Source organism: Nicotiana tomentosiformis, chromosome 2 (assembly GCF_000390325.3).
Source record: "Nicotiana tomentosiformis chromosome 2, ASM39032v3, whole genome shotgun sequence".
Lineage (NCBI taxonomy): Eukaryota > Viridiplantae > Streptophyta > Magnoliopsida > Solanales > Solanaceae > Nicotiana > Nicotiana tomentosiformis.
This window is the reverse complement of record NC_090813.1, coordinates 178,855,363-178,927,451: the sequence shown is the minus strand read 5'-3', so window position 1 is coordinate 178,927,451 and position 72,089 is coordinate 178,855,363. Positions and strand designations below refer to the sequence as shown.

At 38.2% G+C, this 72,089-nt stretch overlaps 4 protein-coding genes across 4 annotated transcripts; 2 read left to right on the top strand and 2 right to left on the bottom strand.

Moving 5' to 3' along the window:
* Positions 1-28,431: 28,431 nt before the first annotated feature.
* On the top strand, positions 28,432-33,375 carry LOC104095899 (eukaryotic translation initiation factor 3 subunit C-like). The gene is made up of 4 exons (XM_009602143.4): positions 28,432-28,572; positions 28,684-28,748; positions 29,798-31,603; positions 32,204-33,375. Exons 2-4 carry the CDS (start codon positions 28,725-28,727, stop codon positions 33,146-33,148), a joined length of 2,775 nt encoding a protein of 924 aa, XP_009600438.1. The 5' UTR covers positions 28,432-28,572; positions 28,684-28,724; the 3' UTR covers positions 33,149-33,375.
* An 18,036-nt stretch (positions 33,376-51,411) lies between these two features.
* On the top strand, positions 51,412-56,666 carry LOC104095898 (eukaryotic translation initiation factor 3 subunit C-like). The gene is made up of 4 exons (XM_009602142.4): positions 51,412-51,551; positions 51,664-51,728; positions 52,410-54,215; positions 55,526-56,666. Exons 2-4 carry the CDS (start codon positions 51,705-51,707, stop codon positions 56,471-56,473), a joined length of 2,778 nt encoding a protein of 925 aa, XP_009600437.2. The 5' UTR covers positions 51,412-51,551; positions 51,664-51,704; the 3' UTR covers positions 56,474-56,666.
* Positions 56,667-64,805: 8,139 nt separating this feature from the next.
* On the bottom strand, positions 64,806-65,336 carry LOC117276700 (pectinesterase inhibitor-like). Its single transcript, XM_033656029.1, has one exon. It carries the CDS (start codon positions 65,334-65,336, stop codon positions 64,806-64,808), a length of 531 nt encoding a protein of 176 aa, XP_033511920.1.
* A 2,443-nt stretch (positions 65,337-67,779) lies between these two features.
* Positions 67,780-71,186, bottom strand: LOC104095897 (heat shock cognate 70 kDa protein 2-like). Its single transcript, XM_009602141.4, has 2 exons — positions 70,886-71,186; positions 67,780-69,784 (listed from the first exon to the last, which is right to left on the bottom strand). The coding sequence occupies exons 1-2, from the start codon at positions 71,109-71,111 to the stop codon at positions 68,091-68,093; spliced, it is 1,920 nt and encodes a 639-aa protein (XP_009600436.1). The 5' UTR covers positions 71,112-71,186; the 3' UTR covers positions 67,780-68,090.
* Positions 71,187-72,089: the final 903 nt, after the last annotated feature.

Here is a 72,089-nt window from a genome sequence, read left to right as displayed (position 1 = left end):
GTTGTAGTCTAACACATGCGACCTATCGGCATGATACTTCTGGAGCATAGACATGTGGAAAATCGGATGAACTCCTGATAGACTGGGAGGCAAAGCAAGCTCATAAGCAACCTCCCCAACTTATCTCAACACCTCAAATGGACCTATAAACCTTGGGCTCAACTTGCCCATCTTCCCGAACCTCATGATTCCCTTCATCGGCGAAACTTTCAAGAGGACCTTCTCGCCCACCATAAATGATAAATCACGCGCCTTCTGATCCCTCGACTGTGCTGTGCAAAGTTGCTCCCGAATCAACTTTACCTTTTCCAAGGCATCCTTCACCAAATCAGTACCATATAACTTAGCCTCGTCGGGCTCAAACCATCCGGCGGGAACAACATTGCCGGCCATATAAAGCCTAAAATGGATCCATTTCAATGCTGGACTGATAACTATTGTTGTAAGCAAACTCGGCCAAAGGCAAGAATCGATCCCACTGCCCTCTGAAGTTAATCACACATGCTCTAAGCATATCCTCCAATATCTAAACCGTCCGCTCCAACTGTCCGTCAGTCTGCGGATGAAAGGTTGTGCTAAGCTCTACCCGGGTCCCCAACTCACTCTATACTGCCCTCCAGAAATGTGAAGTAAACCGAGGGCCTCTATCTGATATAATGGAAACATGCACACCATGCAACTGAACAATCTCCTAAATGTAAAGCTGGGCCAATCTCTCTGAAGAATACGTGGTCACAACCGAAATGAAGTGTGCCGACTTGGTCAACCTGTCAACAATGACCCAAACGGCATCAAACTTCCTCAAGGTCCTCGGCAACCCAACTACGAAGTACATAGTAATGCGCTCCCATTTCCACTCAAGTATAACCATCTATTGGAGTAGGCCAACTGGCCTCTGATGCTCATACTTAACTTGCTGGCAATTTAGGCACCTCGCTACATACTCAACTATGTCATTCTTCATCTGCCGCCACCAATAATGTTGCCTCAGGTCGCGATACATCTTCCTAGCACCTGGATGAATAGAATACCAAGAACTATGTGCCTCCTCTAGAATCTTTTCCCTCAATCCATCAATATTAGGAACACATAGACGACCCTAGAGTCGCAGAACACCATCCTCGCCGATAGTAACCTCCTTGGCACCACCCTATAGTACCACCTATCTGAGAACCAATAAGTGTGGGTCGTCGTATTGACGAGCCTTGATCTGCTCAAATAGTGAAGACTGGGCGACGATGCATGCAAGAACTCGGTCGGGATCTGAAATATCCAACCTCACAAGTCTGTTAGCCAAAGACTGAATGTCCAAAGCTAATGGCCTATCCTCTGCTGAAATGAATGCCAAACTACCCATACTCTCTGCCTTTCAACTCAAGGCATCTACAACCACATTCGCCTTGCCCGGATGATAAAGGATGGTAATATCATAATCTTTTAGTAACTCAAGCCACCTGCGCTGCCTCAAATTGAGATCCCTCTGCTTGAACAAATGCTGCAAGTTGCGATGATCGATGTAAACCTCACAGGACACCCCATAAAGGTAATGCCTCCATATCTTAAGAGCATGAACTATCGCGTCCAACTCCAAATCGTGCACGGGGTAATTCTTCTCGTGGGGCTTCAGCTGACGCGAAGCATATGTAATAACTTGCCCTCCTGCATCAATACACAACCCAAGCCAACACGTGAAGCGTCACAGTACATAATATACATCCATGAACCAGAAGGTAACACTAACACCAGTGCGAAAGTCAATGCAGTCTTGAGCTTCTGAAAGCTCGCCTCACAATCATCGGACCATCGGAATGGAGCACTCTTCTGGGTCAAACTAGTCAAAGGTGCTGCAATAGATGAGAAGCCCTCCACAAACTGACGATAATAACCTGCTAACCCCAAGAAGCTCCTGATCTCGGTCGCTGTGGTAGGACGAGGCCAACTCTGAACTGCCTCGATCTTCTTAGGATCTACCTTAATACCCTCGCCTGATACAACATGCCCCAAGAATTCCACAAAATCTAACCAAAACTCACACTTGGAGAACTTAGCATATAGCTTCTATTCCCGCAAGTTCTGAAGCACCACTCTCAAATGATGCTCATGCTCCTCCATGCTACGCGAGTAGATCAAAATGTCATCAATGAAGACAATGACAAATGAATCAATATATGGCTTGAACACCCGGTTTATCAAATCCATAAATGACGTCGGGGCGTTAGTCAAACCGAAGGACATCACTAGAAACTAATAGTGGCCATATCTAGTCCGGAAAGCCATTTTTGTAACATCCAAATCATGAATCTTCAACTGATGATACCCCGACCTCAAGTCGATCTTAGAGAACACCATGGCACCTTGCAAATGGTCAAACAAATCATCAATACACGTCAATGGGTACTTGTTCTTAATGGTAACGTTTTTCAACCGGCGGTAATCAATGCACATCTGCATAGTTCCATCCTTCTTCTTCAAGAATAACACTGGTTCACCCCAAGGTGACACACTCGGTATGACGAACCCCTTTGCTAGCAACTCCGCAAGTTGTTCTTTCAATTCCTTCAACTCTTTCAGAGCCATGCGGTACGGTGAAATAGAGATAGGGTGGGTACCTAGAGCCAAATGAATACAGAAATCGATATCACGATCTAGTGGCATGCCTGGAAGATCAGAAAGAAACACATCGGAGAACTTCTGGACCATGGGCACTGAATCAATCATTGGAGTCTCTAAAGTAGTATCCCGAACATAAGCTAGATAAGCCAAACAACCCTTCTCGACCATGTGTCGAGCCTTCAGAAAAGAGATAATCCGACTAGATGCACTGACAGACGAACCCTTCCACTCCAATCTAGGCAACTCTAGCATCGCCAAGGTAACAGTCTTATCATGGCAATCAAGGATAGCGTGATATGGAGACAACCAGTCCATGCCCAGGATGATCTCAAAGTCGGTCATATCGAGCAACAGAAGATCCTCTCTAGTCTCATAACCACAGAAAGTCACGATACAGGACCGATAGATCTGATCCACAATAACAGAATCGCCCACTGGTGTGGACACATAAACAGGAGTGCCCAAGGACTCGTGAGGAACACCCAAAAAATGAGCAAAAAGAGATGAAACATATGAATACAAAGACCCTGGATCAAATAGTACTGAAGCATCCCTACCGCAGATAGAAATAATACATGTGATCACGGTATCTGAGGCTACTGCATCTGGTCTGGCTAGAAAGGCATAAAACCTGGCTGGAGCGCCACCTGACTGGCCTCCAACTCTAGGACGGCCCCTATCCACCTGCCGCCTCTGGGCGGCCGGATGGCTGGTGTGGCAACTGGTGTTGAAATCATAGGTTGTAGACCCTGTTGTACTGCCTTTCCCTAAAGCCTGGGGTAGAACCTCCTCACATGACCAAGATCCCCACACTCAAAACAACTTCTAGGTACGGTGGACTGCTGACCTGAAGTCTGACCCTGATGGCATGAAAGCCCACTAGAGGGACCTTGAATAGCTGGTGGACGGTAGGAACTCTTTGGGATGGTGCTGAAATAGGGCTGCACTGGAGCACCCCAAGGAGGCGGCGGTGCTGGATATGTGGGCCTACTAGACTGACCCCTCACAAACTGAACTCTTCCCCCGGCTGGAGCACCACTTAACCCCCTAAAATATTGAAACCGCTTATCCCTCATCACCTCCGACCGGCTTCGCTGACGAACACTCTCGATCCTCCAAGCTATCTCCATAACTAGCTCGTACGAGGTCCCTATCTCAACCTCTCGGGCCATAGTGGCATGGATACCAGAGTGCAAACCCACAATAAACCTCTGAACTCTCTCTGCATTGGTAGGTAGTATCATAAGTGCATGGCGAGATAACTCAGAGAATCTCGCCTCATAGTCGGTCACCGACATCTGGCCCTGCTGGAGCTGCTCGAACTGAAATCGCAACCCTTCCCTCTGAAAGGGTGGAATATATCTATCCAAGAAGAGGGGGGTGTGAACTGGTCCCAAGTCATGGGAGGAGAACCTGCTGGTCTGCCGAGAAAATAGGACTGCCACCATCTACGGGCCCTGCCCTCCAGCTAAAAGGTGGTAAAGTCCACCTCGTGGGACTCCAATATCCTCATGTTGTGCAATCTGTCCCTACAACGATCAATAAAGTCCTGGGGGTCCTCATGTCACTCACCTCCAAATACATGAGGGTGTAGCCTGGTCCATCTGTCCAATAGCTTCTGCGGCTCGCCGGCCGCAGCTGGTCTGGGCTCAAGTATAGCTGTTGCAACTGGCTGAGCTCTGCCCACGGGTAGTGCGCCCGGGGTCTGATAAACGGCAGTTGCATGCCCTGGAGCCTTAGCGGTAGGGGTATTTTCTCCCTCTCCCACCTGAGATGTGGCTGGGTCTGCTGGAAATAAACCAGCCTAAGTCATAGAATCCATGAACCGTAGCATACGGCCCATGACCTCCTGGAATACTGGCGCGGACATGAAATCCACTAGGGCCGGCTACGCTGCAGGTACCTCGCCCTACTCCTTAATAATAGGATCTTCTACTGGATCCACTAGTGGCATAGCTGGAGCAACTCTAGGACGCCCTCGTCCCCTACCACGAGTTAGAGCCCTCTCTCGGTCTCTTCCTCTGCCTCTAGCAACAGGGGGAGCAGCTCCTCCACGGTCGAGTACATTTGTCGCGCGCATTCTCACCATATGTAAGAGAATAAGAGAAAGATACTTAGCAGAAAATCAATTGCACGATAGGAGATGAAGAAAGAGTAGTTTCCTAAGGCCCTATAACCTCTCGAAGATAAGTACGGACGTCTCCGCACCGATCCTGTAATGACCCGACATGTCGTTTTGAACATTTACGCTCCTTTTTAACTATTTGAAGTCTTGAATAGCTTCATATGATGTATTATGACGTGTATGAATCGTCGTTTTTATTTTCAGGTATTTCGGAACATGTTTAGAAGAATGAAATCCATGTTGGAAGCCTTAAGTTGAAATTGACCAAATTTGACTTTTTAGTATTCGACCTCGGATCAGAGTTTTGATTGCGTTAAGTCCGGATGGTGATTTTGGACTTGGGCTTATGCCCAAAAATTTAATTTAGATATTTCTAGAATGTTTCGACGTCATTTCTTCAAGCATAAATGGTACCACATTAAGAAAATGAGCTCCTAATTCAGTTTTGATTGAATTATTAGATCCGTATTGAAATTACAAAGCCATAACAAAAAGAATCGTCGAATTCGGACATCGTATGAGAGAGTTATGCCCATTTTCATGTCGGGAAAGATTGTTGTTTTTTTGGGGCAGAGGCAAGTCGCAGGTGTCAAATGCGACTTGCCAAGACAGATTCTAAAAACGGGGGTTTCGGCCATTTTAACATATTTGGAGCTATGGAGCTCGGATTGAAGTGATTTTTAGGCGATTTTCACCATATAGATTGGGGTAAGTGATCCAAACTCGATTTTGGTTAAATTACACGAATCTATTATTGTTTTTATCAACAAATTAGTGTTTTGGGTTGAAATTGGTAGAAATTTTCATAGACTTTAATTGAGGATTTGAAGGACAATTTGAGGTCGAATTTGAGTAATTTTGGTATGGTTGGACTCGTGGTTGAATGGGGGTTCGAATTTTGTAATTATTGTCGGATTTCGAGATGTGGGCCCTACCATTGACTTTTCGAGCAGAGTTGGAAATTTTTTAAATTGTTAAATTGTAAGAATTGGAGTATATTTTGATTAATTCGCATGTTGTTTAACTAGTTTTGGATCATTTGGCTTGGAATTGAGGAGATAGGAAGGCGTTTGGAGGTTAATACACGCGGAATGGATTTTTCGGAGTATTGTTTACCTTGCTCGAATTTGATTCGGCTTGTTCGAGGTAAGTAATAGTTCTAAACTTGGTTCTGAGGGTATAAATCCCTGAACTACGTGTATATGATTTGTTTGGAGGTGACTCATATGCTAGGTGACCGGCGTGTGGGTGTGCACCATAGAAATTGTGGCATAATTTATTCTGTGGAGTTGCCTAATCAAATAATCATGTCATTTTCCACATATCCTCCATGTGTTTGAGAAATTGAGTTGAGACTCGTGTTAAAGATCATGTTTAGGCTACGTGCCGATAATTTTGTGACCCACTGAGGTCGTATTGTTGTTGAATTATTTGTTTAAATTATAATTTGGTACTCAGTCATATCTATCATGTGCATATCATATCTCAGTCTCTGTTGCCTTTCGTTGATACATCATATCATCATATTGGGCCGATTTTCATGACATTGTGAGCCCGAGAGACTACAAAGATTATTGATTGAGCGGGGCCGAGGGTCGGGTTGTGAGTGATATTTATGGGATCGGGTTGCATGCTGCAGCATGTTCCTTTTATTTAATTATGTGTGGATCTCACTTATTATAGCGCTTGGGCTGAAGGAGCCCCTCCGGAGTCTGCACCCCCACAGTGAGCGCAGTTGCATTTACATTTGGAATGGATCTTCCCTAAGCATTTACATTTGTGCATGGATCTTTCCTAAGCATTTACATTTGGGATGGATCTTCCCTAAGCATTTGCATTTGGGCATGGATCTTGCCTAAGCATTCGCATTTGGGATGGATCTTCCCTAAGCATTTACATTTGGTCATGGATCTTGCGTAAGCATTTACATTTGGGATGGATCTTCCCTAAGCATTTACACCTGGGCATGGATCTTCCCTAAGCATTTACACCTGGGCATGGATCTTGCCTAATTATTTATATTGAGGGATAGATTTTCCCTGGGCTGGATTGGCCCTATACAGTACTGAGTGACTGACTGTCAGTTGATCTTTATATTAAGGGATGGATCTTCCCTAGGATAGATTGGCCATATACAGTACTGAGTGATTGAGTACTCTAAGAGTGTGAGTTCACGAGACTTTATTGTAGTGCATCACATACAGCATGTACATTGGCATGTAGATATAGAGATGTCACATTCCTCATATCATTTTGAGTTGATCTATTTTACTTGTATTGAGTTTACCTATTGAACTTGAAAGCATGCCTACAATTTTGTACTGTTATTTCTATATTGGACTGCACCTGTTGAGCTCGTCACTACTTTCAACCCAAAGGTTAGTCTTGTTACTTATTGAGTACATTGGGTCAGTTGTACTCATACTACACTTCTGCACCTTGCGTGCAGATTTTTGGATGTTAATGCTATTGTACATGGCGGGAGCTAGCATTCAAGATATACCTGCGATCCAGTCATAGCTACCTCTTGTTCTAGGTAGCTTTAGAATTTTTAAATCTGTTCATGTTTATTTCAAACAGATGACATATTTTTATTTCACCAGCTTTGTAAATTCTAATCTTAGAAGCTCATGATTTGTACTACCAGTCCTTGGGGAGTGTATTAGAGCCAGTTAAATATTAATTGAATCGGATTGTTGTTATCTGGCTTACCTAGTGGGTGAGGTTAGGTGATATCACGGCTAGTTGGAATTTTGGGTCGTGACAAGTTGGTATCAGAGCTCTAGGTTCATAGGTTCTACAAGTCATGAGCAAGTGTCTAGTAGAGTCTTGCGGATCGGTATGATAACGTCCATACTTATCTTCGAGAGGCTACAGAGCATTGAGGATAATTTCCCATCTTTCTTTCCTTATCATGCGAATTTGATTTAGCTTGAAACCTAACTCTTTGAATTCATTCCACACATTCGTGTACGCATGTGAGCGCTCGGTATCATCTATGCATCGATGGCTTGTGATTCCATGAACGAGGTTCGAGATGAGTATTATGTGTTTTGGTGATGGTCCAGTCTGAAGGACTTGAGGCCAGGGTTAGACCGCAGCTTAGGATCGGTAGTTTCGGTTGTAAGAACTTGCATGTTTGGACTTATGCATCGGTTAGTGTCCCTTTGGGTGGAATTTGTGGCTCGATGAGTGGTGGAATAACTATATGATGAGTATGATGTGACTGTGGGATGTGTTCAGATGGTTTGAATGTGATGAAAAGAGTTTGCTTGAGAGGTAAAAAGGGTTATTGGGTGCTTGATGTTTGTCTCGATTTGACGTATAGTCTCGAGTTATGGGTGTGTTGAAGGATCTTTCATGTTGTTTAATTGTGGAGTGAAATAGATTTTCATGTCTTGTTGATGAGTTCGGATTTAGGGATATTAAGTGATTGTACAGTAATTGTGGCTGCAGAAGGGTATATCAAGATGCCAATTTTAGGCTAAGTAAGTGGGTTATATCATGCGGGGTAATCTACGGAGGTGTGATCCTTATAATGTTGAGTGGAGAGTTTCTTTTCTACCAGCAGGGTGTATGTGTTGAGATTTGAATTTGAATCTAGTTGAGAAAGTTAACTTGACTGTCAAGAGAATAAATGTGAGCTTAGCGGATGAGTGAGGTATTTTATGGTTGGTGTTGCATGAGCTTGAGAATAATTTTCGTTGAATTGATTGCAATATTATGGCAGTAATAGAGTAGGGGTATTGTGAGTTACCGAGTGTTTTGATCTATGGCTTTGAGCCAAGTGGGGGAGTCTGCTATTTACGATTTGATTGTGCGGTTATGTGTTGTATTGGTTTTGGTCTGAGGCATACTTGTGGATCAGTTATGACTTGTAGAGGTTGAGATCGAGGATGACTCGAGTAAGAAAATTCCTGGATATGGGTTATATTGCACTTTATGAGTATATGAAAATCATGGGATGAGTGAGTTGTTATTTGCGAAGTATGTAGTCCACATAGAGTATGAACTTGATCGGTGGTGTTAAAGCAGGGTTACTTCTTTGAGTATTGTTGTGCTAATGGGGCACGTGTCTTTCGGCCCGTTTGTGTGGTATAATTTAGATTTGGGAAGAGTGGATGACTCTCGAGAGGGTTTTAATGGATTCAAAATGTATATGTGGCAATTGAAAATTTTTCAAATTCGTATATCGCTAGAATCGATTATTTACATTGGATGGTGCTTGCGGTAATTTTGTATGACTATGGATTCTACATTTCAGTATAAGAAAGGAAAGAGGAACAATTTTAAATTCACATAAGATCTTTCAGAGTGGGTGTTTCAGTTGTGGTATTTATGGGGGTGCTTAAGAAGAATACAATGACTTATGGGCCTTAGGGCGGTGTAGTTTTATGTTAGGATATCTTGTAGTGAGCTTTGGATAAGGATCATGGAGTTTTGACAAGGGGAAGTGTCAACTTGAGGGTAATTCAGAAGAAACTCGGAGAAAATAGGACAACTGGGTAGTAGGCTGGACCAGTATGGTAATGGTAGGATCAGTTCTTTGGGTAATTATGATGTGGTGAGACTTTACAGATGTTTTGGTGGCAATATTCTTGGGTTTGGTGACCTGCGTGGCTTGGTCGAGTTAGAGGGATTCAGTTCTGATAGCTTGGTTATGTGCAAATGGATTTCAAAGTGCTCTTGATGATTTCTACCATGGGTTGAATCGGATATTTTCTACCGGTGTTGAAAACATGTTATGTATGGTGATTTCCTCTTGGAAGGAAGCAAGAGGAAGGTTTCTAACTGAGTGGGTATATAATTTACTGGTTACCTGGAGTTGATAATGAGATTCTTGTGCTTGTCACATGATGGCATAATAGATGTGATGTGTTTTGCGGGATTAAGATTTACATGTACAAGGTGGCAGTTCATTCTTGAAGTGAAGGTCACAAATTCTGGATAGAATGGTCAGTTTCAGATATTTAGATGAATGTTATAACTGCTCGGTAATCCCTAAGAAGGGTGCGCATTTCAGAAGGTGTGTTGTGTGTTTACTTACGGATGTTCATCGGTATTGCGGTACTCACCTAGTTGATAGATTGCTCATATTCCAATTATTGTTATGTGGCACGGAAGAATTATGGAAGTATTCCTCGTGGGATGATCATGCATGAACGATGTGTTAGTCATTCGAGTGCTGGAATTGGGACCAGTTACGGTGATTCATGTGTTCTATGAATTTGGAGACTGAGAGTTCTCAAAAGCATATTGATTCAGGGTTGCGGCCTGTTTGAGGTGAGCATTTTATTTAAACTCAATGGAGGCACTAGTTGCGTTAATTGTTTGTGATAGCTACGTGCTACGAGTGCGTATATATGTGAGGTTTGAGCCCATATGCGGGCATCGGGGCAAGTATTCATACTCGGAAGAATGCTTAGGCTATGATATGCTTAAAGTTGACTGTTAAGCATAAAGTTATAACGTTTCTCGTATTCATACCTTTGTTGAGAACTATCTGGGCTATACTTGAGGTTACAAATAGGCTAATTCCCTGAATAAACTGGGTAGTTACTATTTCTGCGTTAACTTGCCGATTTGAGTTGTGATAGCACACTTTGCACATGCCTACACTATGGCGTGTTATTTATACCAGTCCAAGAGCATGTGAATATTATTTCATTTATCATATACATGTGTACTTATTTGATTGCTCATGTATGATATGCTTGGACTGGAGGCATGTGACCATGCCAGGCGGATTATGTTATTGGCACATGAGTTATCCGTGCGGGTCCAATTATTGATACTATAGAACGTGAGTTGTTCGTACAGTTGATGTTAATGTGAGCTCTAGGAGAGTTGGTTACCGTTATTTGATTGGTGTGTCTTGGTTCTACTATGTAAGATGAGCTCATAGCATTGTTGTTGTGGTGGTGCTTGTTGAACTTGCAAAACAGTTCTCTTCTTTGAGACATTTTCCATTTTGGGTGCACAGATTGTGCGGTTTGGGGCTTAAGTTATATTGGTGTGGCGTGTCTGTGGAATAGTTGTGTTTGATAATATAAGGTCATTGGACCTAGAATGGGTACTATCGGATTTTATTACAGTATATATGGGAGGATGATATCGAAAGTCGGCTTAGAAAGTAATTATGGTTCTGGTTGGGGCGAGAGAGCTCCATGACTAGTTGATCTGATGAGTGGTTATGAGTTTTTTAGTATTTCTTTCATCATTGGCAGTGTACAAATGTTTTGAACGAGGTTTTATCTAATATGGGGTTTAATACAAATACCTGGTTGGTTTTGAGTAGTTACAGTGATCGGGAAAGGTGCTGCGAGTATGTGAGTTGAGTAGTATGTTATGGGACTATATCTGGGGTTATGGTTATGGCTTGATACAGCTTGTTCAGACTTATACAGTGTGTAGATGTGATATTCGGGTCTTGTAAGAAATTTTGGATGTTGGAAATTGGGTTCTAAGTTTTAAGGACTAAGGTTAAAGTAATGATCTTCAATTATGGTGTTGTCAGGCCTATATGGAATAGGGTGACGTGGGATCACCCCCGGGTATGTGCGTGGTAAGGTAGAATAGTGATTTGAACGTTTAGGAACAACTCTTGGCACGTTCGAGGACGAACGTATGTTTAAGTGGGGGAGAATGTAACGACCCGGCTTGTCGTTTTGAACATTTATGCTCCTTTCAACTATTTGAAGTCTTGAATAGCTTCATATGATGTTGTGATGACCCAAAAGGTCATCTTATGTTTTAGAACTCGAATATGCGCTCTTAAGCCTTAAAAATCTCATTTTTACCCTCCTCAATTTGTGTGCGCAGTCCGGGCATGTTTCCGGAAAGCTTTTATGTTGAAAATTGATGAAAATAAGAATTTATGCCTTAAAAGTTAATTTTAGTTGACTTCGGTCAACATTTTTGGTAAACAGGCCCGGATCCATATTTTGACGGTCCCGGTGGGACCGTATCGAATTATGGGACCTGGGCGTATGCCCGGAATTGAATTCGGAGGTCCCTAGCTCAAGTAATGAATTTTTGATGAAAATTAAAAGTCTAAAAATTAATTATTTTTAAGAATTGATTGATGTTTGGCATTGTTAGTGCCGGGTCCGTATTCTGGTTCCGGAGACCGGTACAGGTTCGTTATGATATTTAAGACTTATCTGTGAAATTTGGTGAGAAACGGAGTTGATTTGACGTGATTCGGATGTCCAGTTGAGAAGATATGAATTTTAAAGTGTTCTTAATAATTTTAATTGATTTGGTGCTAAATTCGTAGTTCTAGGTGTTATTTTGGCGATTTGATCGTGCGAGCAAGTTTGTATGATGTTTTTAGACTTGTGTGCATGTTTGGTTTGGAGCCTCGAGGGCTCGGGTTAGTTTCGGATAGGCCACGGGATGTTTTGGACTTTGGAAATCTGGTTTTTTCTACAGAGTCTGGGTTCTGGCATGTCCTTCTTCGCGTTCGCGAAGGTCCTCTCGCGAACGCGAAGAGTAAACTGATGAGGCAGGGATTTCTTCTTCGCGAACGCAAAGGCTTGGTCGCGAACGCAAAGCGATGGGGGCGTTACCCTTCGCGAACGCGACAATCCTATCGCGAACGCGTAGTGTTAGGCACTAGGGAGGGGGAGTCAGCCTTTTCTTCATCGCGAACGCGAACACTGTCTCGCGAACGCGAAGACCGGGGAAGAGTAGCCTACGCGAATGCGAGCACTGTCTCGCGAACGCGAAGGCTTGGTAGCCTATACTCTTCGCGAACGCGATAGTGCTCTCGCGAACGCGATGAACATTGTCGCCCAGCACTTAACAAAATCCAAACACGGGATTTGGCCAAAAATTCATTTTTCTCAAAAACCAAATGGTGAGAGGCGATTTTTCAAGAGCCATTTCTTCCCCAAAGTGTTGGTAAGTGATTCTAAACCACTTTCTTTCAATTACCCATTACATTTCATGAATTATCAACCTAAAATCTAGAGTTTTCATGGTAGAATTAGGGGAAAGGGTAGAAACTAGGGATTTCGAAAATTTGAGGATTTAGACCCCAATTTGAGGTCGGATTCCAAAACTAATTACATATTCGGGCTCGGGGGTGCATGGGTAAAAGGATTTTGGTCCGAACCTCTGGTTTTGACCAAGCGGGCCCGGGGTCGATATTTTTGACTTTTTGGAGGAAAATTTGGGAAATTTAATTTATGAAATATAATTGATTCCTTTAGCAATATTTGATGTTATTGAGTCATTTTTGAATAAATACGATTGGTTTGGAGGTGAATTCCAAAGGAAAAGCTGTGATTGAGAATTAAGTGGTCTTCGGAGCAAGGTAAGTGTCGTGTCTAACTTTGGCTTGAGGGAATAGGTATTATGTGTTTATTTTCTACGTGTTTAGTTGTTAAATGCGATGTATAGGTGAGGTGATGAGCATCTATGCGTCGTGTCGAGTCATAGCATGCGAGTGAAATTCTATTCTTGTCTATTTTGTCGCCTTAAATTCTACTATCCATGCTTAGCAGGTTATTTGAAGTCGGGTGACTTATATCTGGTTTCACTGAGATTTGGTAACTTTTGAATATTGGTTCAAGGTTGAGGTTACATCGTGCTATTGATTATGGGTAAAATACTGGTTTCTTTGTGATACTCCTATCTATCCGTTGTTATTGATTCTGTGATTTGTGAGGAAGACTATAAAGCACGAAGGGTGATATCGTGCATGCATTATTCATATTGTGAGGAAGAGTGTAAAGCACGAAGGGTGATGTCGTGTATATTATGAGAGGTTTAATGCACGAAGAGTGATGCCGTGTCGCGTTCTATTTATTTATTTGGTGAGGTTGAGAGTAAAAGCACGAAGGGTGATGTCGTGCCGCGTTCTATTTATTTATTTGGTGAGGTTGAGAGTAAAAGCACGAAGGGTGATGCCATGCAGTTTTCCTTTGCTGTTTTATTTGCTCAATTCGTTTAAGGATTTTTTGTTTAATTCTATCTTTTCATTATTCTCACTCTTTATATTGTATTCCCCCACTGTATGTCCCTTCCCATTATTTCTGCATTATTTTCTTTATTTACTGTTGTTGCCACTAGCATGATTATACTGTTCAGGTTATATATGGGTCTCTTGTCCTAGCCTCGTCACTACTTCGCCGAGGTTAGGCGTACATGGGGTCGGTTGTACTGATGCTGCACTTTGCACTTTCTGTGCAGATTTTGGTACCGGCTCAGGTTGATCGAGATTTTGCTATTGGTCCGCTGTCCGGAGACTCAAGGTAGATCTGTCGGCGTCCACAGACCTTGAAGTCCCCGTCTATCTTTTATGTCCTACTGTTTTCTTTCATTCAAATAATTGTATTTCTTTCAGACTATTTCTTGTAGTAAATTCTAGAATGCTCGTGAATTGTGACTCCAGATCCGGGTGGTAGTAATTAATACAGTTTTATAAAATTATGCACCTCTTATATTTCATCTTAGTTAATTATTGTTATTTACTTAATGGAAATAAGAAATTGGTTTAATGATTCTCTAACGTTGGCTTGCCTAGCAAGTGAAATGTTAGGTGCCATCACGGTCCCGTCGGTGAAAATTTATGGGTCGTGACAGATGTATTATGATGTATATGAATCGTCAGTTTTGTTTTCAGGTGTTTCGGAATATGTTCAGAAGAATGAATTCTATGTTGGAAGCCTTAAGTTGAAAGAGTTGACCAAATTTGACTTATTAGTATTCGACCTCGGATCATAGTTTTGATAATTCCATTAGGTCCGGATGATGATTTTGGACTTGGGCGTATGCCCGAAATTTAATTTGGATATTTCTAGAATGTTTCGGCGTCGTTTCTTCAAGCATAAATGGTACCACATTAAGCAAATGAGCTCCAAATTCAGTTTTGATTAAAGCATCAGATCCGTATTGAAATTACGAAGCCACAGCAAAAAGAATCGTCGAATTCGGACATCGTATAAAAGAGTTATGACCATTTTCGTATAGGGAAAGAATGTTGTTTTTCTGGGGAACAGGCAAGTCGCAGGCGTCAAATGCGACTTGCTTGGACAGATTCTAAAAATGGGGGTTTCGGCCATTTTAACACATTTGGAGCTATGGAGCTCGTATTGAAGTGATTTTTAGGCGATTTTTACCATATGGATTGGCGTAAGTGATTCTAACTCGGTTTGTTTAAATTACACGAATCTATTGTTGTTTTATCAACAAATTAGTGTTTTGGGTTGAAAATGGTAGAAAATTTCATAGACTTTAATTGAGGATTTGAAAGGCGGGTAGTGATCGAATTTGAGTAATTTTGGTATGGTTGGACTCGTGGTTGAATGGGGGTTCGGATTTTGTAATTATTGTCGGATTCCGAGACGTGGGCCCTACCGTTGACTTTTCGAGCGGAGTTGGAAATTTTTATAAATTGCTAAATTGTAAGCATTGGAGTATATTTTGATTAATTTTCACGTTGTTTAACTAGTTTCAGATCGTTTGGCTTGGAATTGAGGAGATAGGAAGGCGTTTGGAGGTTGATACGCGCTGAATGAATTTTTCAGAGTATTGTTTAGCTTGCTCGGGTTTGATTCGGCTTGTTCGAGGTAAGTAACACTTCTAAACTTGATTCTGAGGGTATAAATCCCCGAACTACATGTTATATGATTTGTTTGGGGGTGACGCGCATGCTAGGTGACCGGCGTGTGGGCTTGCACCATAGAAATTGTGGCTTAATTTATTCCATGGAGTTGCCTAATCAAATAATCATGTCATTTTCCACATATCCTACATGTGTTTGAGAAATTGAGTTGAGACTCGTGTTAAAGATCATGTTTAGGCTATGTGCCGATAATTTTGTGACCCACTGAGGTCGTATTGTTGTTGAATTATTTGTTTAAATTATAATTTGGTACTCAGTCATATCTATCATGTGCATATCATATCTCAGTCTCTGTTGCCTTTCGTTGATACATCATATCATCATGTTAGGCCAATTTTCATGACATTGTGAGCCCGAGAGACTACAGAGATTATTGACTGAGTGGGGCCGAAGGCCGGGTTGTGAGTGATATTTATGGGATCGGGCTGCATGCCGCAACATGTTTCTTTTATTTGTTTATGCCTGGATCTGGTTTATTATAGCGCTTGGGCTTAAGGAGCCCGCCGGAGTCTGCACCCCCCCCCCCCCCACCCGCAGAGAGCACAGTTGTATTTACATTTGGGATGGATCTTCCCTAAGCATTTACATTTGGGCATGGATCTTGCCTAAGCATTTACATTTGGGATGGATCTTCCCTAAGCATTTACATTTGGGCATAGATCTTGCCTAAGCATTCACATTTGGGATGGATCTTCCCTAAGCATTTACATTTGGTCATGGATCTTGCCTAAGCATTTACATTTGGGATGGATCTTCCCTAAGTATTTACATTAGGGATGGATCTTCCCTAAGCATTTACACTTGGGCATGGATCTTGCCTAATTATTTATATTGAGGGGTGAATTTTTCCTGGGCTGGATTGGCCCTCTACAGTATTGAGTGACTTACTGTCAGTTAATCTTCATATTGAGGGATGGATCTTCCCTGGGCTGGATTAGCCATATACAGTACTGAGTGATTGAGTACTCTGAGAGTGTGAGTTCACGAGACTTCATTGTAGTGCATCACATACAGCATGTACATTGGCATGTAGATATAGAGATGTCACATTCCTCATATCATTCTGAGTTGATCTATTTTAGTTGTATTGAGTTTACCTGTTGAACTTGAAAGCATGCCTACAATTCTGTACTGTTATTTCTATATTGGACTGCACCTGTTGAGCTCGTCACTACTTTCATCCCAAAGGTTAATCTTGTTACTTAGTGTGTACATTGGGTCGGTTGTACTCATACTACACTTCTGCACATTGCGTGCAGATTTTTGGATGTTGATGTTGTTGTACATGGTGGGAGCTAGCATTGAAGATGTACCTGTGATCCAGTCATAGCTGCCTCTTGATCTAGGTAGCTTTAGAATTTTTAAATCTGTTCATGTATATTTCAAACAGATGACATATTTTTATTTCACCTGCTTTGTAAATTCTAATCTTAGAAGCTCATGATTTGTACTACCAGTCCTTGGGGAGTGTATTAGAGCCAATTAAATATTAATTAAATCGGATTGTTGTTATCTGACTTACCTGGCGGGTGAGGTTAGGTAACATCACGGCTAGTTGGAATTTTAGGTCGTGACAAATCCGCAAGACTCTACTAGGCCTGCTCATAACTCGTGAGACCTACGTGAACCTAGTGCTCTGATACCATGTTGTCATGACCTAATTTCTCATATAGGCTGTGATGGCACCCAACATCGCTGCTAGGCAAGCCAATGGTGAACTAACCATGTAATTATTCTTTTTAATAAATTTTCCAAGTAGTTGAATTTCATTTATTAAGAAAATAAGGAGTAGAAAATTTAATAAAGTAAAGCGAAAGCTAATGAGAGAGCTAATACAGTGAAATAAATGCTCCAAAACCATAAAGTCAACTAGCATGTGTTCCAAGACCTGCTGTCACAAGTGTATGAGCAACTAGTAGAATATACAAAACACTAAGCTACTATTTGAAGTAGAGTAGACAGAAAGTAAATGCAAAAGAGAGACTCTGGGTGCTGCAGAACGGACTCAGAAAGTAGCTCACCACTAGGCCTCGGGGTAACTGGGGTGCGCGCCGGAATGACTGCCAGATGCACCTGCCTCATATCCCGCACGATTAGTGCAGAAGTGTAGCATGAGTACATAAACAACATGTACCCAGTAAGTATCCAGTCTAACATCGAAGAAGTAGTGACAAGGAGTCGACATCGACACTTACTATGGTCTAACAATAAATTACAGGAATGCTAAATAGGCATGGAATATGTGAATAATAATAATAACTCAATAACAAGCAGTGATTAAATGATTCTTTGACAAATAGTAAATTCCAAAAGTCTTCAACTAACACATACTAATTCCAAATAAATTTTGGTCCAATAAATAAATTAGAACCTCTCAATTCATAAAAATAATATCAAGTGTATTCGGGCTCCAAGCATTAACACGCACGATTTATGCCGAGGTCGTACGACCCGATCCAGAATAATATGTATATTGCCGAGAGTCGAGCGGCATGAACCATAGATGCATCTATTATACTATCAAGGCGTTCGGCCCGCTCCACAAGAAGAGAGAATACTTTATGAACATCCGATTTAAAAGTTATTACAAGGCTAATATACAAAGAAGCACAATTTCTATTAATAGTCAAGTAACCCGCTAAAACTCAAGTAAGTGAAATTCGGTCTTTACGCATCCTTTTTCAAGTTTCAATATAATTAGGCACTTAAATTAATAAGTAAAGTGCAAACGTTATAAGTATTTTATGATTTGGGTCCTAAACTACCCGTACTTAAGCATAATTAGTTGCTACGCACGGAATCTCGTCACCTCGTGCATGCGTAGCCCCCACAATTAGAAGAAATTAGTAATTTAAATTACCTATGGGATAAATTCCCTCTTACAAGGTTAGGCAAGAGACTTACCTCGTCTCAAAGCTCACTTTTCGGCCACAAATTCACTCTAAGGACCCAACTTGGTGCCGAAAAATCCGAAGCTAGCCAAATATTATATAAATTAATCAATATACGCTCAAAAGTTAATAATTTAACTATTAGAGTAATTACCCAAACTAAATTGGAAGATTCCTAAAATTCACCCAAGAGCTCCAAAATCGCCCAAGAGATGAAAGAAATGAGCCAAAATAGCCTAAGTCCCGGCATTAAATGAACCTCACTGCCCTAGTGATTTTTGCTTCTGCGGATCCTGGGGCGCATCTGCAGTGTCACACCTGCGGAAAATCCATCGCAGGTGCGGTCCTAGCCCAGGCCACCTGCCTTCGCTTCTGCGGACGGGCTCCCGCTTCTGCGAAAGCTGCGTCGCACCTGCGATCCAGGCCTGACCAGCCTCTTCTCGCACTTGCGGCCCTCCGCTTCTGCAGGTCATAGACCACCGGTCCCAGGCCGCTTCTACAATAAAAAGCTCGCACATGTGAGCTCACACATGTGGCCAAAATCTTGCAGGTGCGGATGCACCAGAACTGGTGCACCAGCAGTTCTTTCAAGTCCAAACTTGGTCCGCGCATCGTCCGAATAGCACCCGAGGCCCCCGGGGCCTCGCCCAAACATACTTACAAGTTTGTAAACATAAAACAAACTCGCTTGAACCCTCAAAATACGTAAAATAACATCAAAACGAAAAAAATACACCCCAAACCAAATCGAATAATCTTATGAACTTCAAGTTCTTCCAACTTACTACGAACGCGCGGAATCATACTTAGACTACTCGGAATGACACCAAATTTTGCGTGCAAGTCTTAAATCACCGTACGGAACTATTTTTAGACTTGGAATCCCAAACGGACCTCGATAACACCAAAACCTACTCCAAACCAAATTCAAAAAACTTGAAAACCTTTAATGTTCCAACTTTCAATATTAAGCGCTGAAATGCTTCCGGTCATCAAAAACCTGATCCGAACATATGCCCAAGTCCAAAATCCTTATACGAACCTATTGGGACCTTCAAATCCCGATTCTGAGATCGTTTACTACAACTGTTGACCCAAGTCAAACTTAACCCTTTTAAGCTAATATTAAGGAACTAAGTGTTTCAATTTCAACCCGAACCTTTCCAAGCCCGAACTAATCGTCCCCGTAAGTCATAAAATAGTAAAAGCATATACGAAAAGTCTTAATCAGGGGAATAGGGATCTAGAAAGTAAAATGACCGGTCGAGTCATTACACCGATATGGTTCTATATGTTTATGATTCTTTGGTTTCTTCATGTAATCACAAACTTGTTGATTCTGTTGTCAAGAAGTTTATTGTTTTGACCCCCCTATACTTGTCATGCAATGGCTTCTATGGCAAATGTCCAGACATTAACTAGAAGAATACAAAGGCATACAATAAAAAAGGTGTTACTGACCCTCTTGATATTTAGTGGTTGGTCGGTGAGATACCCTAGCAAAAAGAGGGATCACTGTATGTGCTGCTTTTCCTTCACTTTGCCCAATTTTATTTTACACTAATTTCTAAAGCTTTCCCCATTATATTTTTTGCAGTGATTGCGGTGTATACGTGGTGACTTTTGCAGCATATGTCAGCCTTGGACAGTTGTTGATTCCAAAGGAAGCTTTCTGATATTGATTAACAATGTAGACGCTATGGAGCGCTCCTTTGGGATTATGCTAGAAAGAAGCAAGAGCTTGGTGCAATCAATAAAAGTGAGGTTACTGGAAGATTAGCAAGAAGAAAAGGTGCACCAGCAGTGAGGGAGCGAATAAGAATCCGGAATAAAAGAAATTAGTTAGCTAATCCATTATCAGGATTATAGGAAAACTGTTTAGTTGTAGCTGAATTGTAGTAAACCTGTTTTACCTGTTTTTATTTTTTGGCCAGATTTCTCCTAGTTAAATATCAACATATCTGTAGAATATTTTTCTGTTAAAAGTTGTTAGTACTTGTTCTCCTTAATGATACTATATAATATCCTTTGTATTTATTTTTTGTCTTTTTATGCATATTTGATCATATATAACATATTTTGTGCATAAATGCTACTTAAAAGGTAATGTCTCAAACATTTAACTTTACCATTAAAGTACATTTTAAGTACAGACACAATACAACTCTCTATTAGCAAATTGTAATATCAATAAATAATTTCTTTACACAATAATTTAACTACAACTAATATACCTTATGTACAGTACATATACAAATTTAGCAGTCTTGTAAAATAAAGTTTGGAATTATTAAATTAACACAGTTATTAATGCCAAACCAATTGCATTCAGAGTAAAAATCTATTTACCAAATAGTCTTCTAAGGAGACAAATTTTATTCAGTTTAGCTCCACAATTATAGTGCAACTAATACGTCCAGCAGAGAACAAATACAACTGAATATAGCTTAAAGGTCAGCTCATTACATCAATAGTACTCAGTAAAAAAACAAAATTCCTTAAACTTCAACAATTCTTATTTTCTTTTTGGAGCATTCCTACAAGACCTCTTGTAACGACTCGGTTGATTATTTTGAGTATTTTAGCCTCAATCCCCTATTTATTACCTTATCTATGTTGTATTATGGTTGTATGATTTGTCGGGGGTGTTTCGTTTTGGTTTCGGGTGAGTTTCGAAGTGGTATAGGACACATAGTCCCTAAGTCGGAGGCTTAAGATGAAAGAGTTGACCGTAGTTTGACTTTTGTGTAGATGACTCTAAAATGGAGTTTTGACAGTTCCAATAGCTTTGTATGGTGATTTTGGACTTAGGAGCATGTTTGAATGTTGATTTGGAGGTCTGTAGGTCATTTCGGCTTGAATTGGCAAAAGTTAGAAAGTTGAAGGTTTGGAAGGTTGAGAAGTTTGAATGGGAGTTGACTTTATTAATATTGTGATCAGATTTCGATTACAGAAGTTGGAATAGGCCTATCATGTCATTTATGACTTGTGTGAAAAATTTGAGGTCAATTGGAGTTGATTTGGTATGATTCGGCATTAGTTTTGGAAGTCGAAAGTTCATAGTTTCAATAGGCTTGAACTGGGTTGCGATTCGTTGAATCGATGTTGTTTGATGTGATTTTTGACCTCAAGTAGGTCCGTTATGTATTTGGGAATTTGTTGGTATCTTCGGACAGGGTCCCGTTGGCCCCGGGTATGATTCAGATTGAATCCGGAATAATTTTGGACTTTATGCATTGCTGAATCTCTGTTGTGTCTGGTGCGATCGCACCTGCGCATTTTGGGCCGCAGGTGCGGCATCGCAGAAGCAAACTTCGAGCCGCAGAAGTGAAAGTTTTCATGTGCAGCTGGGACTGCAGGTGCAGTCAGAGTTCTACAGAAACGAGGTCGATGGTGCGAGGGAGGATGCGTAGAAGCGGAAAAGACAGGGCAGGCCTGGGGTCGCGGAAGATCAGGCCCCTCCACAGGTGCGCTATTTTTGTCCGCAGAAGCGAAATTTCGTGACTTTAGCTAGAACCACACCTGTGATGGATTTTCTGCAGGTACGACTGAGAGACCGCATATGCGGAATCACTGGGCAGAAAAGGCTTAGTTTGAGGGTTTGGTCTTTTTTTCTTTTTTTGGACATAGAGATCCCGGTTTGTGGCGATTTTTCGAGAGGTTTTCTAATAAATCATCAAGGTAAGAGATTCTAACTCGGTTTTGGTGAATTCATTGTTATTTTTATCATTTAATTAGTGATTTGAATTGGAAATTTGGGAAAAAGTTGTGAAAACTTCTTAGACTAAATTTTGGGGATTTGAAAGGTGATTTGAGGTCGGATTTAAGTGATTCTTGTATGGTTGGACTCGTTATCGAATAGGTGTTCGAATTTTATAATTTTTGTCGGGTTCTGAGACGCAAGCCTAGGGTTGACTTTTTGAGTTGACTTTTTATTTCTCTTTAAAGATTGCAACTTTATTGTTCGAAATAGCTTCCTATAGTTTATATTTATTATGAAGTTGTTTTGGCTAGATTTGAGTCGTCCCGAGTTGGATAATCGATGGAAAGGCTTACTAGTGGATTGAGTAGCGTGTTTTGAGGTAAGTGTCTTGCCTAACTTTCTGTGGGGAAATTACCCCTTAGGATTAGTGTTCGTTTGTGTTAATTGTGATATGTGGAAGCCGTGTACGCAAGGTAACGAGTGTGTACATCGGCTAAATGTAGTAATGGACCGGTTTTAGCTATGTAGATTCATTTCATGCCTTTAATTGAGTTATTGTAACATGTTATATTCATCACCATTAATCTATATCCACATGCTCTACTTGACTTATCTCTTACTTGTTAATTTTCTTTACTTGTTTAGTTGAAATTATTGTTTTCTCTATTCCTTATTCATTATTTAATCGTTGAGTTCCTTACTTAAAGTTGTTAATTCTTGGAATATCTTATTGTTGAAATTGGTATTGAGCTATAAAGGTCGTGATTCACGTTGAGGCAAAGCTGTTAAGTTGTGAAATACTATTCTTGTGGAGTTATTCATTTCCGGTTGCTATTGTTGAGACTTTTATGCATATTATGGTTGAGCCATGGGTTATTTATTGTGAAAATATTATTATTGACTTCTTTTGCAAGTTGTGACTTGGGCACTTAGAGGTGCGATTTGTGATACGTTGTGATATTGATACGCATGCGATGGTATAAGATTTTGGAGTTGAAACGCATGCAGTGAGATAAGGTGGGCTTGATATGCGTGTTGCTAGTTGGGGAACTACTTGAAGCCACGCGGTGTGATAAAGTGGGCTAAAATATGGGAAGCTATTTCGGGAAAGATGATTTTCAAAACTAAATGCAAGGCTCCCGCGGTGATATAAGGAAAGATTGTGGAATGTTTTCTGATTTGAGACTACGAGGTGGTACCTCGGTAGTGTTGCTTTTCTATGACTTCACTTGTGTTTTGTTGCTTTGTTCCGTGTCATGGCATTCCTTGTTTTCTTCCGTGATGCATTATTTGCCTTAGTGCACTATAGTTATTCTCGGTATATTTCTTTATTGTCTCATTTCTGTTGTTATCATCATTACACTGTTATATACCTATTCAGTTTCTTATTTATTCCAGTAGGCCATGACCTGACCTCGTCACTACTCTACCGAGGTTAGACTTGGCACTTACTGGGTACCGTTGTGGTATACTCATGTTATGCTTCTGCACATCTTTTTGTGGAGATCCAGGTACCTCCTACCAGTCCAAGCACCAGTGAGATGAGCCCAGATTCGAAAACTTCAAGGTATACCTGTCGGCGTCCTCAGGCCTCTGAGTCACCCTCTATCTAGCCTACTTCATTTTCTTTCCTTTTTATAGACATTGTTGTATAGGGATGATCAGAATTTACTCATAGAGCTTGTGACTTTCTATCACCAGATTTTGGAAAGTTTGTTTATGCTGAGTTGCGAAGTTTTCTTTATAATATTTGTTGAGTATTTGAGAGTTTTATCGTCATCTCAGTTATATTCTGTATGTATGTTAGGATTACCTAGTCTTACAGACTAGGTGCCATCACGACATCCTACGGAGGAAAATTGCGGTCGTGACAAGTTGGTGTTATGCCTTTCTTGTCCGTAGTTGCCGCATGAAACCTTATACTTCTTTGCTTTTATTTCATCATATGGATTGTATCTTTGTTTTTGAGGTCTCCCTGGTTGCTTTTTTCAGTAGGTGGTAGGATAACTTCTTTCTGTGCCTCAAAGCCGCCAAAGCATTTGGACAAGGAAGTTCATCAAGCTGGAATTGTCCGCAACTACATTTCATATTTTGAAGACAAACAATGAAGCGTTTGACACCATCTATCACAGTATGGTGTAATCTGTTGAAGCCCTCACCTAAACTTTTATTACAAACATCGATAAGTTATCAACAGTCAGTAAAAATAAAATAACTACAAGTATACAACAATATATATACAAATATTAGTATTTAATTAGTTTATTGATATCAATGATCTTTTGATATGGACCATAACTTACTCTCATCTTCTGCGATAAAGTCATGTTGTCATGCACCTCTTTGTTGTATTTTTTTCCCAAGAAATGTGAACGTACCTTTTGCATTCAATAATTTTTCATTATTTCATCATTCAAGAAGTGTCCTCATGTACTCTAATAGCTTAACTACGAGCAGCTCTCTTGCATAATTATTTACTGCAATCAAGGATTCTGTAATATTTGATGTCATCGTATGTTTTGTTCAGTGTTGCATGTATTCGAGACCATTTGTGATAACCGATTTTGTAAAGGTATTCTTTTACACGTGTATCGATCTCTTCAATCTTTGACATTCTTTCATTAAATTCATCAAGAGTGTATGATTGTGCCGTGGCAAACTATAATTTATTTAACTTTAGATGACCTTTCTTGAACTTTATCCTTATATTTTTTCAAATATGTCACATACAAGCATAATGTGGGATGCTGGTACAAACAATTATTGTTGCCTTCAATATACTCTCATTCTGGTCCGAAACAACACACATATTTGATTTTTTACCATATGCATGTTTGAAATGCTAAAAAACCATCTCCATGATGCGTCATTTTCTGAATCAACTATGGTGTAAGCAAGTGGTAATATGCTACTTATCACATAACATTAAAAAAAATCTATTCATTAATAAATTTGAAAATATCAAAATATACATTTTAGAAACAACTTGAATTCAATAAACGTACAATTAATCTACATATATTAAATAGAATACTAAATGTGAGTAAGATGTACCTGCTGCATCCATTATGCTAGCTGTTAGCGTGGTTCCCCTATATGCCAATTTTAAGGTATCATTGACTACTACAACTGGCCTATAATACTCCCAAACCATGATGGATGTATTAAGAGCAATAAATGCATACAATAAATATTCATCTTCAGTCTTTTAAAATTTTACTACCGACCTTGGATAAGTCTTCTCCAAAATGTACAAGTAACTCGGCAGGCGACTGTATGATTTGAAAGGATGACCTCTCAAAAATTGCAGAGCCTTTTTCTTTGCTCTCCAAGCTTACATGTACGTTAAGTTCACACCATGTTCTGACAATATGTCTGTTTGTATATCAATGAGCATGTGAACATGCTGTTGAATTTTTTAATCTTAAACAGTATTGATTCATTTATGCTTGTGGACTTAAAATATTATGTACAATTATCACCAACACATATGAGGCAGTAGCTACCGAATTAAAACAAAAATGTTATGGAATATTTATCATGAAGACAACAGGTTGTTGATGTACAATAAAATGTTCTAAATAAATTATATACAATTTAAATACATAAAAATTATAATTTATAAAACAATATGGTTGTCACAGATAAAGTGTTCTTACCTTCTTGCACTGGACCTTTTCACCCTAAATTGGAACTTATTTATGACAACATAGTTCTTCATTGCAGTGATAATTATTTGCTTGCATTGGTAAACTTGCCCTACTTCAATTTTTTGGGCGTATGATTTGTTATAATTATACTTTCATACTCCACAATTGTCGGGGATGCTGGCATATCAATCAACTTGGACTGTTTCTGTTACTTCTCCGAATGTGTTACAATTGCTTGACAATTGTACCAGATTACTATTACCATAATCAGGAGCACCTGCATTCATTTAAAAGTATAGTACTTTAAACTTCTGTATATTCAGGTGTTTAATATTTGAATGAAAATTGTGTATGAAATTGTATTTTTTTTGTCACAAAATTTTACAGAGTAAACGAACTATGAATAATTTTTGAAATTGTAGTATTGTTGTAGATAATTTATTTTGTCCACAATTTTTATCATAAATTACCGTGTAATAGTTGTACTACAATTATTTTTAGACACATAAATTTGGATTTTAACAGTTCATAACACCTCATGTAGTAAATTTGTAGAACTATTGAATTTACAAAAAATCAAGAATAAAAAAACAGTTCAAACTTGCAATTGCGCTAGCATTCAACAAACTCCACTCCAAATCGAAATCATTTACTGTTATACATAGTGGATACATTCTTATATCTTTATTATCCTTTTTCGTCTTCATATACACTCGCACACCCATATCGTTGTGAATTTCCATTGGAGGACACCATTCGTTCACTCTGTAAGCCCTACCCCATATAAAGAGAAAAGCTATATTAACGCTCTAGCCCAAGAATAGATTTTCATCTCGATGATTTTTACAGAAGTATCTATCAATAGGTGTTCTGCAATTGCGGCATTCAACGCACTATAACTTGAATCTTCATTGATTACAATTCTGTCAATATCAAAATTTATATATCTCCCGAAACTATCCCACCGACCATTGCGCTGAATTATTATCACCAGTTTTGACATTGTAATCCAGTCGTATCCCCAAATTCAAGCTAGAAAAAAAATTTCGCAATGATATAAAAAGTTTAGAAATCTGATATATGTTCAGAGATGATTGATCATACTTCAAATTCATTTGCAATCGGTGTTTTCTGAAAGCATTTTGTTTTGAATTTGATGCGTTTTTAATGGAAAAGCTGAGGAAATCATCGGTAGAGAAGGATTCTGCAGAAAATTAGGTGTCAATTGCGTATTATATTGGTTGTAGATTGTAGCGTATAAAATTTGTAACTGAAAAATATTCTCTCGCTTCAATCGCGCGTCTAATTATAGAAGCCCACAACTGGAAAGACACTATATTAGGCGCTTCTATAATTTTTGTTGAGAAAAAATATCTATGACGGGTAATTATAGGGAATCTTACAGAAATGTCACAAATAAGTCCTAACTTACCAACCTCTAGCCATTAAGCATAGACTTACCAAAACTAGCCAATCACATATAAGATTAAAAACCCAAACAAATAAGGTTATTTTCTCTCTAAGAACCACACACAAAGATCTCTTTTCATATTTTAAGCATGATAAGCAACATTAGATGCAAGACGGAAAGGAAATTTCATGGATGAGATAGCAAAAAAAGTGATGAAATACAAAAAAAAAATACAAGATTCCAAAAATATAGGCAAAAATAGCATTTTTCAATGGGTATGGTTGAAATTCATTGAAAACATATAGATGAGTCAATATACAAAATTTAAGAAAGATTGAAGGTGATTTGGACTGATTTGGTATCAAAATTCGTAGTTAAAATCGAGTTCAAAAAATTCTTCTATTACACACACAAACATGTATACATTAATATAAATGTGATACACATTTAATGCAAATAAGATACATATGTGATACATAGTATGATACACATCATTTTTTTCATGTTCGTCTTCTATTTCAAATTTTCAATTCAAACCACGTCAAAACCCCACCAAATCAGTCCAAAATTGAGATTCAAACTTCTTAAGATGTATCCAATCTATTCTAATAACACACACTAACAAAAGGGTAAAAAAATAAAAAAAATTTGGCTACAAATAGCTAATTGGCTAATATTAGTAATATTTTATGAATTGGCCAATTTTTGTAATAAGCTACTTATAAATTGACATAGCTGGTAAATTCCCTAATTTATAATACTTGGACAATTTAGGTAAATAGGTTTCATATAGTTTATAGAAAAAATGGCAAAGGGCCAAATATACCCTTGTACTATGAGAAAAGGTTTAAATATCCCTTCGTTATATTTTGGGTCCAAATATACCTCTGTCATAATACTATTGTTTAAATATTCCCCTATTGGTTCAAATATTCCCCTCTTCTGTTAAGTTTGTCCAAGGTGGACATCCAATCTTATGTGACACTGATATTTGATAAGGCGGATGCCATGTGGCATGCCACCTCAGTGCCCCTAATATATATATATATATATATATATATATATATATATATATATATATATAAGACTAAATTTAAAATATAATAATTTTTATGGTATTAGTATTGGTGGCAATAGTGGTGGAGGGGAAGAAAATTTTAGTAGTGGAAAAAAATAGAAAGGAGGGGTAAAATGAGTTAGGGGTGATGAGGCTGCAAGCCATGTGACATCCACCTCATCAAATGTCAGTACCACATATGATTGAATATCCACTTTGGACAAATATAATATAAAATAAGTATATTTGGACTCAAAATATAACGAGAGGTACATTTAAATGTTTTCTGATAGTACAAGAATATATTTTACCTTTTATGTATAAAAAATCCCAAAAACGAAGTACATTGGGTCGTGGCCTTGTTCGATTTGACTTCATATTCCCAACCCGTAGAAGCCCAAAAGACGAGTCGGACCAACCCTTATCATTCTCTAGGGTTTTTACTGTCTCCGCTAAGCTTTCTGTAAACCAAACAGTTCCAGCTTACAGGTTCGAATATTTTCTTCTTCAAATTGGTGTTTGTAAAACCGCTGAAGAAGCAAATTCATTTGTTGATTTATTCTCAATCTGATTTTTTTTTTAAATTTTGAGTAATTGCAGCTCATTCTATCTCCGTTTCTCGAAGAATTTTTTGAAGAAGTATGGCGTCCCGTTTTTGGACTCAGGTAAATGATTTTTTCACCACAATTAAAGATTTAGTTTTTTCTTAATGTGTTTGGATGAGTAAAATAATCTATTCACCAATTTACAGTGGTAAAGATTTAATTTTTCGTAACTATTGATAGAGATATTTTTTTAATTAATTTATGAGAACTCTAGTGATAGATAATCCTAAATTATTGAATTTTGGAATGAATCAGATCTAAATAGAGCTAAATGGATAGTGATGGTTCATATAGCTGACCCCAGCTAGCTTTTGGTTGAGGCATAATATATTGTTATGTCATTGTACCTGCATCTGGATGTTTTGAATTGGATGTAAAAAGTGCCGGAACATAGTGAATGGATACAAAGGATTCATATAGTTGACCTCAATTGGTTTGAGATTGAGGTGTAGTTGGTGCATTGACTTGCGTTCGCAAAGGTTTGAGTTAGGAATCTACAAATAGCTTTGTAGATGATCCTGGTAGAAAGAGGGAGATTCTAACAACCTTTCTAGTTATTTTGTTCTCTATTTCTATTTCATGGGATCCGAGGAAAAGGATTTTGTTTCCACCAAGCTAAAACGGCGTCTCTAGTAAACAAGAGTCATCATTTACTAGGTCTTTTGCTTCAACTTCTTTACAAATAACAAAATTGAAGATTTAGTTATGATTAGAGATCAACTTTCTATCTTCATCCATAGATCCTTTAGTCATACTTATTCAATTTGAAGTATTGATCCAATCCAAAAATTATGTTTTGCAATTTCGGAATCCAATTTTTCAATGTCTAACTAACCTTTGGATACAAATCACGAGAATGTGTATTTGTTCACACTGTTCGCCAGCTATTCTGCTGAAAAGCAATTTACTTGTTTGTGTAAACAGTGTGATGTGAAATATAATCTTAAACTGTACAGAAGGAATTGCTTAGTGAGCCTAGAAAATTAAGTTGCTGTGAATGAGCGATTTGTTTTTGTATATGGCAGTCTGTAGGGCATAGCTCATTCTGCATAAAGTATAAGGGTTTAGGGAAGGTGTTATTTAATTTATTCATACTATGGTATTTGCAGGGCGATAGTGAAACGGAGGACGAAGAGGAGAGTGATTACGAGCAGGAGGATGATGAGGGGCCGGCTGAGACTACCGCTGCAGCGGCTGGGTCAAGATACCTTGCAGCTGGTGACAGCGACAGTGATGAGTCAGATGGACAGAAGCGAGTTGTCCGGTCAGCCAAGGATAAGCGCTTTGAGGAATTGTCTGCTACCGTTGATCAGATGAAGAATGCTATGAAGATTAATGACTGGGTCAGCTTGCAGGAGAGCTTTGATAAGATCAATAAGCATCTGGAGAAGGTCATGCGCATTACAGAATCGGTTAAAGCACCAAATCTCTATATCAAAGCTCTAGTGATGCTGGAGGATTTCTTGAGTCAGGCTTTGGCCAATAAGGAGGCAAAGAAGAAGATGAGTAGCAGTAATGCTAAAGCCTTAAATTCGATGAAACAGAAACTGAAAAAGAATAACAAGCAGTATGAGGAGTTGATTAACAAGTACAGGGAAAATCCTCCCGAGAGTGAGGATGAGGCTGGTGATGATGAAGAGTCAGAAGAGGAAGAAGAGGATGATGAAGAGGAGTTTGAGGAGGACCCAACAAAGATTGCAGCTGCGTCTGATGAGGAAGATGACGAAGATGAAAGTCGGGATGAGACAACTGAGAGCGGTACCGGGTGGGAGAAGATGCTGAGCAAAAAAGAAAAACTTTTGGATAAACAGTTCAAGGATCCAAGTCAAATCACATGGGAGACAGTCAACAAGAAGTTCAAGGAAATTGTTGCCGCTAGGGGTAGAAAGGGGACTGGAAAGATTGAATTGGTTGAACAGCTCACCTTCTTGACCAAGGTGGCCAAGACTCCAGCACAAAAGCTTGAAATTCTGTTTAGTGTTGTATCTGCCCAGTTTGACGTTAATCCAAGTCTCAGTGGACACATGCCTATAAATGTGTGGAAAAAGTGCGTGCAGAATATGCTTACCATCCTCGATGTTTTGACCCAATACCCAAATATTGTGGTTGATGACATGGTGGAGCCAGATGAAAATGAGACCCAGAAAGGAGCAGACCACTCGGGGACGATAAGGATCTGGGGAAACTTGGTTGCCTTTGTTGAAAGGATAGATGTAGAATTTTTCAAGAGCTTGCAGGTAATTGATCCACATACCCGTGAGTATGTTGAGAGGCTGAGGGATGAGCCGTTATTTTTGGTTCTTGCTCAAAATGTCCAACATTATTTAGAACGTGCGGGAGACTACAAGGGTGCTGCAAAAGTGGCTCTGAAACAGGTTGAATTCATTTATTATAAACCACAAGGAGTGTATGATGCTATGAGGATGTTGGCTGAGCTTACGGAAGGAGAAGGAGAGGCAGAGTCTGTAGAAGAAAACAAAGTGGTTGAGGAGAGTAGAGGTCCAACTGCATTTGTTGCAACTCCAGAGCTTGTGCCCAGGAAACCTGCTTTTGAAGAGAACAGCAGGACATTGATGGACAGTCTCGTTTCTCTCATATATAAATATGGGGATGAACGAACCAAGGCCCGTGCAATGCTCTGTGATATATACCACCATGCTATCTTGGATGAGTTTTCAATATCCCGTGACTTGTTATTGATGAGTCACTTGCAAGATAATATCCAGCACATGGATATTTCAACTCAGATACTTTTCAACAGAGCCATGGCTCAGCTCGGTCTCTGTGCATTCAGGGCGGCACTTGTTGCAGAAGCGCATGGCTGCTTGGCTGAACTCTATTCTGCCGGCCGGGTGAAGGAGTTACTTGCGCAAGGTGTCTCCCAAAGTCGATATCATGAGAAGACCCCAGAACAGGTTTCTTTGCTGAAATTTTCATTCTTTTTCTTTTATGCAAGAAATTTATTCTTATTACGTGCCCTTATGTTCCTCCGTTATGTTTTGGGATTAGCTGCTTTATTGTACTTCATAATTGTGGTAGCTAGTATCTGTTTCAGAGTGCTTGTGTGGCGCAGCTCAACAAGAAAGTGGGTTCTAGTTGAAACTCGAAAAGAAAAATCAGTTTATTTGTTGGTTTACTTGATGAGTTAAGTGGGTATCTAAAAGTTTCCCTCATGGTTTTCATAACTAGCAGAACTTGTTCTTTTGGAGAATGCTCGGGAGTAAACCAGTGATAGTAAAATTTAAAGAACTTCGCAGAACCTTAAATTAATTCCATCAGTTTTAGCAGTGTATAAAGTTGACTTCCAAAGTAGGGACTAACCACTTGATTGAACACATGGACAATTAGTTAGCCAAATTCGTCAGAACAAATTCATAGTAACTGAAATAATCATATATTTTATATCGGATTGCACCTTCAACTGACTCATTTATCTGAGTAGGTTTTTTTGTGAAATTTCTTCATTATGATTCTTACCAAAGCTTCTAAACTATGCATGTTTTGGACACTTTTAGGAGCGGATGGAGAGGAGGCGTCAGATGCCGTATCATATGCATATAAATCTTGAGCTTCTTGAGGCCGTCCATCTGACATGTGCAATGCTTCTTGAAGTGCCAAACATGGCAGCTAATAGCCATGACATGAAGCGCAGGGTTATTAGCAAGACATTCCGGAGATTGCTTGAAGTGAGTGAGAGGCAAACTTTCACCGGCCCACCTGAAAATGTGAGGGACCATGTAATGGCAGCGACAAGGGCCCTCAAGCAAGGAAACTTTGAAAAGGCTTTTGATGTTATCAACTCCCTTGACGTGTGGAGGCTGCTACGCAACAAGGATAGTGTTCTTGAGATGCTTAGAGACAAAATAAAGGAAGAGGCACTGAGAACCTATCTTTTCACATATTCTTCTTCTTATAATTCTCTGAGTTTGGATCAGCTTGCAGGGATGTTTGACCTTTCAGATTCACAGATCCATAGCATCGTGAGCAAAATGATGATTTCTGAGGAGCTTCATGCAAGCTGGGATCAACCATCCCGATGCATGGTCTTTCACGATGTTGAGCATACAAGACTGCAGGCTTTGGCATTCCAGTTGACGGAAAAGCTGTCAGTATTAGCAGAAAGTAATGAAAGAGCAACCGAATCAAGGATAGGTGGTGGTGGATTGGAGGGCATTCCCCTGAGGCGCAGGGACGGCCAAGATTATGCTTCTGCAGCTGCTGGTGCTGGTAAGTGGCAGGACTTCTCCTTCTCACAAGGCAAACAAGGTGGCGGTGGTGGCCGAACAGGATATGTCGGTGGTAGATCAGCTTCTGGGCAAGCATCGAGGGACCATACTAATCAGGCGCGGGGGACTTACGGTGGTCAAGGCTCAAGATATCAGAGTGGTGGAGGTGCGAGGGGAAGTCAGATGGATGGATCAGGTCGCATGGTTAATCTTAACAGGGGTGTCCGCGCTTAGAGAGCTGTGCACAAAGTTTTGCATAATAGAGAATCACAGAGCACTTTGACGTCCTGGTTGTAGTAAAATTTATAGCTTTCTTTGTTTCATAACCCAACGTTTCATTGTGTTACATTGTTTTCAGCGACTTTCTAGCATCCTTTGGAAATGCTTTACTGCTTCACTCATTTAATGACATATTATGTTGGGTACATTCTTTTTTAATTGAATCTATATCGATTATTAGCTGGTGGTGCGTACAACTTAGAATTTTGTCACCTTCAAAGTTGTTTCTTCTTTTATTCTTCGGTGTATCACTACAAGTATCATTAGCAGCAGGCATGGAAAAAGTTGTTTTTTCAGGAAGTAATCAGAGGCTGAAAACCGTAATTCCCTGTATATGAGTGGTGCAGATTAGGCCATAATTTCACGAGTGTAATAAAGCAAATTCAAATCTGATTGTGCCAGAGGCCAATGTGACTGTACAGTAGTTTAAAATATCTCTTATGAATATCTATTGAAATTGCCCTTGAACTATTTAAAATTAAGCAATATTGATCTATTAAACTTTTTGTCAAATGTTACTCCCGTCGTTAGGAAAGTCACTTTTGGCCTTGAACTCCAAATGAGAGTAACTTTAGACGTCATAATCAAAAGTTTAGAGGTAAATTTAGATCTTTTTTCTCAAAGAATTGGACACATTGAAGGAGAGAATTGAAGTCCAGAGCTATCGATGAAGAGAGAAAACTGTTGTCGCAAACAGGTCTACCAAAGCTTTGCTCCGATACCATAATATGAAAGAATGTGTATTTCAACCCAAAACCTTAAGACAATGGTTGGAGTAACTGATACGAATTTAAGTACGGAATTGAAAAAATTAAAGACAAGATAGAAATTGAGAATAGACCCAACAAAGAAGTAATTGTCAAACAATTTAAAATAATCAATTACCAAACAAATTAAAATACTTAGTAGACCAGAACTATAGGATTACCTTGCAAGAGTTTGAGTCAACAAGTTGGAAACATATGCTCTTCACAATTCTTCAATATTCAAAGATAAGCTAAATTAGAAATGACCTTATCATATATTATTTACAACCAAGTTCATCTGTCACGCCCCGACCTCGGGTAGCGTGACCGACGCTCAACCGAGATATTCCGGTTAAGCAAGCCTACTAGATGCCTTCTACCCAACATTGCCCATTAACAATATAAGAATCAATACAAGAGATAAACATGAGAAGAGTCAAAGTGTTCCCCATTCTTTTCCCATTATTCAAAAGAGATTCATTTACGACTTCCAAAATATTATAAGTTTATAGATATGATGAAAAACATGTTTGCCACATACCAACACTTCTAGTTCATTACCCAACATCAAATACCACTCACAAACTGTCTACGGAGCCTCTAAGTACAACAACAGAGAAGAATGGAAGTGTCGGCGACAAGGCCCTGACTATACCTCAAAGCTCAAATTACAACGTCAAATGACACAAGGCCCAGAACAGAGTACGGCTCACCAAAACCTGTTGAATAGAGAGTGACTGCTAATGAGGACCAAAGCTGCCCGCTGATGAACCACCTGCATCCATTGAAGATGCAGCGCCCCGGGCAAAAATGGACGTTAGTACATGTGGAATAATACTAGTATGTAAAGCTAAATGTCCTCTTTCGAAATAGAACGCCAATATCATAAGGGGAAACACCATGGAAGCAACAAATAACAATCAATGATATCCAAATGCCAAGTTAAAACATAACAATTTTCAAAATACGAAAATATATATATATATATATATATATATATTTGGTTGGGAGATCATTAGCACCGATATACCATCGTATTTTTAGCACGAAGTCCGATCATGCCCGATCGGCTAGGCCATCTCCCCTCGGACAATGTGGTTTGACATGTAATGTGAAAAAAAGGTGTTACCAAGAGTAGTACCACCATGTACGCAACATGGCGTCCGATCTCCACCCGACCGGCTAGGCCGCCTTCCCACATATGCCGTGTTGGTTGACTTTCCAATTCACAGCTAATATCATCTCATCCCAATTAAGAAAAATAATCACAATCATCTCAATATTTCAATATCATCCCAATTAAGGGGAATAGTCACAATCCACCCCTAAACTGGCACGTGTAGTTTCGGGTGTGGGCCTTATGACCCACCCTTCCTCGGTTTGCTAATGATACTCCCAAAAATATTTTTGTTTTGCACACTAGGAAAACAAAAGTTATATTCACCTCGTTAACTTTCACACTACATATAGCCTCGTTAGTAACTTCAACCATTCACATCATCATTATTATTTCATCGGCCCTCTTGGCCATACTTATGTTTCTTCTTTCATGGCACGGTGGTCGTATTTCACATTTCAGGCTTTCATTTCTTTACTTTCAAGGATCATCAACATAAACATCAATATATATAATATTTCAGAAATCACAACTTTAAGTTCATTAGTAATGAAAGCTTTAAATACATTAGATCCCTTTTCAAAGTATGGAGCACAATGACTTGTAATCACAACACAAGTTAAAAATCATAAGCGAGTACTATACCGTATCTTTTTAAATACTTCTTCACAAAAGGGCAATACACAATTTCAACTCTTGAGTACGTAAGAACTCAAATCACCTTGGAAATATTTATAAAGGAGGGCATGGTAATTTACGATTTAAATACGACTTCAAATCAAAAGCACTAGCTACAACAACTATGGCCACGTTTTATATCCCACATTAGTTCTTTCACTTTCAAGAATATTTGTAGGTCATCAACAGTAAAAGCATTTGGGATCAAGTCCTTAAGCATGACTATGAACAATAGGGGTCTTAGGCACATTGAGTTTTCTTTCACAATTGGGCATAACAACTTGCAATTAAAAACATGATTGAAATCATAATATTCCGATACATTGGTCACATTTGAATACATTCCCGAAGGAGAGCACAATACGATAAGAGCATTCGGTACATATTTCTAGTACATATCTTTCAACATAAGTTTATTTGGAAAAGTAATGTTTATACGGAATAACTCGGAACATGAGAATTAGGAACTTGGGCCAGTCATGTTTGAAACTTACGGAACATCATGGAATTCGATTCCAAGAGAGAAGTTTAGCCAACATACCTTGCCTGAGCTTTCCTTAAGTTACTACAATGTCCCAATACTCTTAGCAAATTCAATCTATAGGAAGATAGAAAAAATTAAATATTAATTGGATGGATTCTCGTGATATAGCTCTTTTAGGAATTTTGTCAAACATCTATTATGCAAGATTAATTACAAAGATCTATAATGGTGATCCTTTCCTCCCTCGCAATTTCAACAAGATACTACCCAAAATAGTTCAACAACCTCACATTCTACCACTTATTGGCACATGCATGGCATATCTCGAACTTCACAATCTACTTAAACCCTAAACAATTTGCATGAATGATGTAGGATAAGAACTTACTCGGATAGATGGTGGTCTAGTGAGTGGCTTCCTTGATTCTTGAAGATTGGTACAAGAATGGGTGCTTAGAACGCTAGGCCTTCCTCTTCTCTCTCTAAAATACTCTTACCTCTCTCAAATTTTACCAGAAATTTATTTCAAAATGAGCCCCAAATGATATTTATCAAAATGGGGTCGGGTTATAAAAATAGAAAAATGGACCCTCCGAACTCAGGTCTTAGATCGCAGAATAGACCGCATAACAGATATGCGGCCCGCAAAATGGGCCGCGAAAATGATGCCAAAAACTGCGCTGGTCTGGACCGGTCTGCGACATGTCTACAGTCCGCAGACCACTTATGCGGCCGCAGAATGGACCGCAGAATCATCCAACAAAATTTTTCATGCCAAATCTGCGATGGAAAATGCTAACCGCGAAATGGATATGCGATCGCAGAATGGACCGCAAAACGACTTTCAAAATTCAACTATTTTTTTGCTCAACTCTGCGACGGATATGCGGCCCGCAGAATGGATCTGCGATCGTAAATCTGACCGCATAACTGGCCCTTCAGCAAAATAATTTCTACCAATACCTCGATGCATTCTTCAACCTAAAAAATATGTACCTTGTTACATCCGTACACATCACCCTACCTCAGCACCACAAAACTTGAATCCCTTGGTGAAATTTTACGGGGCCTTATATCATCTAACACGAAAAATTTCTTCATTAATTGCGCAAATTCTAGCTTTTAAGCTATTTGCTGTAGTGGTATTAACAACAATACTATCTAATGTGATAGTTAAAACTTTATGAATAAAACCATAAAATTGAAGTATTTCTAGAACGATAGTTGTAATATATGCTCTAGTGTATTTTGAATCAACAAATTTATAATCAATAATACGTTTTTGCATGTTCCAGTATTGATCAACCCAATAACATGTAACAGTTAAATAATCATTGCCATTAGGACTACGACCTATATCAGATGTGATTGATAGACACATTACAATCTAAGTGGTAAAATACACAACATATGTACTAAAGATAGTCACTTTAAAATTTAAAAATATCATTTCTAACTGTGGTCTTAGGAAAACCTTGAAAAATAGAATTATAAGTTTTTTGTATATAATGCACAAAATTAGGGTGAGAACGAAAAGTAAAAGGTAAGCCAAAGACATCGACCACTTTTGTTAATTTTTCACGATCTCTATCTTTGTTATAGAGACGTAGTATAGTATCAGTAATAGAGTAAAACTGTTGTTGGACATAGTTAGAAACCCCGCCAGATCCAGTAGGAGCGGCAGAACTGCTGCGAGGATCTGATATTTTTATCGCATCTATTTGAACTTTTATCCATATAGGATTGTGTTTACCAAGCAAGTGTCTGGTTAAACCCCTAGTCCCACCCGATTTTCACGCGTACCATGTGCAAATTGTGCTTTACATTTTTTACAAGTAGCAACTGAAGCGACTTTACTTAATTCAAAAAAATTGCATACAAGTGATGTTCTCGTACGTTCTGCCTTAGCCTTATCCCTTACAGGAGATACAAGGGGAGATAAATCTCTAGACTAAGATTGACTTTTAAGTTGGAGCTTGTATTGCTAGATTAGTGGGTGTTTCATCTAGTTCATCTTCCTTATTTTCTTCTTCTTCATTAAAATTAATATCATTGCCAAATTATCTTTGTAGGTTTTATGATCTAGTGGTTCTTTCGTTTTAATATCATAAAATCCGAGGGGATGGGTAAAGGAAGTTTCATCAATATGAGTCATACCCTTTATATATTTTCTAACTCTAGCAAGAGGATTTAGATTACTACTAGAACTAGCACCTTTACTACTTTTTAAAAATGAGTTGGTTATGTCAAATACTCTTTTAGAAGCCATAATTTAAATATGAAAAGTAAACAAACAAATGAAACACGAAAATGAAACACAAAAAGTAAACACTAAAATAATTCACAAAAATTAAATAGAAAAATTAAGAGATGGAATGAGTGCACCGTGATTAAATATATAAACTTGAAGAAATTGCCCAAGACATTGCTACAAATACTTGACGAATTAATTTGAAACTTGAAACTTGCTCCAATAATTTACCCAAATACTTGAAACGTAGTTGACTATGAGAAAATTGAGAGAAGAATATAGATAGAATGTAAGAGATTAGAGAGAGAATGAAGATTTGTGTGGGGAAAAAAAGAATGGGGATATTTTTAGTTAAAATAAGATCAAAGTAAAATTTAATAAACTTAGGAGTTAAATTAAAAGTTTGGGGGAGGAGAGAGGGGGGAGGGGTATTTTATTAAACACTAAAATAATACGCAAAGCTTAAATATAAAAATTAAGAGATGGAATGAATGCACTGTGATTAAATATTTAAACTTGAAGAAATTGTCCAAAAAATTACTCCAAATACTTGACGAATTAATTTGAAGCTTGAAACTTGCTCAAAATATTTGCCCAAATACTTGAAACGTAGTTGATTGTGAGAAAATTGAGATAAGAATATAGATAAAATATAAGAGATTAGAAATTTTATTTAGACAGAGAAACTCTCCCCTCTCTCTAAGAATACCTTCATGGACACAACCACTACACCATCAATTATACCACCGGAACCACCAGACAAAATAGCCAAATGGTTGTGGAAGAAACAACACCACACTCCTATAAGGAAATGCTTCTTGACAAGCAAGCAGTAGCCAAACAGAGTACTACGACGAGGATGCCCCCCAAATCATCAAAGATGATAAAGGAAAAAATATTGAAGGCCCAATCGCCCTCTCACAAGAAGACAAGAATCACCTATATCAACCATGGCGCTTCTCAATAATCATAAAGGTCTTTGGTCGTAGAATGTCTCACCATTACCTTCGATCTAAACTAATTGACCTATGAAAACCATCCGAACAGTTAATCTTGATTGACTTAGGATGTGACTTCTTTATTGTCAAATTTAGTCTAGAGGAAAATATGGCAAAGGCACTACACCTAGGGCCATGGTTCATCTCTGGGAATTTCCTATCAGTATGTAAATGGGACCAAAATTTGTCCCACAAGAAGCTACTATGTCTTCCACAGCCATATGGATTTGCCTACCCTAACTACTAACAGAATTTTATGACAAAGAAATATTAGAAAAAGTTGGTATAAAAGTGGGCGAGCTACTCAAAATTGATTCATGCACCTCTTCCCCGTTGATAGGAAGATATGCACGCATCTGTATCCAAGTACCCCTTGAAACCCTAATGAAAATATCAGTAATCATTGGTGACCATAAAAAAGCAGTGATTTATGAAGGTGAAGGTACGCTATGTACAACATGTGAAAGAGTTGGCCACACAACAAAAAATTATAATTTCAAAATATTACAACTACCATTGTCACAAGAAGCCCTTGAAAATTCAAGAACAAACACTAAGGAAGGAGAGGACGATGGATGGAAGACAGTCACCTTCCCTAGATGAAAGAAAACATTCAGCATCATGCATAAAAATCACAAAAGATCCAAGTAAAAATGTTCGATGCAAACTCGGATAAGTTTCTGGAAACCAAAACTTCTCAATATAATTCTAAGTCCAATAATACGCAGTCAAAAAATTACAATAGGCCCAGTGGTCCAGTGGATAAACAAAATCCCATCCCCACTCCCCAATAGACCAACACATGCGGCCCCAACCCAAGTACAATGCCAAATGCAAGGCGGGAATGGAGCCTGAGGGAGCTGATAACAAAAATCCAACTGGGCCCGTTAATGATGCCTACCAGGAGGCCCCTACCAATAGACCAACCTCAGACACATGCCCTGCTAAAGATGTGGCCATGGGCCACCGCGCCAGTACCAAATCAACAACTGGGGTCCATACATAATTGGAACCACCCAGTCCAAAAAATTACCCTTACCCAAATACCTCTGCGCCCCCTACTCCCCTCCCAGCAGAGTACTCTAATGGGGAAAACTCACCACACTCCATGAACACTCAAGTGCCTCACCTGAGAACCCACCCAATCTCAGGTGGCATGACACCTTCAGTCCACTCAAACAGATACAACATTAATTCTGAATCCATTTCTATAGATGCATTAACTGACGACCTTTTCACTGATCTAGATTTGACACCAAACGACACCATTATAAGCCGGCTCGTTAACATAACCCCCACCATTACCCAAAGAGGTAAAACAAAAAAACACAAAAATGGAAAAAACCCAGCCGCCACCCACCATTGTGACGTCGCTTCCACTGCTACTGGACCACTCACCGGCATCGTGGCTAGAAGTGGCGCTTTAAGGACAAGGACTAGCCTACAATTTCACCATGGTAAATCAACCAGTAACCTTGATTGTCCAAAACCCTACGCATCTGGCGAGGGTAACGATGGACACCCTAAACAGGGCCTTGGCAGCCTTTGGCCCATGCCCATGACAATCAATGGCAACATGCAACCTAATCTGGACCCACCAATGCTCAACACCCTCATCTCCCAAGCGTTCCAGTCAATCCCCTTCTTCCCAGACCCGGGAATGGAGGACCCAACAGCGTCTTCGGTGCTTGTAACTATCGAGCCCCAATCCTACCAAACTCCATCACCTTCTATTCCTGTAGAGAAGAACCAGTCACCACCACTGGGAAACATGACAAGGGAAATCAACAAAGCCTTAGACCTTCTAAAAAGGAAAAGCCCACCGTAAATGGAAGGAACAGCCTACGACCCCTACCCACAGACTCTCTCCTACTTGACTCAGTCAGAGCAATCAAGTTTAGTGTGGAGAGCAGTGAAGTGCTTATGTTGCTGTATCCCAGAGCCATGACCAAGTGTGGTCTGAGTCTGGTCTCTTACCACACCCAGGGTGTGACCAAACCACTCCTCAATTTAACCCTTGTCCTAAGCATGAAGAAAAGGAACCAAAAGAAACCAACGAAGTCTCTCAGGGAATAGAGAAGCCTCACAAAAACTAGCCTCTCAATCGCCAACCACCCCTGATGAACTACATCATATGGAATGTTAGGGGTGGAAACAATGTGGAGTTCAGGAGACACTACCTCGACATGGTTTAGCTTCACAAGCCAATGCTGCTGGTTCTGTTAGAAACTAAGATGGCTGATCATAAAAAGCAGACGGAGGAGCTGTATTTTGATATGCTTATCCAGTCTCTAGCTGTTGGTTTGTCTGGTAGGATAGTCATAATGTGAAAAAAGGATTGTGTTACTATTGATGAGGTATCCATTACCCATCAGGGCATCCATGCCATGGTAAAGGTACTCCCATCCCCCAACCTTTAGTTATTTTCAACTATTTATATTAGCAACATTTTAGCTGATAGGAAATTGTTATGGGAAAGTTTTGTTACTATCTCTAAAAGCAATATTGGGAGCTGGTTTGTAGGCGGAGACTTCAATGAAGTCTTAAAAGCTAGGGATAAATTTGGGGGTAACCCCATTAACTCAAGTCGTAGTAACCTATTTTGGAACTGCCTTAATGAATGCAAACTAGCTGACTTAGTTTACAAAGGCAGTAAATTCACCTGGACTAACAAAAGATACAAGAATAAGAGTAGTCTGATTCTAGAAAGGATAGATAGGTGCTTTGCTAACGACTGTTGGATTTTCCATTACCCTGAGGCTACTATTAATCACCTCCCTAGGACCTACTCAGATTATTGCCATGTTCAAATAATGCTAATGGGGGATTCTTTCAATAATTCAAACAGACCCTTCAGGTTTAGCCACCTCTCTTTTCCTAGTATCATTAATGAGGCCTTCACTAATAACTCCCTCTAATCCAATCAACTGAAACATTCAAAAGCCTTGTGACCCAGTGGAACATGCACACATTTGGCTTTCACAAAAAGAGAAGGATCCTGGCCATAATTACCGGGATCCAAAAATCACCAAACTACCAGTTCAACAATTACCTGCTAAACTTAGAAAGTAACCTGATCAGAGAACTTGACTCCATCCTCAAGAATGAGGAAGACTTATGGAAACTCAAGTCAAGGGTCAATTGGCTAACTGAAGGTGATGCCAACACTAGATTCTTCCACACTTTCACCCTTAATAGGAGAAGAAGGAACAACATCATGTCCCTCAAAGAAGAGAGTGGAAACTGGCTCTATGACTAAAGGGACATTAAGGCCTCTATAATGCACTTCTTCAGGAGCCTCTACACTTCCTCATACACACAAGCTCATATTTCTACTACTAGTCATCTGGACATGACCCATATCCTACGAAACTATCAAAGAGATAGCTTGGATAGGTCCCTTGAGGTTAATGAAATCAAAAGGTCCATCTTCTCCTTTAAGCCATTCAAGGCACCAGACCTGGATGGGCTTCACCCCTTCTTTTACCAAAAGTACTGGAGCATTGTGGGGAACTCAGTAGTAGACTTCAACAAGCAATGCTTTGACACACACTCTATGGATGAGACCATGAATCAAACTCTCCTCTGTCTCATTCCCAAGTGTCCCCAAGCCACCATGCTCAAAAACTTCAGGCAAATAGGGCTTTGTAACACCATCTACAAGACCATCACTAAGATCATTGTCAATAGGATCAAGCCCCTTCTATATGTTATAATTGGCCCTAGCCATGCTAGTTTCCTATCCAATAGAAGGGCATCTGATAATGCCATCATTGTCCAAGAATACATCACTCATTTTGGAAAAATGAAATGGAACCATGCTCATATGATTCTCAAAATTGACTTAGAGAAAGCCTTTGACAGGTTGGAGTGGTCCTTTATTAGGGACATACTGCATGCCTTCAACTTCCCTCCTGGGCTAACTAAGTTAATAATGTCCTACATTAGCTCAACAAACATCTCCATCCTAGTGAATAGGGGCAAAACAACTACCTTCAAACCCTCTAGGGGAATCAAACAAGGGAACCCAATCTCCCCTTACCTGTTCATTCTGTGTATGGAGAGGCTCTCCAGGTCAATTGATAAATATGTTTAGGACAAACAATGGCTCCCTATTAGTATCAGTAGGTCTGGCCCAAAAATTTCTCATCTATTCTTTTCTGATGACCTTAACCTCTTTGCAAAAGCAAACATTAGAAACTGCACCATAATCTACTATATCCTGTAGGCATTCAATGAGGATTCTGGCCAAAAAATCAATCTCACTAAGTCCAAGGTTCTTTTCTCCTCTAACACAAGGCAAGACACAATGGAATGCCTCATAAATGCCCTATCAATCCAAGCTACAACATCCTTTGGGAAATACCTAGGATTCCCTATGTTCCATAAGAGACCCACTAGTATTAACTTCCAGTTCATAATTGATAATATGCAATCCAAACTGGATGGCTGGAAAATAAATTGTCTAAATATGACTGGAAGGATCATCCTTGCCAAGTCCTCTCTTAGTAGTATCTCAATCCATATTATGTAATACATTAAATTGCCTACCAAGACTACCAAACAAATTGACAGAATTCAAAGAAATTTTATCTGGGGCACAACTCCAAACAAGAAAAAATTGTACTGGTTAGCTGGGACAAAGTCATCAGGCAAAAGTCCTATGGAGGGCTGGGTTTACAGAAAGCTGCGCTTTAAAATAAAGTATCCCATGCTAGGCTGGCTTGGAGGATCTACCATAACACCTCCAGTTTATGGGCTAGAGTCCTGAAGCACTATAACTGAAACCATACCCCAATAAGCCAAAATCTCTAATCTGGCAATGTATCCTCAAGGGCTGAGATACATGCAATAAGGCCAGTAGATGAGTTGTCCACAAAGGAAACATGGTGATCTTCATTAATGATGCATGGATCCCAAACCAGCCAGCAATTAGAAACATGTTTGAGGGCCCTCTAACTCCTAATGACATAACTGACAAAGTGGACACTGTCTACAATTCTGGGAACTAGATCTCTCTTCCATATCTATAGACATCTCTGAGAACATTACTAACCTAATCAAATCAACTTTCATCCCTACCAACTCTGCCAGGGAAGACATGCTAATATGGGGGTTGACTCCAAGTGGGTCTTTCACCACCAAATCAGCCTATACCTTCCTTAGCAACAATAATCAGATTTTGTGGAAAGAAGAGAAAGTCAACTTCACTTGGATATGGAAGTTAAAAGTCCCTAACAAAATCAAAAAATTTATTTGGCTACTTGCTCAAGATAGGCTACCTACTAGAGCTTTCCTGCACATAATTGGGGTTAATTGCAACCCTTAATGTTATTTTTTCTCAGCAAGTCCTGAAACCAGTAACCATTTCTTCTTTGAATGCCCCCAATGTAACCAACTTCTGGCATGAAATACTAGCCAAGGGATTTACTGAAAGTCAACAATTGAATCCCATATTCTCAACTCAACTATGGTCATTAACATGGAATAAGCTGAAGAAGCTCTCCTTCAACAACATCATCCCATAGGAGAACATCATTCCTTTTTGTTTTTGGCACATCTGGCTAGTGAGAAACCATAACCTTTTCAATAATAAAAGAGATAACACCAGTGCTAATAACACCATCTCCAAAGCAACAGAGTACTATATGTTGGCACAAAATGGTGCTATCAGGAGGCCATTCCATACCAGAGTTAAATGAAAACCCCCCAGGAGGGGCCACTATAAACTCAACACGGATGGGGCTGCCAAGGGCAACCCAGTCATTGGAGAAATTGGTGGAGTATTCAGGAATCATAGTGGGGATTGAATTATGGGGTATATGAAAAATATACCACATACCACCAACACCATGGCAGAACTAAAATCACTGCTAAAGGGCATACAACTAGTAGAACAAAATGGCTGGATTCCACTAGACATAAATACAGATTCGGCTGAAGTAATAAAAAAGCTACTCATAAGCAACACAACTTACGATCCTATGATTTGTGAATGCGGGTTATTAATGCAATGGATGGACAAGGTGATGGTGAGGCACAACCTTAGGGAACAGAATAGAGTGGCCGATGCACGGCAAAAAAGGCACCAAATTTAAGTTTTTTTGGGTAGAACTGCCATGCTAGCAGTTCCTCCGATGTTTGCAAATGATGTATTTTGGGCAGACATCCTAGGAACTGAAGTAGTTAGGAATTTTTGGGCATGTAATAGTGATACAATTGAACGAAATATGGCCATTTTAGGGGAACTGCAGTACCCCAATTTAGACAGTAATCTGCAATGTAATTCTTAGTTTTATTTTATATATATATATATATATATATATTCCCTTTAACCAAAAAAAGAGAGTAAGAGATTAGAAAGAGAATGAAGATTCGTGTGAAAAAAAAGAATGGGGGTATTTTTAGTTAAAATAGGATCAAAGTACAAATTAATAAACTTAAGAGTTAAATTAAAAGTTTGGGGGGGAGGGGGATTTGACGTTTTTAACCATTGCCAACTGTTATTTTTGAAAATAAAGTCGTTGGTTAACCTGCTTTATTTAAAAAAAAATATTTTGTGGGTTGTCGGGCCGGGACCGAGCCATTACCAGACAGGTCCATCGGGACAAAATAGACGATCCGTCCCATCTCGCGTCGCTTTACCCACTATATCCCATCTCACTAACACAAGACGGGTCGGGATAGGACCGGGATAGGTCGGACCGTCCCGTCCTTTTAGGTAACCTTAGTATTAACCAAAAGGAGGAGCTTAAAGAATAATGAAGGCAAAATAGAAATGAGAAATGACGTAATAATCTCACCATATTTGGTTGTTAGATAAAATGATTATTTTTCTTTTTATATAACAATTGATCAAATAATGCAAATAATAAATTATAAGAGGATTTAATTAGTAACTTTAATAAAATATTATATTTAAAGTAAAAATAAAATCTGAAGTCCAAATAACTTGTAGCTTTATATACTAAAAATAAAATATCCCTAAATTTGGTATGGATTATTAGTTACACCCTTAAACTATTTATAATTTTAATTAGTATTCCCCTGAACTTGGGTATTTAATAGTCGATATCCCATTAATAATCTCATCTTGGCTAGAACTCCATAATTTAGGTAAAAAAAACTTATTTGGATAAAATTGATGAAGCTTTAGTTAAATTCATTTAAAATTTATCTTGAAATGAAGAAATGCACCGTTAAAACAAATAGTCATATGTGTAAAAAATGATACAAAAAATACATAATTTGAACTTTATCATTTAGGCTAAAAAATTTATTTAGCTAAATTATGAAGCTCTAAGAAAGTATTTTTTTTTTACAAATTTTGCCCAAAACGATATACAATAACAATAACAATAACAACAAAAGAAAGCCTGAGTGTAATCTCATATGTGATGTCTGGGGAGGGTAGTGTGTACGCAAACCTTACTCCTATCTTTAAGAAGGCAGAAAGGATATTTTCGGTAGACCCTCGACTCAGGAAAGATAAAAGGAAGGGGCAATAACAAGCAGACCAATTAAAAAATCGAAGCGAAAATATAAAACTAACACTCGATAACACAATCAGAAAACCGAAACAAAAGTAACAACAAGTAATAACAGAAGTCTAGGAGTACGAAAACACATGACTAATACTAAGTAATGTACTAAAGCTATTGTTACAAATAAGGACACTCGGCTACCTAACCCTTTACCTTTATTCTTAACTTTCACACCTTTTTATCCATGGTCATGTCCTCAGTAAGCTGGAGCATCGCCATATCTTGCCTAATCACCTCTCCCGAATACTTCTTCGGTCTGCCTCTACCTCTCCTTATGCTCTCCAAGGCCAACCTCCCATACCTTTTTACTGGTGCATCTGTGCCTCTCCTCTTCACATGCCCGAACCATCTAAGTCTCACCTCCCGTATCTTGTCCTCCATAGGGGTCACGCCCACCTAGTCCGGAATAATTTCATTTCTAATTCTATCTAACCTGGTATACCTGCACTTCTAGTTCAATATTCTTATTTCAGCCACATTCATCTTCTGGAGATGGAAGTTCTTGACTGGCCAATACTCTTCCCTATACAATATTGTCTGTCTGACCGCCACTTTATAAAACTTACCTTTATGTTTTGATGGCACATTCTTATCACAAAAAATACCAAAAGTGAGCCACCATTTCATCCGCCCCGCCCCAATACGATGTGTGACATCCTCTTTGATCTCCCCATTCCATTGTATAACTGACCCAAGGTACTTGAAACTCTCTCTCCTAGGTATGACTTATGAATCAAGACTAACGTCTTCGTTCACTACAGGAGTCACACCATGAAACTTGCACTCCAACTATTCTGTCTTTGTCATACTCAATTTGAAACCTTTAGACTCCAGGGTCTGCGTCCAATCTCTAACCTCTCATTAACACCGCCTCGCGTCTCGTTAATAAGTACAATGCTATCTACAAATTACATGCATCATGACACCTTCCCTTGAATATGGCGCGCCAGTGCGTCGATCGCTAGAGCAAATAAAAATGGGTTGAGGGCTAACCCCTAGTGCAACCCCATCACAACTGGAAGTGTCCTGAACCCCTCCCACCGTTCTCACTCGAATCTTAGATCTATCATACATGTCCTTAATAGCCTTAATGTATGTAACATGAATACTTCTAGCCTCCAAACATCTTCATAGAACCTCCCTCGTCACTTTATCGTAAGCCTTCTCTAAGTCGATAAACACCATATGTAAATCCTTCTTCCTCTCCCTATACTGCTCTATCAACCTCCTAACAAGGTGAATAACTTTTGTAATCGAACGTCCCAGCATAAATTCGAATTAGTTATCAGAAATAGACACAATTCTCCTCACCCTCAGCTTCATCACCCTTTCTCAGACTTTCATAGTATGGCTTAGTAACTTGATACCCCGATAGTTGTTGCAATTTTTTATATCATTCTTGTTCTTATACTATGGGATCATTGTACTCCATCTTCATTCTTCAGGCATATTCTTTATCCTAAAAATGACATTAAATAACCCAGTGAGCTACTCCAAGCCCGCCCTGCCCATGCTCATCCAAAATTTCACCGAGATTTCGTCTGACCTGACCGCTCTCCTACTGCTCATCTTGTGCATAGCCCCCTCCACCTCCTCAACTTTTCTATGACTACAATACTCAAAGTCCCGACGACTCTCGGAGTGCTCTAAGTCACCCAGTAGAATATTCTTATCCCTCTCTTCATTCAATAGTTTATGAAAGTAAGTCTGTCATCTCTGTCAAATAATTGCATCATCCAACAAAGCTCTGCCTTCCTCATTCTTGATGCACTTCATTTAGTCCAGGTCAGATGCCTTTTTTTCTCGCATCTTGGCTAGCTTATACAACTTCTTGTCTCCTCATTTTCTACCAAGTTCTTCATACAAGCGTTCAAATGCGATAGTCTTAGCCGCAGTAACCGCTAACTTCGCTTCCTTCTTAGCCATCTCATACCGCTATTCGTCCTCTTCTATTCCTCGTCCATGCTCTTTAAAAACTTCAAATATGTCGCTTTCTTGGCTTCCACTTTACCTTGGACCTTAGTGCTCCACCAACAGTCCCTTATGGCGGCAACCAGAGGAGCCCTTCGGGACCTCCAATACCTATCTAGCAACTTCCCTAATGCAATTCGAAGTCGCAGTCCACATATCACTCGTGTCGTCACTACTCCTCCATGCCCCCATAGTCAACAACTTATCACCCAACTCCTGAGCTCTGTTTTTAGCTAAAGCTCCCCACTTGATCCTAGGTAAACCAAACACAGCCCTCTTTCTTCGCTTCCTCATAATCTCCAAATCCATGATCGGGAGCCTATGCTGGGTCCTGAGGTTCTCACTCGGGATGACGTTGCGATCCGCACACATACCTTTATCAGATTTAATGAAGAGTAGATAATCCCCAAAGAAATAGCTATAGCATATAACAAAGAGAACAACTAATATAAAATAACTATAACATATAACAAAGAAATAAAAGAGAAGTACACAATTGCAAGATCATTATTTTGGCTATACTTTTTTTTATTTAATAAAAAATAGTGGAGCTATAGCCAAGTTCTTTTAATGATTTGATTCGAAAATAAAAATACACAATTGAAATAAATAGCCATAGTATCTAATAAAATAACAAGAAATTCACATTTAGTACTCTATTATTTTAGTTATAACTTTTTATTTGGCTAAAATATGATTTTTTAGCCAAATTTTCACAAATTTGACTCAATAAAAAAGAAATAATAGTTATAATAAATAGACACTGTACCTATCGAAGCAATTAATCAAAATAAAAAGAGACTATATTCATCCTTTTTGTCCCAACAATATTCAGAAGGGTAACGACCATCAAATAACCAAGTTCAAGGGGGTATTTAAGTATCAAATAATTTAAGGGTACAACTAATAATTCATGCCAAGTTTATGAATTTTTAGGTATTCCGCCGGTTCGTATTCATAGAAGGAAGGAGAAAAACAAAGGGAAAATGACACCTTATAACAACTCTCAAAATAGTAGATAAAAAAAATATTTTTTTATCTATATATATTTTTGTTTGTTATACATAAAAATTATATAAAAGTCATATATTTTTACAGCTATCAGATACAAATAATTTCTGCCGCGGACGAAAAGTGATTTTTGCCTGAAAACGAAAGAGCAAACTTCATTTATGGCCATCAGTTAGAAACTAATATCGGCCGCTAGCCACAAATTGCAGTATGCATTTTATAGCCCAAAACTAATTGAAAGACCAGCCCAAGACCACTGCCACTCTTCCCCCTCTCTATGGTATCCTCCTCCGCTTTCTCCGCCGTTCCTCCGCCGCTGTCAGAATTCAAATCACACCATCCGTTCATCCTCACCCAACACCACAACCACCACTTCCTCAAAACCCTAACTTCATTCTCCCTCAACCATTATACTCTAAAGCAGCGTTTTTTGAAGTTTGTCATTACATCTAAGTTGTTCGATGAAATTCGTCTGCGGATGTCCGTTTTCTAGTTTTGTGACAGATTTAATTTGCTTATAGAAATGCTTTTCGTTTATTAGTCTTAGGTTGATAGCTACCTACTGTTCTGGTGAGTGTTAGTTTGTACACTTAGCAGTCTTCATTGTCATGCCTCGGAGTTGCTCGACGAAATTCCTTAATGGATTTATTTGAATGTGATGCTTCTGAAATGAGAGTATGCTTCAATATACTAACTCGTAGTAGTTGGATAATTCTTGCTCTTTGGCAAATTTTAACCACCAATCTTTACACTAACAGAAGTGGTTAAAATTTATATGTAATTATATTAATTTATAGAACTTAAATTCCTTTTTGGATTGTGGGCTGCATGGGTTGAGAATTCTGCCGTGTTTGTCTGGAGTTTGTGTTCACGAGATTTAATGGGTCCCTAGTGGGCAAACATGGAAGTGTAAGAGAATTATACAAAATAGACTGTCACTATACAATTTATATACAATAGACTATCACTATACAAAATATATACAAAAATAGACTGTCATTATACAAAAAATATACTAAATAGACTGTCACTATATAAAATATATACAAAATAGTCTGTTACTATATAAAAATATACTAAATAGACTATCACTATACAATTTATATACAATATACTGTCACTATACAAAATATATTCAAAATAGACCGTCACTATACAAAATATATATTAAATAGACTGTCATTATACAAAAATATATACAAAATATACTATCACTATACAATAAATATACAAAATAGACTGTCACTATACGAAACATATTTAAATAGACATTTTGGGCTATTAGATGTAATATGTTTGGGCCGAAGGGCCATTTCGTGTAAGTGAGAAAAAACATAGATTGTTAAAATTTTGAGGGGCTATAGATGGTAGTTTTCTCAAAACGAAATACATTGGGCCGTGGCCTTGTTCAATTAGTGACTTCATATTCCCACCCCATAGAAGCCCAAAAGCCGAGTCGGACCAAGCCTTATCATTCTCTAGGGTTTTTACTGTAAAATTCCATTCCCTCTTCCCTTTCTCCGCTAAGCTTTCTGTAAACCACAGTTCCAGCTTACAGGTTCGAATCTTTTCTTCTTCAAAATTGGTGTTTGTAAAACCGCTGAAGTAGCAAACTCATTTGTTGATTTATTCTCAATCTGATATTTTATTTTTATTTTGAGTAATTGCAGCTCATTCTATCTCCGTTTCTCGAAGAATTTTTTGAAGAAGTATGGCGTCCCGTTTTTGGACTCAGGTAAATGATTTTTTCACCTCAATTAAAGATTTAGTTTTTTCTTTTTCTGTTTGGATGAGTAAAGTAATCTATTCACCAATTTACAGTGGTAAAGTTTTATTTTTTTGATAACTATTGATAAAGATATATTTTTTAAATTAATTTATGTGAACTCTAGTGATAGATAATCCTAAATTATTGAATATTGGAATGAATCTGATCTATATAGAGCTAAATGGATTTTGATGATTCATATAGCCGACCCCAGCTAGCTTTTGATTGAGGCATAATATATTGTCATGTGATTGTACTTGCATCTGGTTGTTTTGAATTGGATGTAAAAAGTGCCCGAACATAATGAATGGATACTTGCATCTGGATGTTTTGAATTGCAATTTCATAATCCAATTATTCAATGTCTAAGTGACCTTTGGATACAAATCACGATAATGGGTATTTGTTCACACTTTTCGCCATCTATTCTGCTGAAAAGCAATTTACTTGTTTGTGTAAACAGTGTGATGTGAAATATAATCTTAAACTGTACAGAAGGAATTGCTTAGTGAGCCTAGAAAATTAAGTTGCTGTGAATGAGTGATTTGTTTTTGTATATGGCAGTCTGTAGGGCATAGCTCATTCTGCATAAAGTATAAGGGTTTAGGGATGGTGTTATTTAATTGATTCATACTATGGTATTTGCAGGGCGATAGTGAAACCGAGGAGGAGGAGGAGAGTGATTACGAGCAGGAGGATGACGAAGGGCCGGCTGAGACTACCGCTGCAGCGGCTGGGTCAAGATACCTTGCAGCTGGTGACAGCGACAGTGATGAGTCAGATGGACAGAAGCGAGTTGTCCGGTCAGCAAAGGATAAGCGCTTTGAGGAATTGTCTGCTACCGTTGATCAGATGAAGAATGCTATGAAGATTAATGACTGGGTCAGCTTGCAGGAGAGCTTTGATAAGATCAATAAGCAGCTGGAGAAGGTCATGCGCATTACAGAATCGGTTAAAGCACCAAATCTCTATATCAAAGCTCTAGTGATGCTGGAGGATTTCTTGAGTCAGGCTTTGGCCAATAAGGAGGCAAAGAAGAAGATGAGTAGTAGTAATGCTAAAGCCTTAAATTCGATGAAACAGAAACTGAAAAAGAATAACAAGCAGTATGAGGAGTTGATTAACAAGTACAGGGAAAATCCTCCCGAGAGTGAGGATGAGGCTGGTGATGATGAAGAGTCAGAAGAGTCAGAAGAGGATGATGAAGATGAGTTTGAGGAGGACCCAACAAAGATTGCAGCTGCGTCTGATGAGGAAGATGACGAAGATGAAAGTCGGGATGAGACAACCGAGAGCGGTACCGGGTGGGAGAAGATGCTGAGCAAGAAAGAAAAACTTTTGGATAAACAGTTCAAGGATCCAAGTCAAATCACCTGGGAGACGGTCAACAAGAAGTTCAAGGAAATTGTTGCCGCTAGGGGTAGAAAGGGGACTGGAAAGATTGAATTGGTTGAACAGCTCACCTTCTTGACCAAGGTGGCCAAGACTCCAGCACAAAAGCTTGAAATTCTGTTTAGTGTTGTATCTGCCCAGTTTGACGTTAATCCAAGTCTCAGTGGACACATGCCTATAAATGTGTGGAAAAAGTGCGTGCAGAATATGCTTACCATCCTCGATGTTTTGACCCAATACCCAAATATTTTGGTTGATGACATGGTGGAGCCAGATGAAAATGAGACCCAGAAAGGAGCAGACCACTCGGGGACGATAAGGATCTGGGGAAACTTGGTTGCCTTTGTTGAAAGGATAGATGTAGAGTTTTTCAAGAGCTTGCAGGTAATTGATCCACATACCCGTGAGTATGTTGAGAGGCTGAGGGATGAGCCGTTATTTTTGGTTCTTGCTCAAAATGTCCAACATTATTTAGAACGTGCGGGAGACTACAAGGGTGCTGCAAAAGTGGCTCTGAAACAGGTTGAATTCATTTATTATAAACCACAAGGAGTGTATGATGCTATGAGGAAGTTGGCTGAGCTTACCGAAGGAGAAGGAGAGGCAGAGTCTGTAGAAGAAAACAAAGTGGTTGAGGAGAGTAGAGGTCCAACTGCATTTGTTGCAACTCCAGAGCTTGTGCCCAGGAAACCTGCTTTTGAAGAGAACAGCAGGACAGTGATGGACAGTCTCGTTTCTCTCATATACAAATATGGGGATGAACGAACCAAGGCCCGTGCAATGCTCTGTGATATATACCACCATGCTATCTTGGATGAGTTTTCAGTATCCCGTGACTTGTTATTGATGAGTCACTTGCAAGATAATATCCAGCACATGGACATTTCAACTCAGATACTTTTCAACAGAGCCATGGCTCAGCTCGGTCTCTGTGCATTCAGGGCGGCACTTGTTGCAGAAGCGCATGGCTGCTTGGCTGAACTCTATTCTGCCGGCCGGGTGAAGGAGTTACTCGCGCAAGGTGTCTCCCAAAGTCGATATCATGAGAAGACCCCAGAACAGGTTTCTTTGCTGAAAATTTTCATTCTTTTTCTTTTATGTAAGAAATTTGTTCTTATTATGTGCCCTTATGTTCCTCCTTTGTTATGTTTTGAGATTAGCTGCTTTATTGTACTTCATAATTGTAGTAGTTAGTATCTGTTTCAGAGTGTTTGTGTGGCGCAGTTCAACAAGAAAGTGGGTTCTAGTTTAAACTCGAAAAGAAAGATCAGTTTATTTGTTGGTTTACTTATTGAGTTACGTGGGTATCTAAACTTGTAGTTTTAGAATCCCGTAAAAGAGCAATACTCTGTAACTTTTTCTACTTAAATCTGTGGCGTTTCCTCATGGTTTTCATAAGAGAAGACGCCAAAAAGAAGCCAAAGGATTCCTCAGTAGTCAATCCTTAGCATAATCCATGCCATTTCCACTACTGCGAGTGAGAAGTCGTAATTCTTGCCAACCATTTAACTGAAAATGAGAAAAGAGCCAAGAGTTGATAGGTGTGGCAATTAGGATTTGACAGTATAATAATGCAGAGTGAAAGTCCTAATAGAGACAGATAGGTGAAATTTGTGATATTATCTTCGGAATTGTATTTTTGTGATGGCTGAAAGAGGAAATTGCTATGAGGCAAAGGAAATTATGGGAAATTAGAAAAAGAATTGGAAGCATATCAGGGCACAAATTGGGTGTATAGTGCTAAAGACATGAACTTGAAGAATATATGGTTACACTTTGCTTGAACCATTTTTGTGGTTGAATGCTGACAAAAGTGAAATTTGGAGAGAAGACAAAATAAGAAGAAAAGTTTTAGAAGAGAATTTGATGAAGTGAGGAAATGTGTAAGGTGAAGGTGGTGGACCTGAACAGAGAGTTGGGTAAATAAAGGAACTAAAACTTATACTTGAATAACTTAGAATTAAATCATTTGTTATTTATTTTTCTTTCTTCACGTGTGGTAGAAGGAACCTGTTGGGAACCATTCCTCACACATGTGGGAGTTTAGAGGTTTTTGTTGTTTTAAAAGATTTTGGACATTAACTGTTGACATAATGTCTCGAAAACGGAACTAGCAAAACTTGTTCTTTGGAAGGATGCTTGGGAGTAAACCAGGAATAGTAAAATCAAAAGAACGTTGCAGAACTTTAAATTAATTCCATCAGTTTTAGCCAAATTCGTCAGAACAAATTCATAGTAACTGAAATATCATATATTTTATATCGGATTGCACCTTCAACTGACTCATTTATCTGAGTAGTTTTTTTTGTGAAATTTCTTCATTATGATTCTTACCAAAGCTTCTAAACTATGCATGTTTTGGACACTTTTAGGAGCGGATGGAGAGGAGGCGTCAGATGCCGTATCATATGCATATAAATCTTGAGCTTCTTGAGGCCGTCCATCTGACATGTGCAATGCTTCTTGAAGTGCCAAACATGGCAGCTAATAGCCATGACATGAAGCGCAGGGTTATTAGTAAGACATTCCGGAGATTGCTTGAAGTGAGTGAGAGGCAAACTTTCACCGGCCCACCTGAAAATGTGAGGGACCATGTAATGGCAGCGACAAGGGCCCTCAAGCAAGGAAACTTTGAAAAGGCTTTTGATGTTATCAACTCCCTTGACGTGTGGAGGCTGCTACGCAACAAGGATAGTGTTCTTGAGATGCTTAGAGACAAAATAAAGGAAGAGGCACTGAGAACCTATCTTTTCACATATTCTTCTTCTTATAATTCTTTGAGTTTGGATCAGCTTGCAGGGATGTTTGACCTTTCAGATTCACAGATCCATAGCATCGTGAGCAAAATGATGATTTCTGAGGAGCTTCATGCAAGCTGGGATCAACCATCCCGATGCATGGTCTTTCACGATGTTGAGCAGACAAGATTGCAGGCTTTGGCATTCCAGTTGACGGAAAAGCTGTCAGTATTAGCAGAAAGTAATGAAAGAGCAACAGAATCAAGGATAGGTGGTGGTGGATTGGAGGGCATTCCCCTGAGGCGCAGGGACGGCCAAGATTATGCTGCTGCAGCTGCTGGTGCTGGTAAGTGGCAGGATTTCTCCTTCTCACAAGGCAGACAAGGTGGTGGCGGTGGTGGCCGAACAGGATATGTAGGTGGTAGATCAGCTTCTGGGCAAGCATCGAGGGACCGTACTAATCAGGCGCGGGGGACTTTCGGTGGTCAAGGCTCAAGATATCAGAGTGGTGGAGGTGCGAGGGGAAGTCAAACGGATGGATCAGGTCGCATGGTTAATCTTAACAGAGGGGTTCGCGCTTAGAGAGCTGTGCACAAAGTTTTGCATAAAAGAGAATCACAGAGCACTTTGAGGTCCTGGTTGTGGGAGAGTTTATAGCTTTCTTTGTTTCATAGCCCAACATTTCATTGTGTTACATTGTTTTCTGCGACGTTCTAGCATCTTTTGGCAATGCTATACTGCTTTTCTCATTTAATGACATTCATTATGTTGGGTACATTTTTTTATAATTTAGTCTGCATCGATTATTAGCTGGTGGTACGTACAACCTAGAATTTTGTCACCTCCAAAGAAATTTTCTGTGGGGATCAACCCCACCTTACCAGTCGGGAGACGGAATCACTCCCAAATTACTAGGGGGACTTGGGACTATATAAAACTGTTTGATAAAAATTATGCTATGCTGTTACTTTGGCATTTCCATATGAGGAGTTTTTAGCCAAAATTGTTCCTTATCTTTGGGGTTAAGTTTAACTTTATCCTTTATCTATTGCCCTGAGCACTTATTGTCCTTTAAGTTTGCTAAACTTGAGTATAAAAACTACCAGTCATTCCACTGAGTTAACTGGGTAAAGAAACTTTTAGTACTCAAATTTTGCGAACCGATGTAGTGAACCTAAACCTGTTTAACGGGCCGGGTTGACCCGATTCCGGACCGGCCTAGACCGGTAGTAAACTGGACCGGCCCGGACCGGAGGAAGGGGGCCGGGTAGGGTTGGGTTTGGGGGATTAGGGGGTTGGTCCGTATATATTTTTTTACCAGTTAACCAGACCGGTCAAACCAGGTCAATGAAAATTACTGTTGAATCGGTTAACCGGACCGACTCGGTTCAACGACTATTTTTTTAATTTTTTTTTAAAATTACCACACTTGTTTCTACAATCTTAAAGGTGACAAAGGGGTGGGCCGGGCCGGGCCCTTAGGTCCGGAACCTGGCCCGACCCATTAGGCCCAAAATCGTTTCGGTTCAATTTTTCACCGGATGTGCCCGGACCCGTTAAGCCCGGTTTTAAAAACTCGATAACCGGCCAGGATTGGTGATCGATCGGTCACTATTTTTTTCAACCGGTCGGTTCAACAGTAATTTTCATTGACCGGGTTTGACCGGTCAGGTTAACTGGTAAAAAAATATATACGGACCAACCCCCCAAACCCATCCCTACCCAACCCCCTTCCATCAGTCCGGGCCGGTCCGGAACCGGGTCAACCCGGCCCGTTAAAAAGGTTTAGGTTCACTACATCGGTTCTGCAAAATTTGAGTACCGAAAGTTTCTTTACCCAGTTGACTCAGTGAAAGTGAAATCACTGGTAGTTTTTAGGTCTCCCTTTGGGTCTTTTATTAAATGGACTAAACCTGCTCAAGTTTAGCAAACTTAAAGGACAATAAGTGCTCAGGGCAATAGATAAAGGACAAAGTTAGACTTACCCTAAAAAATAAGGGACAATTTTAGCTAAAAACTCCCATATGAGTGCAAACTTCTTATGGGCCAAAATACTTCAAGCAAAATATGTTCAGCATAGACATTGAGAAATATACCAGGCCAAGCCAACTGATTCATACATACGGAAAAGCATGACCAAAGCCACTGGCCTCTTCCAAACATGGCTCTCTTGGAACATAGAGGATGGATCAACTATCAACCTCTGGAACGAAAACTGGCTCCCAAACAATAGCTGTATGCGCCACACGATCCAGGTCCCCTTACAACACATGGAGGAACAACTAACAGTATCATCAATTATCTCAAACCATTCGTGGACTATGGGAAGATTATCCTTATCCTTATATCCTACTACTATACAATTAATCAACCACACTATTATTCCATTCTCCACCAACAAACCCGACCAATCTTTTTGGAACCAAACATCCCTTGGTAATTTTACTACTAAATCAACATATATGCTCCAACTCCAGATCACCAACCAACTGCCATAACCCACACATGTTAATTACTCTTGGCTTTGGCACTTCAACTGCTTGAACAAACACAAATTCTTCTTGTGGTTATTTGTGCACCACAAGCTCCCTACTAGAGACTTCCTGTACCAGAAGAAAATTCTTCAATCAACTTCTATCAATTCTGCCTAAATAGTGTAGAAGACATAAACCACATCTTATTTGTATGCAAGCACTCCTGCCACTTATGGCCTTTATTCAACTTATGCATACCCCAACCACACAACCTTGCCAACTGGATAAAGGATAAGTCCACCAAAAACGCTTCCATCCAAACGCCAAATGCCTCCTTCAAAGCACCATACTCTACTATAATGCCGTTCATCCTCTGGAGCATTTGGATTAATAGGAGTTCAAATCTCTTTAACCAGACCTCATCCCCTACGTGCAGCAAAAAAATCACGATTCAAGTAGCAGAATACCTCTCACTCACTCAGACTATAACATCTCCAAAACCATGGCTGCAAGTCCCAGTAAGGTGGTTCCCACCACCTACTAGCCAATACAAGCTAAACGTCGATGGTGCTTACGATCCGACCCACCAAACCAGTGGTGCTGGGGAATAATTAGAGATCACAGTGGCTCATGGGTTATGGGCTTTGCGCAGAAAGCGACTGCAAATTCTGCAATACACGCCGAGCTGCTTGCACTACTTACTGGATTGGAATTATCCTTCACAAAAAATCTCTTTCCAATTATAGTGGAAACAAATTCGCAGGTATTATATAATTTATTTAAGATTGAACAAACTTGATTCTCACATCTTCTTGATGATTGTAGTTTTCTTCTTGATGCTCTTGGATCGGAGACTATAAACCATATTTGTAGGGAAGACAACTTTGTGGCTGACGCTCTAGCAAAGTATGGACGTACCAGGCAATCAACTAACGATGTAAGAAGACATCATAACATACTGGGAAACTCCTCTGGCCTTCGTTTTACATGCTTTCAATAAAGACAGATTGGGGACAATCGTATGCGGTATATATACCCCTATGTTATGTAATAACCAGACCTCTTAGTTTTTTTAAATATAAATTACTCCTTTCCTTAGCAAAAAAAAAGATACTGCACGATATTAATTGGGGATTAGGTGTATCACTACAAGTATCAATATGGCTGTCGTGAAACTATGTTAGTAAAATTTAATTCTCTCAATTCTTTAGTGTACCAAATATTCGAGGTCCTTTTGGGTTTCCTTCTTGATCGGTGATAAATATCGAGACTTTGTAATATTTGGCCGACTTGTCTTCTTTCGACGGGTGGATCTTGCAGTCAAGTTGCCTTCTGTCTTTGCCTAATGGTACCAAGTATTGGGAAGAGTGAAAAATTTGCAGATAAAATGCTGGAATATCAAATAGACCAACCAAGAAAAATTCCTGGAATGTTGATGGTGATTCCAGCAATGCAAAAGTGGCAAGGGTTAGCACTTAGCTTAAACCTGCAGAATATCAAATAGACCAACAAGAAAAATTTCTTAAACACGCATATACCCGACCCACCCGCATAACTTTAAACCTGCCCCGCCCTGCACCCGCCCCCGCCCCCGCCCCCGCCCCGTTTGCCATATGAGTGGTGCAGATTAGGCCATAATTCCATGAGAGTAATAAAGCAAATTCAAAATATTGTTGCCAGAGGCCTATATGACTATCGAAACTCACATTTTCAATAGAGAAAGTAGTCAACTTTTCCCCTGCAATATCAGTAATTGAGCAACTTTGCGCTCTATTACTTATGTTACTTCCATCGTTAGGAAAACGTTTCAATTTTGTCTTGAGTTCCAACTTTAGAGTAATTTTAAAGACCGTAGTAATAAAGTTGAGGGTAAATTTAGACATTTTTTTTCTCAAATAATTTGGACACGTAAAGCCCTCCCGCTTCATGTTGGAGCTCCGTCAACGGCAATGGCAAATATGTGATAATTTGCTAATGGCAAGGTAAAAGAAAGCCAGGCAATACCCTCCTTCGAATTGTACTTTTGCATCATAATGGTAATAAATTCGTGACTTGGAAGTAAATAAAAGATGAATAACAATATAAAAGAAACAATCTAAGGCTTAAATATTTGAGATTTTTACACGGTAGAACTGTTATTAAAAACCATTTATACAACTATAGTACTTTTGCTTTATTACAAAAATAGCATATTCATATACAGTTATAACATTTTTAAAGATTCTTCACCTTATTTAATGGCCTTTAATTTCTTAAACATAAACCGTTCAACACAAACCCACAGTTTAAGGGATTGGTTTTGAGCCATATTAATCTATTCATAATTTTCTCTCATCATTAATCAGAGCTTTCCAAGCTTACGTTTTCTATGACATTTTCCTTCTAATTAATAGTTGCTCTTAAAATCACATTTTTATTATTCTCTCAAATAGAAATACATAATACTTGCATATATTTAATGTATGTAGTATATATTTGACGCATAATTATTAAAAAATGTATAATTTTATACATATTCGATGTATGTATTATGTATCTAATATATAATTTATGTATATTTAATGAAATTTGTATATATTTTATGTATATTTGTTATATAAAATCTATACTTTGTATATGTGAGGAAAATATTATTTATTATTCAATATCTATTTTATGTACAAACAGTAACAAAAATTTATATTTATATGCTTATATATACCATTATTATTCCTTATGTATAAATGTACAATAAAATAAATTTTAAAATTTAATATTATATAAATAATATTAAATAACCTTTTTATTGAATTGAATTCTTTTTGTGACAGAAGATTCTCGCTCAAAGAATGGGATACTATGCCTACATGAAGAAGTTATTTTTGGATTAAAATTATCTTCCTAATACATTTCCATTTATATGTTCTTATTTTTAGGAGTATTGCGTATTCTTAGGAAACTGAATCGCTTTGGACGTTTTTTTAGGAACTTAATGCTTTGAATTTTTTGTTAAACGTGATTATTGATTGATGCTTATAGCTTTCTGCCAAGGAATATATTTATTTAGCTGTCGTGTCATGTAAAATACCTTCTGCTATTAGGTTTTTGAATTTTTTTTCTTAAATATTGTCTATTTGTGTTTTTTTTGCTCCGTAGATGTCTCTCGGCCATAATGACCTATAGTAGGTTTAGTACTTGATGGTATTACAAAATTAATCACGATTTAATTAGAAGGCTAATAGAATACACATATAAGTCAAAACCTCTCAAGATGACGAAAGAAAGAGAAATTCATGAAATAAAACCCCTGTCAGCTCTCAGGTTTCCTACTATATTTTCGGAAGAGTGTACAATCATATCACTTATCATAAAATTTTAAGTAAATTCTTGATAAACATTAATAATTGATATACTGGTAAAAAAAGGTAAAATTACGAGTTTCGGTTCACTGATCTTGTAAGAAAGATCTTTATACTTTTAGTGTTTATAACTTAAATTTGTTTGACGGCTATCCCCCTCCCCCCCCCCCCCCCCGCATTCTGAAAGATGCCCTGTACATGTCCCATACATATAGTAATAAGAAATTATACTCAAAAAGTCAAAGACATCATGAAATTAGGAAACAAACACACTAGTAGTTTAGGACCAGTGATATATATACTGAATATCCTTTCTGACTGAGAACTTTTCTGATAGTGAAGTATGCTAAGTTGTCCATCTCCTCTACCTATGTTAAATGGAATCCCCCAAACTTGGGATTTGTCAAGATCAATTCTGATGGCTGCACGAAAGGCAACCCACGCCTTAGTGCGCGCGCGGGGGGAAGGGGTAATAGAAATCATAATGGTGGCTGCTTATGCAATCCTTTTTGGTACTACCATAAATAATATGGCAGAATCATTGGTTTTGAAGACTGGATTAGATTGGTTAACTGGTTGCTTGAAAATTTAAAAATTTCATGAAAATTAACTGACATAATTCTAGATTTGAGAAATAAACTCGAACTTATGGAGGATAGGATAATAACACATTACTATAGAGTAAGAAATAAGGTTGTTGATATCATATCTAATTATGACTTGAAAGCACATACGACATGATTTCGCAATCCGCAACAACTTCGAAAGGAGGCTAGAGGAAAATACAGAATGGACATATTGCAATTCCCTTTATTTAGAATGAAATAATCCAAGAATACCATTTATCTGGACATGAGCCTAGAAAGAAGATATCAATTTAATGTTTCTTGATGCTAATATAGGCCCTCAAACTTAGTCTCAGGCAATTATGCCATCTAACTTTGGTATGCACAAGTAGGTACCTTAACTTGTATAAAGTTTAAATCATGATGTGGCACATAAATTCTAGAGGTGTCTAGATGACCTTTTATAAGTTAGAGTTTTTAACTAACATAGTGGAGACAAGTTGATGTGTCTACTTGTGCACACCCAAAGTTAGAGGGCATACATGCAAGTTGAGGCCAAATTTGAGGGCTTGTTTATGTATTATGCCTTGTAATTATGCAATACAGAGGAGGGGTTAGTAGCCCTCTCAATTCGCTATTTTGGTGAGCTGGCATACATGTATTTATCCACCATTTTGTAACCTGCATAGTAATAGAGGTAAGGTGAAGTTCCCCTCCAATGTATTTTGCTGTTGATCTATTTATATATGTCTATCCAAGCTCCTAAAGGAGCTGGATAGCCTTAAAAAAAAATAAAAGTAGTTTAGGACTATTTAAACCCCTTTAAAGAAGCAACTCTAAGATAATCAATAAGGGACAAGTGTTTATTAATCTCTAGAACCATCCCGCATATGTAATCCGATTCTAGCTACAAGTTTTACTCATATTAATATTTTTGTTGTATATTCTCTCTATGTATATATCTATTCTTTTAAGTAGAGAAGGCTCAGTAAAAGTGGGCCTAGAATAGATGAAGCCAAATTAGGTTCAACATGCTAATGAGGGAGCTTGGAGTAATATTATGGCACGATAAAAAAGAAGTCCATAGTCTAGAGCAGCTCCATGAGCTGAGTTGAGAGAGAAAATTGAAGTTCAGAGCTATAGATGAGGAGAGAAAACTGTTTGTACATATAGATTTATCAAAATTTGACTCTGATACCATATATGAAAGAATGGTAGCATGTTTCAACCCAAAACCTTTAGAAAATGGGCGGATTAACATAGAACCATTTAAACCCCTCTGGAAGCTCTTATACAATCGATGCAAGACAAGTGTATCATTCCTTAACCATATGCAGTCGTAGAAAAAGAAGAGATCATATAAAGAAACGATAATATATAGTTACTATTTAAATCAAGCCCTTTTACTAATGTTACAGTTAATTTTCTGAAGAACTTCTTTATAAAGAAAATAAAAAAAAAAAGAAAAAGAAAATATTTAGGATAAGAGTTTCAATTGTTTGACCAAAAAGTGTAACTTTCGATTTAAACAGTTGAATTTATATAATAATGAGTTAAACTTAGTTAATAATAATATTTCTAGATGTTATTTCGAAAAGGTGACTAATGTTGGTCAGATCTGGTGGAGGATTGACAACAATATGCATTAACTGTTCCAAAAAGTATGAGTAATAATGTAGCAACAACTAGCAATAAATAACAATAAATGACATTTAAGTAAATAGAATGAGTGATTCACCCAATAAAATATGAACTAGTTAATTATTTCTCATGACAATGATGAGCGACAGACAAATCCCAGAATATTCGAATTATTCTCGGATTTGATGGAAGAGTGTGGGATAAAACGAACAAGAATCTACATGAAAAAGTAGTGTTTGTATCTTTGTAAGAGAGAGAAAGACTCTTTAATCAAAAGTCTCATCTTGTCAAAATGAGCGTCACATGCCTTACACCATTGTCCCCTTCTTTATTTACATGAGACACTATTGGGGTTTATTAAGAAAGTGTCTCATGTAGCACTAGATTTCAGAAATGAGATGAGAATGCATGCCTCCAAAAAAAGGTTTAAAACCACCAAGTGTGCCATATCATATAGTCTTACAAATTTAATATAAATATAATGAAGGAAATATAATGTATTTAGAATCTCATAAATTCTTAATGATCTTAAAATTTTGTGGTAACCTAAAAATCCTCTTTTAGACATTGAAAAAAGTAAATTAACAAATATAAAATCTTAAACAATTTAGGAATTTCTTACATCAATTTTGGATTAATTTTCCAACATATATATAAGCTTTTAAAATTGGCACGGCTGCATCCGCTCATACACGTGAAGAGGTCAAATATCAACGATTTAAAAGACAATTTCATCTGATTAATTAAGTAAAAAAAGAGAATTACAATGGAGTTAAACAAGTAACTTGAAAGAAAAAAATAATTGTTCCCCCTGAAATTAATGGAAAATCTGAAGTGACAATTTTTTTCTCATTTATTAATTGACATTCTTGTCGTAACACATGACATGCATTTATTAATTTTTGGCCGATGTCGAATTAGAAAGAACATCTGCAGCAGCCACAACAATACTACCAAGAAATCCTAGGTTCTCATTGTCCTTAGTAAGAGTTGACACATAATTACCTGGTACCTTTTTAAACGCATTCTCACAATTTGAAGCATCTTCCTCTACTATATTTCCTGCTGTGTTTACGTTACTATATTGACCTTGTATCAAAAACTCCTCTGCAGCTTTTAAAACATCAACGGCCGCTTGGTAATAATTCAAACACAATGAATATATCACTTTTAGGTTACCGTCTTCGTTTCGATCTAGAAAGATGTCAATCTTTGTGGCTGTTCCCGAGGCGTTTGCCACGGCTAAGTTGAGGGCTTCTTGTGTCAACTCATGAGGACTCCTATGAGGATTTAGACCAAAGACTTCCAAACAAAACCTTGGATTTTTCGATTTGATACACACTTGGGACAAGGGGTTACTTTTACTTGGTGCCAATAAGGAAGCAATAATTAGACATAATACTAAGGAAGAAGTAGATGTCGCCATTGTCTTGTTAATTTCTCCTTTTCCGGTTTTGATTGTTGGATTTTGCAATTTCGATTAGGGTAAAGTTGAATGTAAAATCTCGAGATGATTGTGTGCATTAATGTGGGAAGAAAATGTTCATTGAGTGTAAGAGGTAGGTGTAAAGATCTAAATTAGTAAAATTACCATCAATTTAATTAAGTTTCTATACATGTTCATTTTTTGCCATATTTAAGATTTCCCATTTGAGTTGTAACCTTCCAATTTATTTTTCCATATATAAAGAATCTAATTTTGGTATCCATTTTCTTTGGTATGTTAAGGGGTAAACTATAACTCTTAAATGCATTACCTAACAAGGAAACTTAATTATTTAATAAATAGACAGTTACATAATAAGCAGTATTTGGTAAAAAATCTTAATAACACCTTTTTCTATTAAAAATAATTATATGTCCTTAATTCACACTAATAAGAACATGATTATTGAAAGATTTCACACTCTAGATTGATTTAAATACAAAATAATTCATGTCTCAATTTATTTTTAGTTCAAAGATGATTTGATAAGATCATTATTTGAATAAACTATTTATTGGTAAGCTAAGATATAATTTGACTAACGTTTGTAAGTACAAAATATAATTAAATATTACACAAATTATTTTTTATAGAGGAAATTATTACTCGGAGACAGGGTCGAGAAGTACCATGCATGGTTGCCCCCATTCAAATTGTGGACAGACTTTTTGGAGTTAGCTCACCCTAGTAACGGAATTGAATAAAAAATGTGTATATTTTTTGCTGATTAACTTAAACCATTAAACGACAATAAATATTTTGGGCAATCTGATCACGAATTGCTATCCAGTTTTTTCTCCTTGTTTTCTCTACAATGTGCAAAAACATTTAACAAAGTAAAGGAGATAGCTTTCTCACCCAAAATAAAAATAGAAAATAATTTTGAAATTTGAAAGATTTTAAACAATAATGCTTGATGGTGATTGAAACAAGTAAAGCTAAATAAGGGTTTTGATGTTTGTAAAACGAAATAATTTTTTACTCATAACTGAAGGAACTTAGGAACATGAGGAAACTTTTTGCCCAATATATGAGGAAAATGGTTAAAATTTTAAACTAGCTACGAATCAGATTATACAAACCACAAGCATTTGTAGCAGGAGATTTCAAAAATTCGATCTATTCTGTTTGCCAAAAGCATCATCGTCCTTAGTAAAGCTACCTTTCCATTTCAGTTTGTTTATCCCAAATATGAATCAGACAACCCCTAAATCACGAGTTAGAATATCTCGCTAGATGTTATCCCACATTCTATATGAGATATGTAACATCATCATTTTAGTATAAAATTTATCCCACCATTAATTATAGTCATAACCAAACATGAAATAAATACAATCCCATATTCTATCCTGAGATTAATATTCTTTTCCCGATACCAAACGACCTCTAAGGGTTTACGCTCCAAAATATTGGCCCCCTCATTTTTTACTAGTATTAGGTTATGGATTAATTTTCTTTAAAATTGAGTATTTTAAAGTACAATAATATATTTTTAATTAAAAAAAGGTAAATAAAACTTCAATATAGATATCAACAATTTGAAGCGTATAAAAATATTTTGATTTTCTATTTACATGTATGCAAATATTTTGATTCGAAGCGTATAAGCTCATACATGAGGTGAGAAAAAACATAGAATTCTATTTGATAATGCAAAGTGTCGAGTATCCCATGAGATTAGCTATCCCATATTCTATATGGGATATCTAATATATCATTTTGGTATAAAATAAAATGGGCAAAGATCACTTTTAGCTTGCAACCGAAACTATTTACACCCTATAGCCGTAAAAGTGTATAAAATTTATATATTTTTTGTATATAACATTAAAATAAAAATAAAATAAAAATATATATATAAAAATAATATACCCAAAATATATATTTTTTCGGCTATTATTTTGAGAGCGGCTATACAATGTATTTTCTCTAAAATAATTTATCCCACCATTAACTACTAGCATAACCAAAAATAGAATAAATACAATCACATATTCTATCACGAGATTAATATCCTTATCCCGATAGCCAAACACCATCTAAGATTAAATGCTTCATCTGCTATGTCAATGACACCAAAGGAATATTAAATGAATGGAATTAAAAAAATAGTATAATTTTTAATAAAAAAAGGTTAAGGAAACTTCAAAATAGATATGAACAACTCGAAGCGTATGAAAATATTTTTAATTTTCTAATTACATGTTAAAAATTAAGATCACTAGGCAATAAGAATCTTAAAAAATATTGTCTTGATCTAAGAAATTCCTTAAAACATACTAGTAGTCACTCGATATTGATTGTTCAGACTTATTTTTAAATCAAAAGTGCTAAGGGAAATAGCACAAATAGTAAATAATACTCTACTTGACATATATACTTAATCGGATAAAAAAACTTTATTCATTTTCAGATGCCTATATTGCTTATAGAATAATATTCACGGTTCCTATAACAATTGCATTCGTGGCAAACAAAAATTTAAAATCTTACCTAAGATCAACAATGTCTCAAGAGAGAAGAAATGGATTAGCTCTCTCTCTCTCTATATATATTATTATTGAAAAAAATATTAAAAAAATAAATTATAAAAAATTCTTTAATTTGTATCTCAAAAGCTAGAAAAATAAACTAATAAATAAAAATATATACAAAGTTTTTTTAAAAAAAGAAAAAATTTAAAGCCTCTCATTAATGTACGTATTTAGGCCATACCTCTTGTTCTTTCGGCCCTGGCTGTATCTTGACAAAAATGGGATTACATAAGCCTTCAATTTCCTTCTTCTTGTCCTCTAACTCATGAGTTTCTGCACATGGATTGGTATTAATCCATGAATTAGCCTGTTCAAGAATATCCTCAACCTTTTTCTTGTCTGTTGCGCTAAGCTGCGCGACAATATTCTCCTCGCCCAAGATCCACAAGTGTATGAAGGAGGTATATCCCTGCAATGCTTCTTCAGCTTCTGCTCTTTTCCTGTATTTGTCATCATCTGCCTTGTACTGCTTTTCATCCTTTGCCATCTTTTCAATCTCTTCCTTCGAAAGCCTACCCTTGTCATTCGTAACTGTAATCTTTTTGTTCTGACCCGTGGTCTTGTCCTCAGCAGAGACATTCAATATTCCATTGGCATCGACATTAAAGGAAACAGTTATCTGAGGTACACCTCTAGGAATAGGGTGTATACCAGAGAGCTCAAATTTGCCCAACAAGTTGTTATCTTTTGTTCTTGCTCTTTCTCCTTCGTAAACCTGAATTGACAGTCCAGTTTGATTATCTGAATATGTTGAAAATATCCTCTCTTTCTTAGCAGGAATTGTGGTGTCCCTTGGAATTAACATAGTCATAACTCCTCCTGTTGTTTCCAATCCTATTGATAGAGGCGTGACATCCGAAATCAGCAAATCTTGAATCTTCTCATTACTAACCTCTCCGCTAAGAATCGCAGCTTGTACAGCAGCACCATAGGCAACAGCTTCCTCAGGATTAATACTCTTGTAAAGTTCCTTACCATTAAAGTAGTCCTGCAATAGCTGTTGTATTTTGGGAATTCTACTGGATCCACCAACAAGTACAATCTCATCAACACTATCCTTGTCCATTCTTGCATCCCTCAAACATTTCTCAACTGGCTCCATACACTTCTTAAAGAGGTCCGTGTTCAACTCCTCAAACTTGGCACGCGAGACGTTGCAGCCGAAGGGAATTCCATCGTATAGGTCGTAGACGTCAAATATTGCCTCGTCATTGTCGGAAAGAGCACGCGTCATCTTCTCACAAGTTGTCCATACTTGGCTTAATGATTTAGGGCTATGCGTAAGGTCCTTCCTGTGCTTTCTCTTGAATTGCAGGACGACGTGATTAACCAATTTATTGTCGAAATCTTTTCCTCCAAGATGCGTGTCCCCCGCCGTGGCTTTCACCTCAATTATATTATCTCCAATAGTAAGAACAGAAACATCAAGAGTACCACCACCAAGATCAAAGATAAGCACATTCTTCTTTCCTACATTAGTACTACTATCTTTTTTGTCCATAAAATAAGCAATGCCTGCAGCTGTTGGCTCATTGATAACACGCATAACATTCAAACCAGCAATAGCACAAGCATCTTTGGTAGCTTGACGTTGCGAGTCATTGAAGCAAGCTGGTACAGACACCACGGCATTTTTGACAGTTGATCCAACGAATTTCTCAGCAACTCTCTTCAACTCTATAAGCAACATAGCTGAGATTTGTTCAGCAGTAAACTGCTTTACTTCTTCCTTATAGTCTACACAAATCGTTGGCTTGTCACCAGGTCCAGCAATTACTTTAAATGGCCATATTTTCATGTCACTTTGTACAGAGGGATCACTAGCCCTCCTTCCAATAAGGCGCTTTGCATCTGCCAATGTGCTAAGGTACAATTAGTGAATAAGCTAATCATTTCTTTTGCAACTTATTGTTTTATAGGAAAGAATTTGACTAACTATAGGAGCTAATTACTAATTCATTCTCTTAAAATTAAAATTTAGATTATCGACAACTATAAAAAAAAGGTACTGTAAGTTGCAATTCAAAAACAAATCTATCTGTGAAACCATATAAGACGAAGTTGATCGATTTCATATATATCATCAACAAACTAATCTCTCTATCAAATTTGTTTGGCACTTTTAGCTTATCGAGAATCATTTTGACAATATTTGGAAGTTAAATCGACCTAGATTAATTTACTTTTTGTTTTATTTAAAGTCTAAATATTTGAAAATTATACAGGAAAATAGTATACAGTAAGTTGCAAATTCAAAACTTGATCTCTCATAGAAACGATCTAAATCAAAACTAATATCATACTCACACTGCATCCTCCATTATTGTAGCATAAAAGATAAACTGATATCATACTCATGCGGAACCAAGATTTGAAACTTATGAGTTCAGGATTCTAATCTTTTTAAGTTATTGAGTTCTAAATTAATAATTTATATTCAGTCAATAGATTTCTTAAGACAAATACAGGGGTTGGAGCCAGTGGCGGATGCACGTGGTGGCAAGCGGGTTCAACTGAACCCGCTTCATTAAAAAATAATATTGTGTATATGTATAAATTATGATTAAAGCTATGTAAATTTTGTTTAAATATTTTAGTTGAACCCACTTGACAACTACTATTTTACGACTAAAGTTATGTACTTCTAAGATTGAACCCCTTGCACAAAATTCTGGGTCCGCCAGCCCACTGATTGGAGCAAAACTGTTGGATTGGACCAAATTCTTAACCGAAGAGCTAGCTCCGCCCTCCGTACAATTTATATAATTATAGCACTACAATAAACACAAGAAAACAAAACAAAAATAAAAAAAGACACTAATCACGTACTCTACTGCATGCTGATGCAATGTAACTATAAAATCCAAGCAATTGTATACGAATGAGAACGCACACTATTTCAATAAACGTAAATGAAAAGAAAAAAAGAGATTCTGAGAATCAAATGTTTACCGAAAACAGTGTTAGTAGGGTTATTTTCGATGCCAAGCTTAGGACTGAGACCAATCCAACGCCGGTCTTCTACAAAAGAAACGTAGGACGGCGTCATACGAGCGAGCTCACTCCCACCGCAATCTTCGGTGATCATCTCCACATGATCATCTTTCCAAACGGCGACGTAACAGTTTGTGGTTCCGAGATCGATTCCGATCGCCGGACCTTCTCCTTTTCCGGCCATTGGTTTTTACTTCCGGCGAAACACGTTAGTAATATGATTGGGCTTGAAAATATCGAGTGGTATATATTGGATTGGGCCTAAAGCTAAAGGGGTAGTGTTTGTTGGATCTAAAAATGTTCTTTTGGATATGCTTGGACGGACTTAATTTACGGAGACTTGGACTCGTCACTCTTTTTTAACTTTCCATTTAGATATGTTAATTTAATTTTTTTATTGTAATGGCAGGAGCGGATGTAGTGTTTGGCCGCCGGTTCATTTGAACCCGATACTTTCAATGTGTAACATAAATTTTTGTATAAAAAATTATTAAAATTGCACAAATAATAAGTCTGAACTCATAACTTAAAAAAAAAAAACTATGCATTCAATGCTAAAATCTTAAAAGTTGGAACCCATAAAATCTAAATTATATATCCACAGAGGTAATGGATGCTCTGTTGGCCATGGGGCAGTTCATAGCAGTGAATTGAAAGTTGAAATAATAGTGAAGTTTTTCTACTCCTCGTTGCCCTTTTCTTCTTATGTATTTTTTTTTGTGTGATAAATAGTGACTTTCTATTCAATTAAAAAAAAAAAAGCTTTACAGATCAAGTAGATTCTGACCATCTACACTTCTATCTTCTAATTACAGCAAGTCTGCTGTTCTAAGCACTATATCTAGTATATAGTCAGTTTGCATCAGCTTAAAACCACCCGGAAAGGAAAAAAAACAATTTCATGTGAGAGGAGTCTAAGTACACTAGGGAAAACAAATCCAGCTGCTACAGTGCTCCCTGCCAGTTCTGCATTGTTCTTCCTATGGTATGTATATGCATCATAATTTCTCTACAAATGCTATCATTCTTGAGCACACCCTCTTGAAATCTAATCATATTTCTTTCCCTCCATACTATGTAAACCAGCATGCCAAACACACAAGATACAATTGCCCAATGACCAAATTTCCTCTTTGCACCTCTATTTATCCATTGTACTTCA

What these genes read in the sequence shown, in the direction of transcription:
- LOC104095899 (XM_009602143.4), top strand. Translation starts at nt 28,725, where the DNA reads ATGGCGTCCCGTTTTTGGACTCAG. An exon ending in CGTCCCGTTTTTGGACTCAG is followed by an intron (nt 28,749 to 29,797) that starts GTAAATGATTTT and finishes TGGTATTTGCAG; the next exon opens with GGCGATAGTGAAACGGAGGA. An exon ending in ATGAGAAGACCCCAGAACAG is followed by an intron (nt 31,604 to 32,203) that starts GTTTCTTTGCTG and finishes GGACACTTTTAG; the next exon opens with GAGCGGATGGAGAGGAGGCG.
- LOC104095898 (XM_009602142.4), top strand. Translation starts at nt 51,705, where the DNA reads ATGGCGTCCCGTTTTTGGACTCAG. An exon ending in CGTCCCGTTTTTGGACTCAG is followed by an intron (nt 51,729 to 52,409) that starts GTAAATGATTTT and finishes TGGTATTTGCAG; the next exon opens with GGCGATAGTGAAACCGAGGA. An exon ending in ATGAGAAGACCCCAGAACAG is followed by an intron (nt 54,216 to 55,525) that starts GTTTCTTTGCTG and finishes GGACACTTTTAG; the next exon opens with GAGCGGATGGAGAGGAGGCG.
- LOC117276700 (XM_033656029.1), bottom strand. Translation starts at nt 65,336, where the DNA reads ATGGCGACATCTACTTCTTCCTTAGTATTATGTCTAATTATTGCTTCC.
- LOC104095897 (XM_009602141.4), bottom strand. Translation starts at nt 71,111, where the DNA reads ATGGCCGGAAAAGGAGAAGGTCCGGCGATCGGAATCGATCTCGGAACC. An exon ending in CCCTACTAACACTGTTTTCG is followed by an intron (nt 69,785 to 70,885) that starts GTAAACATTTGA and finishes GCACATTGGCAG; the next exon opens with ATGCAAAGCGCCTTATTGGA.